The sequence below is a fragment of the Triticum aestivum genome, chromosome 6D, assembly GCF_018294505.1.
Source record: "Triticum aestivum cultivar Chinese Spring chromosome 6D, IWGSC CS RefSeq v2.1, whole genome shotgun sequence".
Classification (NCBI taxonomy): Eukaryota; Viridiplantae; Streptophyta; class Magnoliopsida; order Poales; family Poaceae; genus Triticum; species Triticum aestivum.
The window spans coordinates 481,575,011-481,647,099 of record NC_057811.1 but is presented as its reverse complement, the minus strand read 5'-3'; the positions used below and the strand labels follow the sequence as shown (position 1 = coordinate 481,647,099).

The following is a 72,089-nucleotide window of genomic DNA, read 5'->3' as shown; positions in this document are numbered from 1 at the left end:
AGACACTGAGGAACAGGCAAATCTTCTGAAACAGAGCAACTAAAATTGACCACGTCTGACCCAGTAGCCGGCTCCTAGATAAATTACAAGCCTGAACTGCAAAACAACAAGAAAAAAGTTCTCACCGTGATACTGGCAGCGCCACAGGAGGGTCTCGAGCAGCTTGAGGCAGACCAGGTCGTCGTCCAGGGTGAGAGCCTTACTAAGAAGACTGAAAGTATATTTGTTCCAGGTTAATCGGCGACGTCGAACTTTCCAGCTTTCAAAAATCTGAATACAACATATACCCGAATGAAGAATAACAAACTGGTATTTGATAGCTGAAAACACCAATACAAGGCAAAGTTTCATACGTACTAACCTAAGCATCATATGGTAATCATCATGCCTTTCAGGCAATAGGTTCCTGGCAAATAAAACCTCATGGAAAGAGCTAACCGCCGGCTCTTATGTGTTCTTCTGTGAAATGAGCAGAAAGACACTCCATCGTGTTCTTCTGTGAAATGAGAAACTTGCATCAAAATTTAAAAGAAAGGATATCGTAGTAGAGGTCTTGTACCAAATGACATCCAGAAAGGGAAGCAATGTATGGAAATACAGAAAGTATGGCAAGAGATTAGTTATGTCGTCAGACAGCAAAACAATTGCCTATGGTTTTGCTAATGCTAGTACATCTTGTTAGAAATCAAAGGAGGAAGCTCTATGTGAAATCAAATGTTCCAAAACTTTGCAATGGTAACAAACACCGAATACTACAAAAAAATTGGGATCTGGTGTGTCTAGGCAAGCAGTTTTTTGTTCTCTCTTTTATACATAGTAATCAATCATGACACGATGCAGGTAGGAATTAGAGTAGAGCATGTTTTATTACATGGATAATTTAATTAGCAGGCTTCTAACCCATCATAGGATTCACCTATAGAGAGTCACTTTTGGGCTCAAAGAACAATGCATTAGCCTATTCCATTTACTTTTGACGTACCCTATCATACCAACACAACGTTGCAGCAAGTAAATAACTAAGGGAAAACATGCAAAACCAATCAGCCCCTTGTAGCTTGCATTTGATCAGTCCACTGAAAATGAAAGCATCCATTAAAAAGGAAAAGGTTAACGAAAGTGCTCCTAATAGAACTATACAAAAATAAAAGACGAATATCCTTTTTGTCTGACATCAAACAGATTTTCTTATTGAGCTTGAGTATACATCAAGTAGAGTGCCCCCAAAGGGGGGAGAACATGTTTGTCCAACAGAAAATTCATTGGTCCAGCCACTGTCACTGTGCTTTTTTAGAAGATGGGGAATGCAAAAATAATCCGTCCGATACAAATTGCACATAGTGTCATGGATTAAGTATGAAAATGAAGATAATATAGCATAGAAAACAAATGACAGCTTATGAAACAATGGACTCCTAAGCTGAAAGAAAAAGTGTAAGAAAAGGGAATTATGGCATCTTTTCATTACCAGCAGGAATGTTTCTGAGCTCCTCCATGGCCTGAACTCATAATGCTCAAAATGATTTCTCAACACTATAAGAAAGCAAGCTTATAGATAAAGCTGCAGCTCAGAGTGAGGTCTCGTCATCATTGTTCCGGAACTGTAACAGAATATAATAGTATTTCCTACAGAGACTGGAAGTGATAATAAGCTAATAAAATCATGCAAGTTTCATGGGCTAAAATTGCGTATTTCCTACAGAGACTGGAAATACAGAGCTTAAGATGGTATCATAATTTCTCATTATCTTAAGATAGCATGTATTGGTTCATGTAGTTGAATAAATAGATCATCCATACGACAACAACATTTAGACCGTGGCTAACAACAGTATGGCATTGCATATACGTTTTTATAAATGATATGCATTCTGTTAAAAAAAGAAAACTCATCACATGACTTTGATAAAGCTCCAGGACGAACACAGGGTGAAAAAATAAGCTTCCCATCAAAAGCATGCTTATCGGGATTTACACAATATAAGAACAAATTGGGATATGAGAGTCTTACAATGAAGGCGCACATAATCATATACAAATAGTATATGCTAAGATGACAAATAATATCCCACCAAGGGTTGGCATCAGTGAGTACTTAAGAAACTGCATAATCATATTTATCAAAAATCATGTGTTTCTATGCTAGTAGTGCATTCTCAGCAACCAGATCAAGATAGTTTTACGAAGCAATTATTCTCCTCATGTGATACATAAGAAACTATGTACGTACCTATCTGAAGCTATCCATGCGTATTAGCTTCAGCTAACATAAGGATACACCAGCAGTAGCTATAGAAGTGCACACCTGATATAGATCACAATCGAGTCCTAATATATTTAAGAGGCGTGCTGTTCAACAAAGATTTAGGAATGAGCTCAGCAAAAGGGATCAGAACTGTTTGTGTGCGCGCGCGTGTGTGAGAGAGAGGAACATGAGAGAGACCGAGCGCATCAAGGTTCTCCTTCCTCTTGCTCCTTCCTAATCACAACATCAATTGTTGTTTCAGGAATGAGCTGATCAAAATGACAATGTCTCAGAAGTCAATAATTGAAAGATGGCATCATTGCAACAACAAAACTAAAAATGACAACCAAGAACAAACAGACGTGAGAAAGTGACTCTTTGGCACATATCAGTTGGATGCCGATAACATGTATATGGCCACAAAGATTCAAAAGAGGAAAGGAAGCAAATTACGCAACATCATGTCAACAATCGTACCTCACTCCAGGCTTAACCACACAAAATTCTAGTGGAATTGCTACGATTATTTGTAGGTTCAATAATTGACTGGACACTGTTCACTAGTAGAAAACTGGGCTTTGGTCACAGGGCAATATTCACATTAGTCCCGGTTCAGTCACGAACCGGGACTAATGTGAGCATTGGTCCCGGTTCGTGCGGCCAGGGGCCTGCCGGGCCTCGTGGGGGCATTGGTCCCGGTTCGTCCGGACCCTTTGGTCCCGGTTGGTGGGACAAACCGGGACCAATGGGCCACGCTCCTGGCCCACAGCCCTTTAGTCCCGGTTCATACCACAAACCGGGACTAAAGGGCTGGTCCTAGTTGCGGCCAGTGTTTAGTCCCACCTCGCCAACCGAAGGGCGCTCACACCAGTTTATAAGCCCGTCCCTCTCTGCCTTGTTGAGCTCCTCTTAAAGTGAAAATAGATGCCCTTATACAGGGAATTTGACCTAAATTCACAGTAAATTTTCATAGAAATTTATTATGAATTTAGGTTGAATTTTCTCTATAAGCGCATCTATGTTCATTTTTTATAGTAATAAATAAATAAACCTTAATAAATAAATAAAATAATAAACCTTAATAAAATAAAATAAAATAAACTATAGTAACTAAAATAAATAAACCTTAATAAATTAAATAAAAATAGCAGCAGTAAAATAAATAAAAATAAAATAATTAAAGTAAAATACATAAGTAATTAGAAATAAAATAAATAAGTTTTTTGTTGTAAGTAGAAACAAAACAAAACAAATAAAGCAAAAGAGAAAAAAAACAGAGGAAAAAAATTATGCCACCTACTGGGCCACCACGGCCTGAATACGACTAGAAACCCATCCATGGGCCAGGATTCAGGCCCGCAGAAGGCCCAGTAGGCCCCACAGGCAAAGAGAACGGTTAGGCCCGAAAGCCTGCAGTTGAGAGGAGCTCGAGAGGGTGGGCGCAGCAGCGCTTATAAACCACTCTCGAGCCCTCTCAACTAGCGAGGTGGGACTAAACTTTTGACGCGGGGCAGCACAAGGCCTTTGGTCCCGGTTGGTGCCACCAACCGGGACTAAAGGGGGCATTGGTCCCGGTTCGTGGCACCAACCGGGACCAAAGGCCTTTAGTCCCGGTTGGTGCCACGAACCGGGACCAATGAGTTCCCTATATATACCCCATCGCCACAGCAGAGCACTCCACAGTGCTCTGTTTTTTCTGGCCGGCGAGGGGAGGGCATTTGGGTGCTCTAGCTCACCTCCTATGCACATGAGGTGTTCGATGAAATGTCTGAGCCACACTAGTTAATCTTTCTCCTCTCGAAACTCGACCTCCGAGCTCCATTTTCCCCGAGATTTGTCTAGGTTTAGCGGTCCGTCACGTCCCGTCCCCGTCTTCACCGCCGTCGATCGCCCGCGCCGATCTCGTCGCCAGCACCACCGTGGTGAGCCTCTTGTTCTTATCTTCTTTCTGAAAGGAAAAAATTCTTACTTTAGATAGATACTTGTCTAATTTTGTTACTTTTATTATTCCTTCTTATTACATAGTGCGATGGTTTTGGTATCCGCCCCCGTCGGCCCTCGTCCTGTCTATGATTCGGATGTGGTATATATTATCTTTTTATAACTATTTGGTTCATTTATTGTTTATGACAAATATACCGACCAACGTGACATAGATTTTATTTATCTAGGAGGTGGTTGAACCGGAAATTCTAACCGACCCTATTGTCGAGAGGTTAAATTTAGTTGAAGAAGAAAACAATTACTTGAAGGAAAAAATAAAAAAATTGAGGAGGAGAAGATGATATTGGAGTTGCATGTTGCGGATGTCGTCGATGATCACAAGATCAAGATGGATGCAATGCGCTTGAAGATTAGAAAGATTAGAAAATATGCCATTCATACCGAGGCTTGGTATCATTATGCCGTTGGATCAATTGTTACCTTGGTTGCGATTATGATCGCATTTGTTTTCGCATTGAAATGTTTTACATAGTTTCAATGTATGGTTTAATTAATTAGATGCTCTGGAGAGCTATATATATGTTGTTAGATGAGAACTATGTATGTACTTTGGTTTTAATGTGATGATGAACTTCTATTAATTTGGTCACTTAATTATCTATTCATGATGTTCTGTAATGGTTTTTGACACACTTAATTATATATAATGCACGCAGATGAACCGGCAATGGATGTACGGTGACAGACACACCTCCGAGTACATTAAGGGCGTGCATGATTTTCTCGAAGTGGCTGAGGCAAACAAGCAGAATGGTTTTATGTGTTGTCCATGCCCTATATGTGGGAATACGAAGTCTTACTCTGACCGGAAAATCCTTCACACCCACCTGCTTTACAAGGGTTTCATGCCACACTATAATGTTTGGACGAGGCACGGAGAAATAGGGGTTATGATGGAAGACGGCGAAGAAGAAGAGGACGATGACAACTATGTGCCCCCTGAATACGGTGATGCTGCAACGGGGGAAGCTGCTGAAGATCAAGAGGAACCAGACGATGTGCCCAATGATGCTGCAAGGGGGGAAGCTGCTGAAGATCAAGAGGAACCAGTGCCCGATGATGATGATCTCCGCCGGGTCATTGTCGATGCAAGGACGCAATGCGAAAGTCAAAAGGAGAAGCTGAAGTTCGATCGCATGTTAGAGGATCACAAAAAAGGGTTGTACCCCAATTGCGAAGATGGCAACACAAAGCTCGGTACCGTACTGGAATTGCTGCAGTGGAAGGCAGAGAATGCTGTGCCTGACAAAGGATTTGAGAAGCTATTGAAAATATTGAAGAAGAAGCTTCCAAAGGATAACGAATTGCCCGACAGTACATACGCAGCAAAGAAGGTCGTATGCCCTCTAGGATTGGAGGTGCAGAAGATACATGCATGCCCTAATGACTGCATCCTCTACCGCGGTGCGTACAAGGATCTGAACGCATGCCCGGTATGCGGTGCATTGCGGTATAAGATCAGACGAGATGACCCTGGTGATGTTGACGGCGAGCCCCCCAGGAAGAGGGTTCCTGCGAAGGTGATGTGGTATGCTCCTATAATACCACGGTTGAAACGTCTGTTCAGAAACGAAGAGCATGCCAAGTTGATGCGATGGCACAGTGAGGACCGTAAGAAAGACGGGAAGTTGAGAGCACCCGCTGACGGGTCGCAGTGGAGAAAAATCGAGAGAAAGTACTGGGCTGAGTTTGCAGCTGACCCAAGGAACGTATGGTTTGGTTTAAGCGCGGATGGCATTAATCCTTTCGGGGAGCAGAGCAGCAATCACAGCACCTGGCCCGTGACTCTATGTATGTATAACCTTCCTCCTTGGATGTGCATGAAGCGGAAGTTCATTATGATGCCAGTTCTCATCCAAGGCCCTAAGCAACCCGGCAACGACATTGATGTGTACCTAAGGCCATTAGTTGAAGAACTTTTACAGCTGTGGAATGGAAACGGTGTACGTACGTGGGATGAGCACAAACAGGAGGAATTTAACCTGCACGCGTTGCTGTTTGTAACCATCAACGATTGGCCCGCTCTCAGTAACCTTTCAGGACAGACAAACAAGGGATACCACGCATGCACGCACTGTTTAGATGACACTGAAAGTATATACCTGGACAAATGCAGGAAGAATGTGTACCTGGGCCATCGTCGATTTCTTCCGACCAACCATCAATGTCGAAAGAAAGGCAAGCATTTCAAAGGCGAGGCAGATCACCGGAAGAAGCCCGCCATGCGTACCGGTGATCACGTACTTGCTATGGTCAATGATTTACACGTAATCTTTGGAAAGGGTCCCGGCGGACTAGCTGTTCCGAATGACGCTGAGGGACACGCACCCATGTGGAAGAAGAAATCTATATTTTGGGACCTACCCTACTGGAAAGAGCTAGAGGTCCGCTCTTCAATCGACGTGATGCACGTGACGAAGAACCTTTGCGTGAACCTGCTAGGCTTCTTGGGCGTGTATGGGAAGACAAAAGATACACCTGAGGCACGGGAGGACCTGCAACGTTTGCACGAAAAAGACGGCATGCCTCCGAAGCAGTATGAAGGTCCTGCCAGCTACGCTCTTACGAAAGAAGAGAAAGAAATCTTCTTTGAATGCCTGCTCAGTATGAAGGTCCCGACTGGCTTCTCGTCGAATATAAAGGGAATAATAAATATGCCAGAGAAAAAGTTCCAGAACCTAAAGTCTCATGACTGCCACGTGATTATGACGCAACTGCTTCCGGTTGCATTGAGGGGGCTTCTACCGGAAAACGTCCGATTAGCCATTGTGAAGCTATGTGCATTCCTCAATGCAATCTCTCAGAAGGTGATCGATCCAGAAATCATACCAAGGCTAAGGAGTGATGTGGCGCAATGTCTTGTCAGTTTCGAGCTGGTGTTCCCACCATCCTTCTTCAATATCATGACGCACGTCCTAGTTCATCTAGTCGACGAGATTGTCATTCTGGGGCCCGTATTTCTACACAATATGTTCCCCTTTGAGAGGTTCATGGGAGTCCTAAAGAAATATGTCCGTAACCGCGCTAGGCCAGAAGGAAGCATCTCCATGGGCCATCAAACAGAGGATGTCATTGGGTTTTGTGTTGACTTCATTCCTGGCCTTAAGAAGATAGGTCTCCCTAAATCGCGGTATGAGGGGAGACTGACTGGAAAAGGCACGCTTGGAGGGGACTCAATAATATGCAGGGACGGATATTCTTGGTCTCAAGCACACTACACAGTTCTACAGAACTCTACCTTGGTGACCCCGTATGTCGATGAACACAAGAACAGTCTGCGCTCCAAACACCCGGAGCAGTGTGACGACTGGATTACATGTGAACACATCAGGACTTTCAGCAGTTGGTTGGAAACACGTCTCAGAGGTGACACCACTGTTTGTGATGAGTTGTACTCGTTGTCCAGGGGACCATCTTCGACTGTATTGATTTACAAAGGATACGAGATAAATGGGAATACATTTTACACGATCGCCCAAGATCAAAAGAGCACCAACCAAAACAGCGGTGTCCGCTTTGATGCAGCAACCGAGAGGGGAAAGGACACATATTATGGTTACATAATGGACATATGGGAACTTGACTACGGACATGATTTTAAGGTCCCTTTGTTTAAGTGCAAATGGGTCAATCTGTCAGGAGGCGGGGTACAGGTAGACCCACAGTACGGAATGACAACAGTGGATCTGAACAATCTTGGGTACACTGACGAACCGTTCGTCCTAGCCAATGATGTGGCACAGGTTATCTATGTGAAGGACATGTCTACCAGACCGAGAAAAAGAAAAGATAAGGAAGCGAATACATCATACGATGAGCCAAAGCGCCACATAGTTCTTTCAGGAAAAAGGGACATTGTGGGAGTGGAGGGCAAGACTGACATGTCTGAAGATTATGAAAAGTTTCATGAAATTCCTCCCTTCAAAGTCAAGGCTGACCCAAGCATCCTGATAAACGATGAAGATTATCCATGGTTACGGCACAATAAGCAAATGACACAAGCGAAGAAAAAGTGAAGACTTTCTCCCGCAACTATTATGATGATACCATGCCAACTTTGTAACAGACGAGTATGATACCATTGTCCGTTTTGTACACGAAGTGCATCCAGTTTTTGCCGTAACCCTCTCAACTTTCTTGCACATGCTATGTGGATGAAATGATGATACCATGCCAACTTTCAACCTTTTCAGAGTTCATTTGAAATGCTTTTCAATTTTAGGGTCTTATAGCTCAAAATAATTAGTAAATGCATGAAAATAACAGGCCAAAAATTAAAAATTATGCCACCTACTGGGCCATCACGGCCTGAATACGATTAGAAACCCATCCATGGGCCAGGATTCAGGCCCGCAGAAGGCCCAGTAGGCCCACAGGCATGTACAGAGAGGTTAGGCCCGTAAGCCTGCTTTAGAGAGGAGCTCGACAGCTCAGGCGCACCGCACCTTATAAACAGGTGCGGCTCTCTCTCAGCTAGCGAGGTGGGACTAAACTCCCACCACCACGCCGCTGTGCAAGGCCATTGGTCCCGGTTGGTGGCACGAACCGGGACCAATTCCACCCTTTGGTCCCGGTTGGTGCCACGAACCGGTACTGATGAGGCTGTGGCCCCACGAGCACCTTTAGTACCGGTTCGTGGCACGAACCGGTACTAGAGTTTCTTACTAAGCAGTTTTTTAGTCCCACCTCGCTAGCTGAGAGGCACTAGGAGCGGTTTATAAGCCCTGAGTGCAGAGACGATGAAGAAGAGGTGCAATGCTCACCTTCACGTTGCTTAGCTTCAAGCCTTGAGGAATAAGGTAGACTGCATGGAGCTATGTGCAGTGCAGTCTACTCTATTCCGAAAGGCTTGAAGCAAATCAACGAGCATTGCGCCTCTTTTTTATTTTTAATAACTTATTACAACTACGGACTTCTTGTGTTACGACAAAATAAAATAAACTTTAATAAAATTTATGAAAGTAAAATTAACAAAGTATTTTCTGTTCAAAACATTATAAGAAACCTCTAGTATTATTGAAACTAAAATCATATAAAATTGATGCAACTAAAATTATCGAAGTATTTTCTGTTCAAAATCATTAAAAGCAAAAAGAATTTTCATAAAGAACTTTTTTTGATAGAAACTTTAATAGCAAAAAGAATTATCATAAAGTAAAATAAATAAGTAATTAGAAACAAAATAAATAAATAAATAAGTTTTTTGTTGTAAGTACAAACAAAACAAAATAAATAAAGCAAAAAAGAAAACAAAAAACTAAATACAGCAAAAAGAATTTTCATAAAGAACTTTTTTGATAGAAACTTTAATAGCAAAAAGAATTATCATAAAGTAAAATAAATAAGTAATTAGAAACAAAATAAAATAAAATAAATAAGTTTTTTGTTGTAAGTAGAAACAAAACAAAATAAATAAAGCAAAAAAGAAAACAAAAAAACTAAATACAGCAAAAAAAATTGTTGGGGCGCTGCCCGCTGGGCCCTCCAACCCTCGGGTTTGCAAATACAGGCCCAGAAGGGCTAGAGGGCTCAACGGGCAGCGCGCCAAAGTTAGGCCCAGAAGCCTTCTAGAGGAGTTCGAGACAGCAGCCGCGCCGGGGCTTTTAAACTGGTACGGGCGCCCCTCGGCTAGCGAGGTGGGACTAAACTTTTGGCCGCGACGCGGGCAGCAAGAGGCCTTTGGTCCCGGTTGGTGCCACCAACCGGGACTAAAGGGGTGCATTGGTACCGGTTCGTGGCACCAACCGGGACCAATCCCCCCCTTTAGTCCCGGTTGGTGCCACCAACCGGGACCAAAGGCGCCGCTTCCCGCCCTTTGCGCTGCTGAAAAAGGCCTTTGGTCCCGGTTGGTGGCACCAACCGGGACTAATGCCTACCTTTAGTCCCGGTTGGTGCCACGAACCGGGACTAAAGGCTTTGCTATATAAGCAAACACTTAGAAAATTTGCAGATTTCATCTGCAGTTTGCCCCGACGACGCCGACGCCGCCGCGCCCCGACGCCGCCAGGCTGCCCCGACGCCGCCCGCCGCCCCCGCCGTCGCCGTCGCCCGTGCCCGTCGTCGCCGTCGCCGTTGCCCGCGCCCTCGCCGTCAGCCGCGCCCCTGCCCCGACGCGCGCCGCCCCGGCCCGTCCCCGTCGTCGCCGTCGCCCTGCCCGCCCTTCGCCGCCGTCGCCCCCTACCCCGAGCGCGCGCCCACTGCCCCGTCGCCATCCTCGCCGCCGACCCCGCGGTCCTCCTCACCTTGGTCCGGCCGGCGCCCTCCCTAGCATTGTTTCTTGTTTTTTTCATATATATATGCTTGTTTTTTATATATATGATGATATATATGCTTGTTATCATAATTGTTTTTGTTCATATATATATATATATATATGTAATGATTTTTTTTGTAGAATATGATGTTTTTTTCATAGATGATCACATATATGATGTATGCATGGATGTGGATGAAATATGATGTTTTTTTGTTCATAGAACATGATGAAATATGAACAATGCATTAGGCAAAACCTTTACTTTTTTCGAAATATGAACATGATGAAATATGAACAATGAAATATGAACAATGATGAAATAGGAAGAAAGGAGAAGAAGAGGAGAGGAAGAAGAGGAGAAATAAATAAGAAGAGGAAAAAGAAGAAAAAGAAGAGGAGAAGAAGAAAGGAATAGAAGAGAAGAAGAAAAAATAGAAAAAATTCTATTTTTCTTCTTCTCTCCTCTATTCCTTTCTTCTTCTCCTCTTTTTTTTCTTCTTTTTTTCTTCGATCTTCTCCTCTATTCCTTTCTTCTTCTCCTCTTTTTGTTTCTTCTACGTTTTCTTATGTTTTATCGGGTCTGTCGTCGTCGATATACCCCTCTCCCGATAACTTCAACACGAGGGGGGGTCGATATACCCCCTCCCCGATAATATTATTTTCCCATGTACGTTCATTGTCGTTGTCGATATAACCCCCTCCCGATAACTTCAACACGTGGGGGGGGTCGATATACCCCCTCCCCGATAACATTATTTTCCCATGTATGTATGTCGTCGTTGTCGATATATATAACTCCCTCCCAGATAACTTCGACATGATGGACGGTCGATATTTATACCCCCTCTCGACCGTGATAACTTATACCACGGGAGCACCCCCCGGCCCTCTCGCTCGACCAAAACTCTCGAGGACACCCAAACCCTAGAAAAAAACGATGTCGGTCTCCTACCCCCTCCCGCCGCGCCCCTACCCTTGAAGCGTTGCCGAGGCCACCCCAAACCCGGAATAAGCTAGGTCTACGTTTGCACTAATATATCCACCTGCTGTCATGTTTGTGTAATAATTGCCATGTTGTAATATTTGCAGAAACAATGGAGCACGGACGAGACGAGCAAGCAGAAGAGGTGTTGGGGGACATAATCTTAGCCGGAGGTGATATCTTGTCGTATCTTAACGACAATGATGGTCTAGAAGAACAGGGTGAAGAAGCAGGCTACGGTGATCGAAGAGTGGAGGAGGAAAGACATGATTATGGTGACGGCTCCGGTGACCGAACAGAGTCCGGCCAGGTAAATATATTAGTTAAGCCTGTGCTGACTAGCTAATTGATGCATTCATTGTTTTGGTATGTACACATATTAATTAACACTCGTCTTTCTTCTTTTATCTAGCCCTCCGGATCGAGCACAACTTCGGTAAAGAGACGAGGCCCGAAGAGAAAGTTGCGCTCGGATGAAAGGTTTGAGATCACAGCAATCGCGCGCGACCGCCAACCGATTGAACCCCTCCGGAAAAAGGATGCATTTGCTGCTCAGTGCGGGGTTCTAGTTAGGGACAAGATCCCGATCAGCATCCACCAATGGTATAAGCCTAAGAAGGAAGACCCTAAGGTGTCTTATGTCAATGATATGCAGAAAGATGATCTTTGGACTGAGCTGAAGGCAAATTTCACCCTACCGCCAGAGGAGGATCCGGAGAAGCCAGTTAAAGAGCAATTAATCAAGTCTCATGCTCTTAAGAAGATGGCAGACCTATTCAGGAGGTGGAAGAATGAGCTGAAAACGTTTGTCGACAAAGAAGAGACACCAGAATTCATCGGCCGGTATGAGAAGATCAGAGATCACTGGCCCGCATTTGTGGCCCACAAGACATCGGAAAAGAGTAAGAAGATGTCAGCGACAAACAAGAAGAATGCTGCGAAGAAGAAGCTTCACCATCGCACGGGGTCAGGTGGCTACCTCAAAGCCCGGCCTAAGTGGGCCAAGGCTGAGAATGATCTGCTTGAAAAAGGGATCGAACCACAGACAATGAACTGGACAGACCGTTGCCGGACTTGGTTCTTCGGGGCTGGCGGAACCTTGGACCCTGTATCAGGGAGGTGCGTTTGGACGAACGAGCTTTTGAGAATACCAGTCAAGAAGATTCAGCAATATATCGATGCAGCGCAGGAAGGGACGTTCGTTCCAGACAGAGAGAAGGATGAGCTCACAATGGCCCTCGGGAATCCTGAGCACCCTGGACGGACACGAGGCACGCCAGGCTCCGTTCCGTGGAAGGCTGGTTTTCCGGACGCGGGCGGTTACAAAAGCCAGGAGAGGAGGAAAAAAGTGGAGCAGATCCAAATTCAGAAGCTGCACGAAAGGGTTCAAGCGCTAGAGGAACGAGACGGCAATCGACATGCCGAAACTACCCCCTCAGCTACACCGCCATCTCAGCGGAGAAGCAGCGTGGCTTCCACCGAGCTGCTTCAGCCGGAGCATGTCTTGACGGCTCCTGCTAGCTACCCCGTGGATGCTATCACGGAGTCTCAACATTGCCACCTTATGGCGCAATGGCAGAACTTCAAAGTCAAGGCGGCTGTTGGCTCTGTTTTACCTCCTGAACCCGGCGCAACCTACCACTGCCGGCCGATTCCAGAAGGATATGCTAGGGTGATGGTGGATGAAATAACGGAGGGATTTGAGGACCTCCAGCTTGACCACCCTACCGGTGAAGGGGAGACTCGGCTGGGTTCTGCTCTGAAGACTCCATGCCTATGGCGGAAGGAGCTCATCAACCTTCCGAACTGGACGGCTCCGGCGAGTAAGGGCACTCCGCCTCCTCCTCCGCCTCCTCCTCCGGCGAGTGATCAGGGCACTCAGCCTCCTTCTCCGGCGCGTGGCGGCACTCCGCCTCCTCCTCCGCCTCCTCCTCCGGCGAGTGATCAGGGCACTCAGCCTCCTTCTCCGGCGCGTGGCGGCACTCCGCCTCCTTCTCCGCCTGCGCCGGCGCGCCAGAGCAGCCAGCCTCCTCCTTCTCCGCCTCGTCAGCAAGGGCGGAAGAGACCCGCCGCCGCTCCGGCTGCTCCGGCGCGTCGTAGTCCTTCTCCTCCGCCTCGTAAGCAAGGAAAGAAGACAGCCGCAGCCGCTCCGTCTGCTCTGCCGGCGTCTAGCAGTACAGCTGCCAGAGGCGGGAGGCAATACAGATTCGGTCCTTCTCTGAAGACTCCAGAGAAGTTACCATACGAGAGGACCGAGGAGGAAACCAGGGAGATCGTGCGAGCCGAAGTGACAAACTTCTTTGAAGGGGTGAAAGCAAAGAAACATCCACCTCCGGAGGAGAAGGTAGATCCGGTGAAAGCAAAGCGCACTCTGGCTGCCCTGACAAAACCACCAAAGTCTCCGCCGAGAGGCAACTATGAGCGCATTCTTGCAAAGACATATGCCGAAGCGGAGCGGTCGGGAAGTACTGTCAGTGATCAAAGGTTAAAAGAACGACGAGCTGGGAAAAAAATTGCCCAGCTCGGCGAACAAGCGAACCAATCGTGCCCCCCGCTCAAGGTGTCAAAAGACATCGTCGCTAATGATCCGAGGATGGTGGCCGGTTATAGCATTCTTGCCCGACGATGTACATTATGAAATCATGGAGGTCGACGAACACAAATACCATTACGGGAAGCCTCTCGTCAAAGATGAAAGATCTCTAACAACGATGATGCGAAGACTACATGATTGGTACATGAAAACCTGCAGAGAGTCTGATGGGATGAATACTTTGACGCTGAGAGTTAAACCGGAGCATGACCTCGTTGGAATTGATCTGCTGAATGTTCCATTTGAGGATTTCTTCCAGTTTTACAATCAAAAGGCCCTCGATAAAACAACGATCACTTGCTACTGTCTGTAAGTAGTACTACTTCTGTCATTAAGTCTCTCTATATAGGTCAGCTCTTTCATTGCATGTATTTATAATTATCCTCACTATATTATGCAGATTGAAGATCGCCGAATTGAAGAAAAGACAAATCGGTGATATTGGGTTCATTAACACAAATCTCATAGATGCATATACGGTTGAAAAACATCCCAAAGAAGCCGAGGCCAACTTGCTACGATCGTTGGTATTAAATCAAAACAAAGATATAATACTCTTTCCTTACAACTTCAAGTGAGTGTTACTGTCTTGTGCATATTCGGTTTCCCTTATTAGTCCAGGTTATGGTAATGTAATTGATGACTTATGCATGCATGCGCAGCTTCCACTATATTCTCCTAGAGATTAAGCTTGAGCAGGGAGTAGTAACCGTCTTAGACTCGAGACGAAAAGATCCCCAGGACTATGCGAACATGACTCAAATGCTCGAGAAGTAAGTTAAATCGATCATTATCCACCATATCAGCAACTTTGTTCATTTCCTGATATCAAGTAATTGTTTTCTTTGTCTGGCAGGGTTTGGAGAAAATTCACCACAAAAGCTCCGGGACTGCCGAAGAAGCTGCAATTTAAACACCCGAAAGTAAGTACTATAGTAGCATGTTCCGCGCATCTCCTAGTGATTCAAGCGCTAGTTTCATCAATACCATTTAGCATGCTTGCTTATCAGTTTGATTGACCTCTATTTCTTGTAAAGTGGTTGTGGCAGGAAGCCGGGAATAATTACTGTGGATACTACGTTTGCGAGTCCATCCGCTACACGACCTGTGAGCGGGGCTACACTGAAGAACAATATGAAGTGCGTAAGCAATAATATTCACAATTTTATTTTATTACCATCATTTGTGTTGAGTTTCATTTATTCATATATATATATGTATTGACCCCCTTCTTCAAATTAGATGTTTCGGAAGCGGGATGAACTCCTAGCACCAGATCGTATGCGAGGAATTCATGACGAATTGGCGGCATTCTTCCTTGACCACGTGATCGATGAAAACGGAGAATACTATGTGGACCCTGTGTTCCTACAATTTAATTAGGAGATTGTATTGTAAGAGATAATTATTGTATATATGTAGCCGGTAGTGTCGGATAGATATACGAGAACTTGTTGTTCGACCAATCTCTCGGAGAAGGAGAGGTGGTCGATATCACTTCTCTCTGTATGCATATGTTCATGACGATCTTCTGTTTCCTTCATTTGATTACTAGCTAGCGTGTCTAGTCCTCTCCATACGTATATAGTACGTAGCGTCGACCAAGCACGAAGATAAGAAAGGACACTTCTCTCTATTAATTAGCTAGCTAACACAATATATGAAACACCTAAATTAACCCCCCAAAACCCCTAAACCACCCCCTTTAAAAAAACAAAAACCTTAGCTCCTGCCAGCTGCTGACGCGTGGATGCCTATTGGTCCCGGTTGGTGACACCAACCAGGACAAAAGGCCCTGCCTAGTGATCCCGGTTGGTGACACCAACCGGGACAAAAGGCCCTGCCTATTGATCCCGGTTGTTGGCACCAACCGGGACCAAAGGCCCCCCTGCCTGGGCTGGCAGCAGCGGCCACGTGGAGGACCTTCTGTCCCGGTTCGTGTAAGAACCGGGACTAAAGGGTTAGGGCTTTAGTAACGACCCTTTAGTCCCGGTTCGAAAACCGGGACAAAAGGCCCTTACAAACCGGGGTAAAAGCCCCTTTTCCTACTAGTGGTTCTTCGATTGAGCTGATCCAAAACTGTGGCTAACCACCTTGGCCCACGCTACCAAATCAGAGCAGTGGTACTACTAATGCCGAAGATAGCATAGTTGAAAGACAATTATTGGGACATAAATATATTTATCAATGTGATGCAGACTAATTATCATATTGTTCAATGGACACAAATAAGTTAATTCTCGAGTATATCTATCAAAATAATTATCATGTTGCTGAATGGACCAAACAAGTTTGAACCAACCACTGCAGATTGCAGAAACCTTGCTGATAATCAAACACTTTTTTTCTTTTTATGGGGAATCAAACACTAGTGAATTGTTAAACAGGTTGCTTGTGTCGATGGAATCAGAAGAAGGAAGATTCTGGCAGCACTTAATTTTGACATTGCCGGAGTTAAGAGAATTGGATATATTTTTATGGATGGGATGGAAGGAACCAGAATCAGAATCAGGGGCCGGTTCCGTCAGGCTTACCATCTTCAAGGCAAGTATCCCGTCATATGGCTGGTACGTGGCGAGCCCGCTGATGGTGAGGTCCCTCTCCTCGTGCACCTCCATCCATTCCCTCACCAAATTCAGGGATAGCTGCACAATCATCAGCACCAGCTACGTCAAGCTATTGATACTGATTTCCAGAACAAAACAGGAAAGGTTTCGAGAACAGAACAGAACAGGAATGGAGGGGGAGAGGCACTTACGTGTTCTCGGCGAGGCCTAGCTGGATGACGCCGGCGGGGTTGGGGGCAGGGTGGTAGGGGTCATCAGCGCAGCGGCGCAGGCCGGCGTAGTAGAGGGAGTCCTCGTCGCCGGCGCGGACGACGGCGTCGCGGGCGGAGAGGGCCGGGAGTGCGCGTGGGAAGAGGAGGCCCCGCGAGAGGGAGCAGTGGATCGGCGAGAGCGGGCGCCGCGGAGGAGGCGGCGGCAGCCATGGGGGACCCTCGGGGCGGGCGGTTGCGCTTGATGTAGAGCTGGAGGAAGTAGAGGAGGCGTGCAGGGGATGAGGGAGCCGAGGACGAGGCCGCCCCAGCCCTGCACCACCTCCTGCAGCGGCACATCCCCCTGTCTGCCCTCCGCTGCCGCCCCTCTCTGTTGCCAGGCACATCCGGTCGCCCTTCACGGCGGCAAAGGGCTAGCACGAGGGGAGGGCCGGTACGAGCACGCGTGGAGGAGGGAGGCGCAGATGAGCGGTGGCGGCTCGGGCCGGAGAGAAGGAGAGGAGCGGCGGCGGCTCGGACCGGAGAGAAGGAGAGGAGCGAGAGCGACGGCTCCGCGCGCGAGAGACGCGAGAGGGGAAGACTGAACCCTAGCCGATTGAGGATGACACTACAGGAATCAACTACTTTGCCGTCTGCCACAGCAAACTTTGCCGTCTGCCGCGGACGATAAAAGGCTCCGGCAAAGTAGGCATTGGTAAAGAGCTTCTTTGCTGTCTGCTTTTTGAAGCGGACGGCAAAGGGGCCTTTGCTATCTGCGGCTGACGGCAAAGAAAGCCGACGGCAATAAATGCGCTGTTAGTCCGTTAGGCGGCTAACGGCAGCCTTTGCCGTCCGCCGTTGTAGGCAAACTGACCAAATGGGTCAGCTCCCAGGGAGCACAGGTGGCAGCCGCGTGGCTTCTTTGCCATCCACGGCAGACGGCAAAGGAGCCTTTGCCATCAGCGGCTGACAGCAAAGGTGCCTCTTTTTTCTTTTTTTTTTAAATCCAGCAATTTTCACAGCAAATATATGACATATATATATATATATATATATATATATATATATATTTCACATGGCTATTTAACAGCAAACATATGACATATCCAGCACATAAGTTTCATCGTGCATACATATATAGTTCCATCCATTCATACATAGCAAGTTGCACATACACATTGTTCCATCCATACATATTACAATGCAAAGTTTCATCAAGATAGCAAGTTCCATCATAGCAAGCTAGAAGAATACTAGAGGAGAATGAAAGAAAAAACAAGCACTCCATCATAGCAAGCTAGCTTCCGTGAAGTGAATGAAATCTACAAAATGGCAAATAAGAAAGTTAGAAAAAGGTGACTAGAAGAACAAGTATATGCCATTTATGAGCTAACTTAGGTGAAATGGATCATTTATGAGCTAACTTAGTTGAAATGGATCGTTTATGAGCTAACCTAGGTGAAATAGATCGTTTATGAGCAAACTTAGGTATAATGCATCATTTTAGAGCTAGCCTAGGTAAGATGGGTCATTTCGGAGCTAACCTATGTGAAATGGATCGTTTTTTAGCTAAGTTAGGTGAAATGGATCGTTTATGAGCTAACCTAGGTGAAATAGATAGTTTATGAGCTAACTTAGGTAGAATGCATCATTTTAGAGCTAACCTAGGTGTGATGGGTCATTTTGGAGCTAAACTAGGTAAAATGGATCGTTTGTGAGCTAGCCTAGGTGAAATGGATTGTTTATGAGCTAATCTAGGTAAAATGGGTCATTTTAGAGCTAACTTGGGTAAAATGCATCATTTTGGAGCTAACCTAGGTAAGATGGGTCATTTTGGAGCTAACCTAGGTAAAATGGGTCATTTTAGAGCTAACATAGGTAAAATGGATCATTTTGGAGCTAGTCTAGGTAAATGGGTCATTTTAGAGCTAACTTGGGTAAAATGGATCATTTATGAGCTAACTAAGGTAGAATGGGTCATTTTAGAGCTAACTTAGGTAAAATGGATTATTTATGAGCTAATTATGCCAGTTTTGACATAAGTAAGCTAAGTGCATGTCATTATTGAGCAAACCTAGTTAACTAAGCATATTAGAGCTAACTTAGGTCATTTTGGAGGAAACAAAGCTAAGTATAGATCGTTTTAGAGCTAACTTAGGTAAAATGGATGGTTTTGGAGGTCAGTAAGCTTATTAAGTCATTTTGGAGAAAAAGAAGCTAACTCTAGGTCATTGTGGTAAGCATATTGGAGGAAATAAGGCTAAGTTTAGGTCTTTATGCATTTGTTAAGCAAAACACTAGAGAAACTTACCATGATCATGGAGGTGTAGGAGCGGGCTGGCTCGTGCCGGTAGCTCGAGAAGGATCGTGCGATGCTTGTCTGGAGTTACGCTGCACCAAAGATCATTTCCAATGTCTCGTTAGCATGATGACACTCAAATGTTAAGACTAGAAAGTAATGTCCATTCAAATTAAACTCACCGTGGTCCCAGGAGCAATCACTGGCATCGGCGGAGCGGTCTGACCGGTCTTCTCGCACACAGACTGCACATTTGGTTTTGACGACTCAGTCATACTAGTTAGTAATGAGACAAACACTACATGAATGTTTTGGCTAATATGCAGAAGAAACTTACCACAAGGAGCTTGTACATGGCCCTTGCCTGCATGTCATTTCGTGCCCTCTCCTCCTCCAACATCGTTGTCGTCCTCTCCTCCAACTCCCGCTGCCTCTCCGCCGCCTCCACCAGAAGTTTCTCCGTTCTATATCTCTCTCACTCTGTATAGCAGCCTGCAACACCACTCCTCGTTACCATTTGTAATCATTGATGGAAGCACAGACAATGTAATGGAGAAAGATAGCTGAGTACGTATAACTAACCTTGATGGCGAGTTGGACTGGCCGTTCACGAGGCCTTATCTCAGGAACGGAGCTCGACTGGCGCGCCTTGATCTCCGGGAGAGTGCTAGGACAACGGATAAGTCCATATCCAATGGCTATGGAGCCATGGGACCTCCGCCACCAGATATCATCACCAGCTCTGGATTAATGGGACCTTGGCTCGGGTTAAAGTCCTCCCCCTTCCTCGCCTTCCCCTCATCTCTATATTTCACGAGCTTGTCGTGGGAGGAGATGTTGGTGAAGTTGTTTGCATCATCGAGGTCAGACGGAGAGAATGCCTTGACTTTCTTGAAAGAGGCAGTGTGGGCCATGGCATAAAGGTCGTACACCTCTGGCACCTTATCCGCCTTATTGTAGCGTGCCTGAAAGAGAGAAACAAAGTAAATTAGTAATTAAAGGGCTCAAGCTAGCATGATGAATGAATTGCATGAATCATGAAGCAAACGACATACCCAGTTCCGCCCGAACTGATATAAGTTGGAGCTGCCTTGATGGTGTGGCACACCTTCCATTTGGGCACGTTTGTCCTTGGCCGCGTTGTGGACGGCTCACTACTGGAATTTGCTTATTTGCCGTCTGCCTATTCTTTGCCGTCTGCTGGCGGACGGCAAAGAAGGTCTTTGCCGTCAGTTTGAAAAAAACGGACGACAAAGAACTGGCTGATGGCAAAGAATGTCTTTGCCATCAGCCAATTCTTTGCCGTCTGCTGGCGGACGGCAAAGAATCTTTGCCATCAGCTGGCGGACGGCAAAGAGAGAGGTGGGCCCCACTAACGAGCTGCTTAGAAAAAAACCTAACGGCCCCCCTCTTTGCCGTCTGCTAGCGGACGGCAAAGAAAGTGGCCAACCTAACGTCCGTTACCTAGGCTCTTTGCCGTCTGCCGTGACCTAACTAAAAAGCGGCCAGCGCCCGCGCCCCACCCCTCTCTCTGTCCGCTCTCTCTCTCTCTCTCTCTCTCTCTCTCTCTCTCTCTCTCTCTCTCTCTCTCTCTCTCTCTCTCTCGTGCCCGAGCCGCCAGCAGACGGCAAAGGCCTTTGCCGTCCGCCATCTTTGCCTTTGCCGTCTGCCGTGGCAGACGGCAAAGTAGCTGATTCCTGTAGTGCCTAGCCATTATTTTGAGCACCACTCATTGACCAACACCTCCCAACAATCCATCCGATCTGCACACGATCTCGGAGGCGCCTAAGTTAGCAAATAGAAACTTGAGCGCTACGGCTATAAATTACTAAATGAAGGAAGTAAGTACAAGGCCTTAAGAATTACCTTCATGTACTGCTCCTTACTCAGGAATTTATCGCTGCACGCCGGCTTGGGCTTCTTGATACCACGCAAGGCGTAGTAGTCTCGAACAGCCTGCACCCGAGCCTCGTGCCGTAAGTTCTGTAGTAGGCGCTTGCAGACGTCTTGGTAACATTTGCCGCCTCCTCCGTGTAGGTGGCCCCACGAGCACCTTTAGTACCGGTTCATGCCATGAACCGGTACTAGAGTTTCTTACTAAGCTGTTTTTTAGTCCCACCTCACGAAGGGAGAGGCACTAGGAGCGGTTTATAAGCCCTGAGTGCAGAGACGATGAAGAAGAGGCGCAATGCTCACCTTCACGTTGCTTAGCTTCAAGCCTTCAGGAATAGGGTAGACAGCATGGAGCTATGTGCAGTGCAGTCTACACTATTCCGAAAGGCTGGAAGCTAATTAACGAGCATTGCGCCTCTTTTTTATTTTTAATAACTTATTACAACTCCGGACTTCTTGTGTTACGGCAAAAACTGGATGCACTTCGTGTACAAACTGGACAATACGGAAAAAACTGGATGCACTTCGTGTACAAACTGGACAATCTCTTTCGAAGTATCAGGGCCGGTTTCGGACGAAAACTCATCTGTTACACCGGCACTTCATTTTTTTAAACTTATTACACCTCCAGACTATTTTTGCGTTCAGTACGCAGCATCCAAAGCGACGTCATCAATTTCCAACATGTTCTGACATCATTTGCTGTTTTTCAGTCATTTACCGATTTGTTTTCAGAGCTAAATGACCGTGAAATTGAAAATCGCTACAAAATGAACTCTGAAAATGTTGGAACTTGGCATGGTATCATCATTTCACCCGCATAGCATGTGCAAAAGAGTAGAGAGGGTCACAGCGAAAACTGGACGCACCTTGTGTACAAACTGGACAATCTCTTTCGGAGTATCAGGATTTCGGACGAGAACTCATCTGTTACACGGGCACTTCAATGTTTTTTAAATTTATTTGAACTCCAGCCTATTTTTGCGTTCAGTATGCATCATTCAAAGCGACGTCATCAATTTGCAACACGTTCTGACATCATTTGCTGTTTTTCAGTCATTTACCGATTTGTTTAGAGAGCTAAATGACGGTGAAATTGAAAATCACTACAAAATGAACTCTGAAAATGTTGGAACTTGGCATGGTATCATCAGGGTTTCGGACGAGAACTCATCTGTTACACGGGCACTTCAATGTTTTTTAAACTTATTTGAACTCCAGCCTATTTTTGCGTTCAGTATGCATCATAATAAAACAGAAAAGATAAATACTATATAAAAAATTACTCAAAAATAAATAGCAGAAAAGAAATAATGAAGAAAAGAAAAAAACTATATAATTTTTTTTATATTCACAAACAAACTAAATACAGCAAAAAAACTACTCAGAAATAAATAGAAGAAAATTATATAAAAATTTGTTGGGGCGCTGTCCAGTGGGCCTGCCAGACCTAGGGTTTGCAAATACAGGCCCAGAAGGGCCAGCAGGCTCACAGGGCAGCGCGCCGAAGTTAGGCACAGAAGCCTGCTATATAGAGAAGTTCGAAGGAGCAGCCGCGGCTGAGTTTATAAACCAGTGCGGCTGCCCTTCGCTCGGCGAGGTGGGACTAAACATTGTGCACCGCCGGTGGCAGCGCACAACCATTAGTACCGGTTGTTGGCTCCAACCGGTACTAATAAGTGGGCCTTTAGTACCGGTTGGAGCCACGAACCGGTACTAAAGGGGCAGTTTCCCGCCCCTTGGCCTGGCGAAAATTGGCCTTTAGTATCGGTTGGAGCCACCAACCGGTACTGAAGGCCCCTCGTATATATATGGCACTTACAAAAAATTCAGTTTCATCGACCACCACTTCTTCTCCAACTACTTCGCACGACATCGCCGCCGCCGGGCCGTCGCCCATCGCGCGCCGCCCTCGCCGCCCCCGCCGCGCGCCGTCGCCCCCGCCGCCCGTCACCGCCGTCGCCCCCGCCAGCCGTCATCGCCGTCACCGCCGTCGCCCCCGCCGCCCGTCGCAGCCGCCCCGTACTACATCGCCGTCTGGATCGCGCCGTCGCCCCCGGCCCGCCGCTCATCGTCGCGTCGTCCCCGTCGCATGGCCGTCTCGCGCCGCCGCCCGTACGCCGCCGCCCCCCGCTCGTACACACACACACACATATTGTTTTTACTTATTTTCTGTTTTCTGTTGTTTAGATTAATGTTAGATAAATTACGTAGATAAGAATGTTAGAATGTTAATGTTAGATGAATTATATGGAAAAGATGTTAAATATTAATGTCAATTTTAGATGAATTAGCTAGATATTAATTAGGTATATATTTTTGAATTAATATAACTAGTTTATTTTTTGTAAATGCTTAGTTGAACTAGTTGAATTAATATAACTAGTTCATTTTTAGTATGAAAATTAATAGAACAAGTTTATTTTTAGTAAGAAAATTTAGGTATATGAGATTATTTGAACTAGTTGAATTAATATAACTAGTTTATTTTTAGTAAATGCTTAGTTGAACTAGTTGAATTAGTAGAACTAGTTTATTTTCAGTAAGAAAATTTAGGTATATGAGATTTGATGATCTAATTAAAATATTACTATATATAGCTACTTTATATATATTTTTTAGTAAGAAAATTAATAGAACTAGTTTATTTTTAGTAAATTTTTAGTTGAATTAGTTGAATTAATAGAACTACTTTATTTTTAGTAAGAAAATTTAGATATCTGAGATTTGATGATCTAATTAAAATATTACTATATAGAACTAGCTACTTTATTTTAGTAAGAAAATTAATAGAACAAGTTTATTTTTATTAAATGCTTAGTTGAATTAATAGAACTAGTTGAACTAATAGAAGTAATTGAATTAGTTGAATTAATAGAACTAGTAAGTGTTTAATGTTTCACCTATATGAACATAGGAAATGTCGTCTGACGACGAAAAAGATTTCATTAAGTGCGAATACTGTGAAAGACCAGCGCGGCCTGTGCGACAGTAATTTCCTTGTTGATGATAGGCGCTTCAGCATCAAGCTGGATGAGACCTTCGAAGTGGATACAGTAAGTCACAACGACAAGTCCTTTTTCGTAATTAAGCATGACTTATATATGCTTCATTTGCTTCAACTTATAATTTTAAATTTTCACTATATAATAGCGCATCCCCTGCCATGCAAGAATTTTTGTCTTGGATAAGATAGGTTTCAGTGCTATGGAAACTATGGAGGTAAAGAGAGTTTACCTGAAGACCGAGCATGGTTATACTTTCAATGTCAAATTATACAATGCAGACACGTACACCTATTTTGAATGCAAAACTTGGCAAGCACTATGCAAGGCTTATGCATTTGAGCCTGATATGGTTATCTCCATTGATATTCGTCCAGAAGATGATATTGAAGGTAATAGAGACATCTGGGTCGATGTGCAGATGCCTCCAGTTCTACCATTATGTGAGTTTCTCAACCATATTTATGTCTTTGATATTGTTTATTCAAAAATAGTTGACAACTAATTTCTATTGACAGCTTATTTCCATTCAAGCAAACATGTCCGGCGCTTGGTAGACAGGACGTACTACTGTCCCGGAGCTGAACTAAACTGCGAGGAGATAAGTCATTATGTTTCATGGCTTGAGGATCTTCATACTGTTAAGACAAATTTTCTTCCTGCACTTAGAAATGTTAGTACTCAAAACGTGCGACCAATAGTGATCGTATTGAACTACGGTCACATCTATTTACGAAATACGGTAAGATTTCTACTATTTGTCCTCAGTGGATCTTTTGCATACATTATTTTTTTGCTAAACTTTCATTGCTAAGTATATTAATTACTATACGATGTTCTTCAACAGGGACTCCCGATGACAGTTGTGCCTCAGTGGAAGGTCACATGTCAATGGTTAGCTTACGGCCAAGATATCCTACATTGCACATGAGTGCATTCAGGATTTCTAAAAGCGATGAATGCTTAATAGTGAAAGATTGGAGCAAAATTGTTAACGATCCCAGCAGAGAAGTACTAGGAGGCATCAATGAGAAGCGCAGCCCACGATTAGGAGACAGGTTCATCTGCATGCTCTAGTATGATGAATCAGGAGAGCTATACATGTTCTATGCTATTTTACCTAAGAGAGAGAGAGCAGCAGGAGTGATTTAGCTACTTCATGCTCTTAGTACTTTTGTCCTCTCATGTCCGTGTTCTTCGTCCTGAACTTAATCTCAAAGGTGATTTGCTTTTGTGGTGTTATGAACGCTTATAATATGATGACCATGTTGAACTCGATGATATCTTTGCTTCTGGTACAAGTGAATGTTTTTTCTTTAAGCTAGTGTTGGTGCTGATTAGATAGCGGTAATGACTATGATGATTAAACAGTGGTAATGACGACTATGATGATTTTTAGCTAGCTAATTTACTGTTGTTCATGATATGATGCAAGAGTTTTTATATTAATATGATGATGATGATGATGATGAGTTATTATATCATTTATAAAAAATATCGCAGATTAGTTTCAGCTGGATGGATCCTACCTAAGTGATCAAGTATATGCCATATCCATATTATACTTGATCACTTAATTATAGGTGATCAAGTATAATATGGATATGGCATATACTTGATCACTTAGCTAGGATCCACATGCATCCAGTCGAAACTAATCTGCGGTACTTTCATCTAATGATTTAACAACTAAAATAATCACTAAATTAAATTCAAAGCACAAAATTAAAGGAAAAATAAAAAATAATACCAAAACACACCCAAACATTTAGTACTGGTTGGTGTTACCAACCGGTACTAATGTCCTGCACGCACCCGGGACTGGCTCGTGCCACGTGGTGGCACTTTAGCGCCGGTTCGTGATGAACCGGTACTAAAGGGGGGGCGTTTAGTCTCCACTCTTTAGTGCCGGTTGCAGAACCGGCACTAAAGGCCCTTACGAACCGGCGCTAAAGCCCGGTTCTGCACTAGTGCGACAATGGATGTACGATGACCGATGCTCTCCCGAGTTCATTAATGACGTGCAAACTTTTCTACTTGCGGCTGAGGCAAACAAGCGGGCGGATGGTTTTATGCCTTGTCCATGTTTAGTCTGTAAGAATGATCACAATTACTCTACGTCAAGAACCATTCACGTCCACCTGTTTAAATCCGGTTTCATGCCCCACTATAATGTTTGGACCACGCACGGAGAAAGAGGGGTTATGATGGAAGACAATGAAGAAGAAGAGGACGACAACAGCTATCCTGGCCATGGGTTCCCTGAATACGATGATACAACAATGGGGGAAGAAGCTGAGCCGGCAATGCGGGAAGAAGCTGAAGAAGAGGCATTAGATGAGCCCGTTGATGATCTAGGTCGGGCCATTGCCGATGCAAAGAGAAACCGCGCAAGTGATTTGGAGAAGAAGAAGTTGCAGCGCATGTTAGAGGATCACAAGAAATTGTTGTTCCCGAATTGCGAAGCTGACAAGAAAAAGTTGGGCACCACACTGGAATTGCTGCAATGGAAGGCAGAGAATGGTGTATCTGACAAGGGATTTGGAAAGTTGCTGGTAATGATAAAGAATATGCTTCCAAAGGACAACGAATTGCCCAAGAGTACGTACAAGGCAAAGAAGGCTGTTTGCCCTCTAGGGTTAGAGGTGCAGAAGATACATGCATGCCCTAATGACTGCATCCTCTACCGCGGTGTGTACGAGGATTTGAACACTTGCCCGGTATGCGGTGCATTGCGCTATAAGATCAAGCGCGATGACCCTAGTGATGTCGAGGGCGAACGCCCCAAGAAGAAGATTCCTGCCAAGGTGATGTGGTATGCTCCTATAATACCACGGTTGCAACGTTTGTTCCAAAACAAAGAGCATGCCAAGGCGATGCGATGGCACAGAGAAGACCGTAAGAAAGACGGAAAGTTGAGAGTACCCGCTAACGAGTCGCAGTGGAGAAAAATCGATAGAAAGTACGGGAAGGAGTTTGCAGATGACGCAAGGAACGTATGGTTTGCTCTAAGCGCAGATGGCATTAATCCTTTTGGGGAGCAGAGCAGCAACCATAGCACCTGGCCTGTGACTCTATGTTTGTATAACCTTCCTCCTTGGTTGTGCATGAAGCGGAAGTTCATTATGATGCCAGTGCTCATCCAAGGCCCTAAGCAACCCGGCAACGACATTGATGTGTACCTAAGGCCATTAGTTGAAGAACTCTCACAGCTGTGGAATGGAACAGGTGTACGTGCGTGGGATGAGCACATGGGGGAATAATTTGGCCTAAAGGCCTTGCTGTTCGTGACCATCAATGATTGGCCTGCTCTCAGTAACCTTTCAGGTCAGACAAACAAGGGATACCGCGCATGCACGCACTGTTTGGATGATACCGACAGTATATATTTGGACAATTGTAGGAAGAATGTGTACCTGGGACATCGTCGATTTCTTCCGAGCAGGCATCCCGTAAGAAAGAAAGGCAAGCATTTCAAAGGTGAGGCGGATCACCGGACGAAGCCTCGCCACCGTACTGGTGCTGATGTACATGATATGGTCAAGGATTTGAAGGTAGTCTTTGGAAAGGGTCCTGGTGGACAACCTGTTCCGAATGACGCTGACGGACGCGCACCCATGTGGAAGAAGAAATCTATATTTTGGGATCTGCCCTATTGGAAAGACCTAGAGGTCCGCTCTGCAATCGACGTGATGCACGTGACGAAGAATCTTTGCGTGACCCTGCTTGGCTTCTTGGGCGTGTATGGGAAGACAAAAGATACACCTGAGGCACGGGAGGACCAGCAACGTATGCATGGAAAATACGGCATACATCAGGGTCATGCCAGCTACGCTCTTACCAAAGAAGAGAAGGAAATCTTCTTTGAATGCCTGCTCAGTATTAAGGTACCGTCTGGCTTCTCGTCGAATATAAAGGGAATAATAAACATGGCAGAGAAAAAGTTCCAGAACCTGAAGTCTCATGACTGCCACGTGATTATGACGCAACTGCTTCCGGTTGCATTGAGGGGGCTTCTACCGGATAACGTTCGATTAGCCATTGTGAAGCTATGTGCATTCCTCAATGCAATCTCTCAGAAGGTAATCGATCCAGAAATCATACCAAGGTTAGAGAATGATTTGGTGCAATGTCTTGTCAGTTTCGAGTTGGTGTTCCCACCATCCTTCTTCAACATCATGACGCACGTCCTAGTTCACCTATGCGAAGAGATTAACGTTTTGGGTCCTGTATTTCTACACAATATGTTCCCCTTTGCGAGGTTCATGGGAGTCTTAAAGAAATATGTTCATAACCGTGCTAGGCCAGAAGGAAGCATCTCCAAGGGCCATGAAAATGAGGAGGTCATTGAGTTTTGTATTGACTTTATTCCTGACCTTAAGCCGATTGGTGTTCCTGAATCGCGGCATAAGGGCAGACTGGATGGAAAAGGCACGCTAGGAGGGAATCAAAAAATATGTATGGACGGACATTCTCTCACTGAAGCACACTACACAGTTCTACAGAATTCTGCCTTGGTGGCTCCGTATATGGACGAACACAAGAATTTTCTACGCTCCAAACACCCGGAGCGGTCTGATGACTGGATTACACGTGAACAAACCAGGAGTTTCGCCGGCTGGTTGCAGACACGTACCATGCATGACGCCTCCATTGAAGATGACCTGTACTCGCTGTCCCAGTTACCATCTTCGAATATAATGACTTTCAAATGGTACGAGATAAATGGTAATACATTTTACACGATCGCCCAAGATAAGAAGAGCACCAACCAAAACAGTGGTGTCCGCTTTGATGCAACAACCAAGACGGCAAAGGAAACATATTATGGTTACATAGAGGAGATATGGGAACTTGACTATGGACATGGTTTGAAAGTCCCTTTGTTTCGGTGCAAATGGGTCAATATGACACGAGGCGGGGTAACGGAAGACCCGCAGTATGGAATGACAACAATGGATCTCAGCAATCTTGCGTATGCAGACGAACCATTCGTCCTAGCTAATGATGTGGCACAGGTTTTCTATGTGAAGGATATGTCTACCAAGCCGAGAAAAAGAAAAGATAAGAAAGCGAATGCATCATACGATGAGCCAAAGCGCCACATAGTTCTTTCTGGGAAGAGAAATATCGTGGGAGTGGATGACAAGACAGACATGTCAGAAGATTATGAAAAGTTTGATGAAATTGCTCCATTCACAGTGAATATTGACCCGAGCATCCAGTTAAATGATGAAGATTTTCCATGGCTACGGCGCAAAGGGACACACGCGAAGAAAAAGTTTCACACCCAAAGATCTGGGATGTGATCGGCTTCACCATCATTATTTTCTTCTGTGTTTCACACCCAGGAGGTAATATCTATAATAGTTAGGGTAGTTATGTGTTTTGGCATTTGAAATGCGAAGAAATTTTATGTGCAAACAAATTCTTTCATGCATTTACTGATTTTTTCAGCTAAATGACCCTGAAATTGAAAAGCATTTCAAATGAACTCAGAAAAGGTTGAAAGTTGGCATGGTATCATAATTTCACCCACATAGCATGTGCAAAAAAGTAGAGAGGGTTACCGCAAAAACTGGATGCACTTCGTGTACAAAATGGACAATCTCTTTCGAAGTATCAGGGTTTCGGACGAAAACTCATCCGTTACAAAGGCATTTCATATTTTAAATAACCTAAACATTACCAAATTGAATATAATGATAAAACACACTAATATTAAACATAAGAAAAAAGAATCACTGCAAAATCTATTTTTAAAGTTAAGTTATTCACAAACTAGTGATTCACACAAATTTCAAATAATTCAAAATGTAAACTATTCAAATTTGTAAACTACCGGCACTAATAGAAAGTTTGTAATTTTTTGTACCTAAAGCAAAAATATTCACAAAGAAACTCTAAATACAGCAAAAAACAACTCAAAAATAAATAAAGCAAAAAAAATAAAGCAAAAAAAAGCCCGCCTACTGCGCCACAGCGGCCTGCATACGACTAGAAACCCAACCTGTTGTTGGGCCAGGATGCAGGCCCGCAAAGGCCCAGTAGGCCCACAGGGCAGCACAGAACATTTAGGCCCAGTAGGCCTGCTTTGGAGAGGAGCTCGAGAGAGCTACCGCACTGGGCTTATAAACCAGTGCGGACGCCCCTCGGCTAGCAAGGTGGGACTAAACATGATGCACCGCACCTGTGCCAGTGCACCCCCTTTAGTACCGGGTGGTGGCTCAAACCGGTACTAAAGGCGGGGGTCTTTAGTACCGGTTGAAGCCACCACCTGGTACTAAAGGGTGTGCGCTTCCCGCAGCTTGGCCTGGCCAAAACAGACCTTTAGTACCGGTTGGTGGCTTCAACCGGTACTAAAGATTGTTCTATATAAGAAAACACTTCAAAAAATCAGTTTCTCATCTCTCCCTCTGCTTCTTTCTCCTCTGCCCCGTCGCCGCCACCCCTCGCCGCCGCCCCTCGTCGCCGCCCCCGTCGCCGTCCGTCGCCGTCCCTGTCGCCGTTCGTCGCCGTCCCCGTCCCCGTCCCCGTCATCCCCGTCGCCACGCCCCGCCCCGTCACCGCACCCCGCCCAGTCCTCCCGTCGTCCCCGCCCGGCCAGTCCCCGTCCCCGTCGTCGCCACCCCCTCCCCATCCCCGTCGTCACCGCCCGTCTCCGTCCCCGTCGCCCCCCCCCCCCCCCGCGTCGCCGCGCCTCGCCGGTGAGCTCCTGCCCCGGCCGCCATGTCCACACACACACACACACATTGTTATAGAAATGTTAGCAATTTTTCTGTTTTTTATTTATAGAAATATTAAAATGTTAGTTATATAGAAATGTTATAAATTTTTCTGTTTTTTAGTTATAGAAATATTTATAGAAATGTTAGCAATTTTTCTGTTCTTTAGTTATAGAAATATTAGAAATGTTAGAAATTTTAGAGTTAGTTTTAGCTAGATGAATTAGATTAATGTCAAATTGTTAGAATTTGCATATAGAATTTTAGTTATCACAATCCAATCATTTAGAAAATGTTACTTTTTGCGGGCATATAGTATTTGTTCTCGACGATGCCCGGCCCGCATCCTCGCCGTCGACCCGTTCGCCATGATGTCCGGCTGACCCATGTCCGGGACTGGACTCCGCCGGGCTGGCACTGGGAGGTGCAACCTGGAGGGGCGCGCCGCTTGGTGAGGAACCCGGCCTCGCGGGTCCCGTCGTCGACCCTGATCTCCTTTGGTGGCGTTCGCGTGGGTCACATTCGGTGCAGAGGGAGCCGGCCTCGCCGGAGGTGGTGCGTCGTCGTGTCAGGGAGGAGGACGAGCACGTCCATCGCTACATGGCTGCTATGGACGTCAGGTTCTCCAATACCTGGCAGGTTCTTTGGGCAGATGACCGGAGATATGATCATGTGATGGTTCCTTGTCTTTGGGTGTCCACCGCCCGCGCCCCAGGAACCGCGAGTGGCCTAGATTCTTCTATAGTATTCGATCTTTATTAGCTACCTAGCCAGTGATGTATTCAAGATTATATATTATTCGAGACGATGTATTCGAGATTATATATTATTCGAGACGATGCATATTATGTACTATATGATTCAGTTTTTCCTTATTGATTGCATCCATGCATTGTAATTTGAATACTAAATTGTTTTATATTTATTCTGTATTAGTTAAATAAAAGCTATGGTAGACAATACCGGCAGAGAGGGAGAAGAGGCCCTGTTCGAGATCATACGCAGCCCTAACAGGCCAGATGATCTGAATGAAGCAAATGACGGCTCCCAATATCTGAACAATACCGGGGAGGGTGATGATAAGATATTCGATCTCGACGACCGAGCTGATGAAGTCATGAACTATGATTATGATTATGATGACGCAGACAATGATTATGATGACAAATACAATGTTGATCTTGAAATAACAAAGACTACCGGCGAGGTATATCTATATAAGCAGGCATCTAGTGATCATCACATGTTTCTTTTATTTGAAGATATATTAACGAATCAATCTTTCTTGTTTCAGCCCTCCGGATCGAGCAAATCTGCTTCTACAGACAGCAGGACAAAGCGCGGCCCGGGCAAAAAGTTGAAGGAGGGTGTAAAGTACAACATCGATTCCATCAAAGCTAGTGGCGAACCCCTCACGCCTAAGAACATTGCGAACAAGTTCGTTCGTCAGTGCGGAGTTCTTGTGAAGGACCAACTCCCGATCTCCATTCAAGAATGGAAAGAGCCAAAAACTAAACGCCCAGATGTTACTTGGGTCGACGACAGAGCAAAACAAAAGCTTTGGGAATCTCTGATGGAACATTTCACCCTACCAGATTATTTCACTGATGCAGATGTGCAGAAAGTCAAGGACGCTGCTCTTAAGAAGATGGCAATTGCATTCAACACCCACAAGAAAACTGTATGGGCCAACTACCTCGCTGCAGAAAGGAAGACTCCAGAATTCAAGGGAACACTGGAGAAGCAAAGAGAACACTGGCCCGCTTTCGTGAAATTCAAGGAATCAGAATTATCTAAGGAACGGTCGAGAAAAAACAAGGCCAATGCCGCAAAAAAGACGCAGTTCCATAGGCTGGGTCCAGGTGGCTACGCGGTGGCAATGCCTAAGTGGGATAAGTCTGAGCAAGAGATGGAGGATGCAGGGGTCACTCCGGTTACTAGGAGCTGGCCCCCAGGTGCAGAACTTGGTTCTATGCGCATGGGGGGCGTTGGACCCGAAGACAGGCCTGGTTTCGAAGAAGGCAAGTCTAAAAGGAGCAGAACAAAAGTTACTTGACGCAATAGAAGATGCTCGAAAGGGGGTGTTCACGCCCAACAGAGAGAACGACGAGCTTACGCGCGCCCTGGGAAATCCTGAACACCCGGGAAGAACACGAGGCAAGGGCGTTATTCCCTGGTATGAGGGCTTTTCGGAATGGAACGACGACTACAGGACCCGTGCAAGAAAGAAGATGGAGGAGGAGAAGAAGAGGAAGCTGGAGGAGGAGCAGAGGAAGCAGGACGCGGAACGCCTTCAAGGCCTAGAAGCAAGGCACGCGGACTTGGCACTCAAATTCCAGCAGCAGCAGATCGACTCACTTAGCCAGGAAAGGGGGTCTCAGCAGCGGCAGCAGCAAGCGGATGATCATCCAGCATTGGATAGCACCGTCCCATCCATGCCGAGAAGCAGCGTTGGTTCCGCCCCGGGCGACGCACTGCTGGATACATACCCTGTGGATGACATCATAGAGAACACTAACTGTGAGCTACACTTCAAAATGAAGAACATATCCATGAAGGTGGCGGACGCCGTTGCTTTTACAATTACCCCCGAAGCAACCTTCCATTGGGCCCCGATTCCAGCGGGCTATGCTCGTGTCTTGGTTGATGAGGTGGTGGACCCATATTCGGGGCTACAGCTTGACATTCCTGGAGGTGACGACGAGCACACACTGGGAGAGGCCATACATCGTATCATCCTATGGAGAAAGGATTGCATCATCTTTCGAAGTCCACCGACACCGCGTCTGCCGACTCCTCCTCGAAGTCCGCCACCATGTCAGCAGACTCCCGCTGCTCCAAGTCCACGAACGTGTGAGCAGACTCCTGCTTCAAGTCCGGCATAGCGTCAGGCCACTCCTCCCGTTTCAAATCCGACACCGTGTCAGGCCACACCTCCTGCTTCAAGTCCGGCACAGCGTTAGGCCACACCTCCTGCTTCAAGTCCGACACCGTGTCAGGCCACACCTCCTGCTTCAAGTCCGGCACAGCGTCAGGCCACTCCTCCTGCTCCAACTAAGCCACGTCAGTCGTCTCCGCCGCCTAAGCAATCGCAGAAGAGACACGCCGCAGCTATGGTGCGTAGCGGTACGAGTCGAGGTAGTACAGGAAGTACAGGCGGAGACAAGCGATATAAATATGGTCCAAGCAGCCTCGCTCCTCTTCCTCAGAGGCCTTACGACATGACCGAGGAGCAAAACGATGCCATAGTGCGGGCCGAAGTGGACGCCCATTTTGGACCGAACCGGCACCCCCGCCGAGGGAGAAAGTGCCTAAGGAAAATATTGACCACTTCATTCGTATGGCTAGACCACCAGCTCCCAAGCCTGTTGACTCAGACTATGAGCGCCAAATCAGGAAGGCACATCGAGCACGACTACAGAAAGAAGTGAGCTCGAGCTCGAGCCAACAAGCAGCTGTCAAAAAATGCGGGAAAACTGTTCCCCAGCTGGGAGAACAGGCGGCGCAATCGATCCCCCCGCTTGTTGTGCCAACAACACATGAGAGTACGCGCGCCCAATATTAGTGTGGGCAAACCGTTTACGTTCCCGAGCTGGGCGACGTGGTAATAACCGAGGAGCATATAATGCAGGCTGAAATGCTCAAGATCACTGTTGGGCAACTCCTCGATATCGAGCCCATGTCTCCGCTTAGAGAGGAGGAAATAAAACGGAAATATGTCCGGGGCCAACCTTTGGTCGAGCCCGAGGAGGTCAAGAACCTCCCAACGAGAATGTATGGATTGCATGATTGGTACATGAAAATTACCAAGATTTCCAATCGAGAGTCCCTCATGGTGCAAGTCGAGGAAGATCATTACTTCAATAAGAAAGCTCTGTCTGTTGAGTATTCAGAACTATTTCAGTTATTCAATCAAGATGCACTCGACAAATCTATCGTTAGTTGCTATTGTCTGTAAGTGATTTCTTTCTGTAATTTAAGTCTCAAGCTAGCTCTAGTGCTCATTGATTGATTATTAATTACCTGTAATTATATATCCTCACTATATATTCTTTTCTGTGGTATTATGCAGGATGAAGATGTATGAAATGAAAAAAGCTGGACGCTATGGCATTGGGTTCATTGACCCAAATACCATTAATGAATACACATGAAAATTAGAATGGTGTAGACAAGATGTAGAGAAAAACATGCTAGAGTTCTTGAAGCGCCTCAATAGCAATGAAGATATACTACTTCCTTACAACTTCGAGTGAGTCACACTGTCTTGTACTATAAATTCTGTTTTTGCTTACTAGCTAGATGTTAATAAGTGTATAGGGTTTAGGGTTATAGTTGATTAGTGTTATGCACATGTCCGCTTAATTTATACATGCAAACGTATGCGCATGCAGGTTCCACTAGATCTTGTTAGACATTAAAGTTGACGAAGGAAAAGTTGAAGTACTGGACTCACTACTTAAAAAAGATAGTGACTACAGCATCGTGAAGGGGGTAGTCAACAGGTAATTTCAATCATTATTAACTATATCTCGGCCTATTTAGTTCGTCATTTCCTGATATGAACTATTTTTAATAACCCCTTTATTAATTTTCTTTGCCGGCGGGCAGGGCTGGGGCAAAGTACATTAAGGTGACTCCAGGAAAATGGCGACAAAAGCTATTTTGGTATCGACCCAAGGTAAGTAATTAAGTAGTACTAGCTAGCTAGCTACCATCTCTTTAATTCTTGTTTCAATACGATTAATTAATTAACATGCTTGATTAATTATTATCTGATTAAATTCTATTCTCGTAAAGGCCCTGAAGCAGGCACCGGGGACTGAAGTGTGTCTACGTTTGCGAGAACATTCGCATGATGGCGTCCGAAAGGAGCAGATCTGATAGACAGCAATGGGTACGTTTGCCAGAACAGTATTCACAAATCTTACATGATTGTCGATATCTAGTCACACAACTAATACACATGCATATTGATCTCATTCTTAACAGTTCAAAGACGTGCGGGACCAGCTCCTACCAACAGAGCGCATACGAGCACTTCAAGAGGAAATAGCGGGATTTTTGCTCGACCAGGTCATAGATCCCAAAGGAGAATACTATTACCCGCTACCGCCCCCATGAACCACTTGTCATCGTGCTCCGAAGGCACCAAGGCAACATGTAGGAGAAATTGTATATATATACATGTGTATGTGTGAATAATTAATGGTGGTTGTGAGACATTCGATTATATATATGTATGATCGGTTCTACGAGAAAATCTATTTATATATATGCATAACGTGTACAATATGTAGTATCGTAAAATACCAGCAAACAAAAAAGAATTAAATGGAAAACACAAAATTAATGGAAAAATAAAAATTAAAACCAAAACCCCCCAAACATTTAGTACCAGTTGGTGCTACCAACCGGTACTAATGGTCTACCAGCACCCGGGCCTGGCTCGTGCCACGTGGTGGCACTTTAGCGCCGGTTCTGCAACCGGCACTAAAGGCCCTTACGAACCAGCGCTAAAGCCCCGTTCTGCACTAGTGATGGGACGCATTGGAAGCAACGTGGGATGTTAGTAAAGAATAATGTGTTCGACGAAGATTAGTATGATAAACTACTCCCACCTTGGTGACTAAACACATATGGCTTAACCAATGGTGCAACCTTAGGCCCTTATCTTCTTTTTAACTAACTAGCAAAGTGGCCCACGCAAATGCGCAGGCAACATCATGAAGCATGATTCTTTTATATGTAACAGAAATAACATGTTTCATGTTTCATACGAACTATTTTCTACACAGTTTAGAAAAAAACTCATAAAGGAATATATTTCATATTTAATTTCACCTAATATGGAATGCATGTATCGAAGTCAAAACATGTGCATTGAAAATAGTAACGTAGATTTTTTTTTTGAAATAAATAGTTGTCTTTTTCCAATGACAGTACTACAATGTCAAATATCCCTACAAATTTGCAGAAAACCTTAAGCTCTACAATAAAAAATATCTGACTAAAAAATTGGGCTGTAGATATGCATAAAGCACCCCCGCAAAACCAATACGCATAAAGCAATGTTGTACACATTAAAATATCTATTTGTGATAATGTCCTTTCAAGTGAATTATTATGACTTTATTTTTTTCATAAAATATGTAAGGACAAACAAGAATAGAGTACATGTATTATAACCATTATTTGGAAAATTGATAAATTAGAAACGCAATGAAGGAAACCTATTGCATGAACTAATATTTGGTGAACTTTCGACTAGCTGGCTAGTGTAAATAAATGAATCAATATGCAACACATTTTGAATTATCCCTTGGTACATTTTGTTAATTTTAGCATGTAGTGGTATGAGGACTCAAAACATCAATGACATTTCAAGCACTGTAAGGGGGATCAAATAGACTTAGAGGCCTCATGTAATAAAAGGGGCGATGATGAATAATATTCTTCGCATCATGCAAGAGGTAACATTATTTGTGACCATGTAAATGATAACAACAAAGGAAACTGAAATGTATGGTCAACTGCAAACAAATTTCAGTATGTCACCTTCACAATTTATATTAGAGCATGGATGTGAACATGACAGTATGACTTTTAACTCGTTCACCTTTTCCATCACCGAGCTTTTTTCTAAAAAGAAAAAAGTGGAAGAACATGCTAGAGGATCTATATGTGTTCAACTAACAAAGAAGAAACATGTTTCCATGATTAATGTTCAATGAGGCCCGAAATTGTTAACGTGTCCTCGCCAACTAGGCTAAACATCCATCATTCATCACCAACAAGGCCGGAAACTATTCACGTCTCCTGGCCGAGTAGGATGGACATCCATTGTTCATGATCAACGGGGCCAAACTTTCACATTCACCTCACAGTTAATTTCATGATTAGAGAGGTGGGATATTCCGTGCCACAGATCGATGAGGATTTGGCATGATCAGAATTTAAAAAATAATCATGAGTTGTAGTTTTTCCCATGAATTTAGATAATACTTTGGGATTTGAAAAAATGATCGGAATTTAAAAAATCACGACCTGTAGTTTTTTCAAGAATTTAAGAAATGATCTGAAATTTGAAAAAAAAAAGTTCATGAATTTGGAAAATGCTCGTGATTTTAAAAATGTTCGTTGATTTTTCTAAAATCACATATGTAATTTGTTTTCACTTATTTTAAAAAATGTTCACGAAATCGAGAATTATTTGTGGATTTGTAAAAATGTTGCTGAATTCAAAAGTTACTCATAAATTTGAAGAAGGTTCGCCAATTCCAAAAAAATCATGAACTTGAAAGATGTTTTCCAATTCAAAATATGTTCATGAATTAACCTTTTATAAATTTAGAAAATATACATAAATAAAAAGAAAAATAAAACCATAACAAATTGACAGAAAAACAAATTAAAAAAGTAAAAATAGAAAATACAACGAAAGAACGCATTAGAAAAGAATAAAAAACCTGGCCGGAAGCTTCCCAGAATTGGTTCGGAAGCTCGTGGGAAAGTTCCGGAAACCTGCTCAGGTAACAGGCTCCGCGTTGATTGGCAGGCCCATTTGGATCGCTACTGCTCACTATAAGCACTACACAGCAGTGGTGGTTTATGTTAATGGCCGTCCTGCCTAGTGTCTGTTTGTTTCTTACATGATGTTGGCCCATTCTTTCTCCATTTGTACGTGGAATGTTTCTGGGCTGGCCAACCCGACAAGTGCCAGATGATCCGAGCCGATCTATCCTCCTCCAAACCCCATTTTCTTGCTATGTAAGAAACCAAGCTCCCCATCTCTCTTCCGAAAAGCTAGCTCCTTTATCCCCCCTAACATGCACTATTTCCTCTCCACTGATGCCCTGGACTCGCGATGTGGTATTCTTTCTGCTTGGTGCGAGCACACCACCTTCGCTCTACCCGGTTTGGGTACGACCTTGGATGCACTCAATGTCAACCTTTGTACTTATTCATTTTCCCCTAAGATACAATTTTTAAGCAAAACAAGCTTAGTCATATGATGGTTCGCTGAAAACATGATCATCCAAAGTCATGAGCGCACTCCATTGGGTCATACCAAGCATGGATCCAGTGTGTTTGTTGCTCGAGGCCTTATTCTTCCCGGTAAAAAAAATCTCGAAGGGAAACTCAAGTTTTGCAAGGTACATCCTCATGTTTTTCCTTCATTGATAGATTACACGTGCTCCAACATGAATTTTCGCACAACCTTTCCACTCGTAGTGGAATTCAACTCCAACAACTCTCCCAAAAGCAAAAAGACACATGTGCCAAGTTTCCAACACATGCAACTCGAGAGTGGTGAACTCAGAAGCACCATCCAGTATCAAGGCTCCTTGTCACTGTAACATATTCTCAATTACAATTGGCCAACATGTTGGACCTACAAGGCCGCAATAGATTGAAGAAGCAGAAAATCAAGATAATATGTTTCATTTCAAGTGGATCGGCCTAAGGAGCACCGACCTTAATGAGCTTCCCATGGAGATTGACAATCTCAGCTACCTCGAGATATTTGTCATCAGGCAAGCCAAGATACAATCATTCCCTACAAAATACATGGTCTGCTCCGAGAGCCAGATCACTCCAGGGGATATGATTCACTTTTGGTTGTTCATCTCCCTCATGGAATAGTGACAATGAAAAAAAGTGTAGATACTATCGCATCTTCACTAGTAGAAAATAGGGCTTTCGTTCGGGCCTGGCCAGCCCATTAGTCTCGGTTCCGCATGAACCGGGACCCATGGGGTGCATTAGTCCCGGTTCGTGAGCCCAGGAGGCCGGCCGGGCCACGTGGGCCACTGGTCCCGGTTCGTCTGGACCTTTTGGTCCCGGTTCAAGGCACGAACCGGGACCAATGCGCCTCGCCCCTGGCCCATGACCATTAGTCCCGGTTTGTGCCACAAACCGGGACTAAAGGGTTGGTCCTCGTTGCGGCCAGAGTTTAGTCCCACCTCACCAACCGAAGGGCGCTCACACCGGTTTATAAGCCCGTCCCTCTCTGCCTTGTTGAGCTCCTCTCAAAATGAAAATAGATGCCCTTATAAAGGGAATTTGACCTAAATTCAGAATGAGTTTCTCTGAAATTCATAGAAATTTATTATGAATTTAGGTTGAATTTTCTCTATAAGCGCATCTATGCTCATTTTTTTATGTTGGGGTTGGCGATCTTTACAGACTTTTTGTGTGTTGAATATGCACCATTCAAAATCAGTCTCTGCTTTGAATGGTGCATTTTGAACACACAAAAAGTCAGGAGTTCAAATAAGTTTTAAAAAATGAAATCCCTTTGTAACAGACGAGTTTCCGTATGAAATCCTGATACTTTGAAAGAGATTGTCCGTTTTGTACACGAAGTGCATCCAGTTTTTGCCGTAACCCTCTCAACTTTCTTGCACATGCTATGTGGATGAAATGATGATACCATGCCAACTTTCAACCTTTTCAGAGTTCATTTGAAATGCTTTTCAATTTTAGGGTCTTATAGCTCAAAATAATTAGTAAATGCATGAAAAATAACAAATGAAGTCAGAAAGGATTGAAAAATGATGATGTGGCTTTGAATGGTGCATTTTGAACACACAAAAAGTCAGGAGTTCAAATAAGTTTTAAAAAATGAAATCCCTTTGTAACAGACGAGTTTCCGTATGAAATCCTGATACTTTGAAAGAGATTGTCCGTTTTGTACACGAAGTGCATCCAGTTTTTGCCGTAACCCTCTCAACTTTCTTGAACATGCTATGTGGATGAAATGATGATACCATGCAAACTTTCAACCTTTTCAGAGTTCATTTGAAATGCTTTTATAAACTCTAATAGCAAAAGGAATCAACTAAAAAGCTTTTATAAACCTCTAGTATTTTCGTAAAGAATTAAAATTTAAACTATTCAAATTTGGAAACTAATGGAGTAACAGAAAGTTTATAATTATTCTGAGCTAAAAGCAAAAAGAATAAAATAAATAAAGCAAAAAATCAAAAGAAAATAAATAATTCAAAAAACAAAAAAATACTGGAAAAAATAAAAAAATGCCGTCTAATGGGCCACACGGCCTGCATACGATTAGAAACCCATCTGCACATGGGCCAGGATCCAGGCCCGCAGGCCCAATAGGCCCAACATGGTAGTGACAAGGGTAGGCATGTAATGCCTGCATATTAGAGAGGAGCTCAGCACCTGAGCTGCAACGCAGCTTATAAACAGGTGCTGAGCTCTCTCAGCTAGCGAGGTGGGACTAAACTTCCCACCGCACCGCACTAGCACATTAGTGCCGGTTGGTGGCTCCAACCGGAACCAATGCTCCCCTTTGGTTCCGGTTGGTGCCACCAACTGGGACCAAAGCCCTCTGCTTCCCGCTCTTTGGGCTGCTGAAAAGAGGCCTTTGGTCCCGGTTGGTGCCACCAACCCGGACTAAAGGTGGCATTGGTCCCGGTTTGTGCGTCGAACCGGGACCAAAGCCTTTGCTATATAAGCCAGCACTTAGGAAATTTTCAGATTTTCATCGTCAGTTTCCCCCTGCCTGACGACGCCGCGAGCTCGATCTACGCCGCCAGGCTGCCCCACCGCCGTCGCCGTCGCCCATGCCCCCGAGCCCACGCCGTCGCCCGTCGCCGTCGTCCTCCGCCCCCCGCCGCCGTCGCCGTCGCCCTCCGCCCTCGGCCCGCCGCGGTCGCCGTCGCCCTCCGCCACCCACGGCGTCGCCCTTCGTCGTCCGATGTGAGCCGCCGCCACGCCACGACTCTGTTTATTTTTTTTCATATAATTTGTATTATTTTTTTGTTCATTGCATTTTTTCATATATATAATGTATATATATATATGTATGTGGTAGCTATATGATGAATGGATGTGGCTATGTATGTATGAATATAATGTTCATAGAATTTTTTTGTTTATATACGTTTTTTTCATATATGTATTAATTTTTTATTGAGGTTAATTATTAGTAGATATCGATTTTAGGTTAGTGCTTAGTAGTTGAACTAGTTGATTTCATAAAAATATTTTATTAAATTTTACTATATATAGAAGTAGTTTATTTTTAGTAAGAACTACTTTATTTTATATATTTATAGTAAGTGCTTAGTAGTTGAACTAGTTGATTAATTAATAAAACTATTTTATTAAATTTTACTATATATAGAAGTAGTTTATTTTTAGTAAGAACTACTTTATTTTATTTATTTATAGTAAGTGCTTAGTAGTTGAACTAGTTGATTAATTAATAAAACTACTTTATTTTATTTATAGTAAGTGCTTAATTAGTAATTGAACTAGTTGATTTAACAAAACTAGTTTATTTTACTATAGAAGTAGTTTATTTTAGTAAGGAAATTAATAGAACTAGTTTGTTTTTTAGTTAAAGCAATTATTCTCGCATCGGCGTCGACGATGCCTATCCCGCATCCTCGTCGTCGACTCGGCGGAGGAGGCCGACTTGATCAGAGGGGCCATGTCCGGGACTGGGCTCCGCCGGGTTGGTTTTGGGAGGTGCTACCTTCCGGTGGGCGTAGGTTGGTGAGGAGCCAGCCCGTCGTTGACCCGATCCTTGTTTGGTGGCGGTCGCGTGGGCCAGTGACGGTGCCGAGGCTTCCGGAAACCGCGGAGGTGGTACGTCACCGTGTCAGCGAGGAGGACCAGCACGTCCGTCGCTACATGGTTGCGTTGGAGGGCAGGTTCGACAATACCTGGCAGGTTCTTCAGGGATCTCACTGGAGCTATGATCCTGTGATGGTTCCGTCCCTTTGGGTGTCCACCGCCCGCGCCGATACCCGTCGGGCGCTACTGTTCTAGCTGTACTAGCGATGCTATATGTATGATAGTATTCGAGGTGTATTAGTGATAATATTCGACGATGTACGGACGCATGGAGATGATGTAGTTTTGCTTATAATTGAATGCATCCTAATTTGAATACTACTTTATTTTGTGATTTGATTTTGCTTATTGAATGCTCAAAGTGGAAAACTACTCCTACTTTGAATGCTAAAATTGGAGAGCACTATGATTAGTTGATAGCTTATAGGGTTTTTGTTTTCGCAGAAATCTAGGAGCCCCCGGCCCCTCCATCATCCCCGCCGTCGTCCCCGTCACCGCCCCCTCCGACATCGAGGTGAGACCAGCCAAATCCTCTTTTAGAAAGATAATTAAACGATATTTCGGGTTGACTGTAAGTCTGTCGAGTCTCCACCATATATGAGAGGACGAAGAATCCCGACTGTTGTCGTGGGGGTAGCTTCTCCTTCGTTCCCGTGTGCTAGACAATTTGGTGTAATGCACTCGAGAACGAAAGGAGGAGCTACCATCACCGACGGTCGCAAATGTCAGAGAGGAATCAGTGAGGGAGAGTTCCACCATATATATATGAGAGGACGAAGAATCCCGACTGTTGTCGTGGGGGTCGCTTCTCCTTTGTTCCCGTGTGCTAGACATTTTGGTGTAATGCACTCGGGGACAAATGGAGGAGCGACCATCACCAACGGTCGAATGTATACACCACGTGAGCTGAGAGTTTTCAAGAAAAGACTCGACAAACCGATAGTCAACCCGTGATGAATAATAATGATCTAACTTAGGTTTTTTAGTACATATATTTAATTGTAGACGTTTAATATTTGAATTATGAACATAGGAAATGTCGTACTCGGACGACGAAAGTCTCCCGGGGGAGTGCGACTGGTGCCACGACGACCGAGGTCAGTGCGACAGGCCTCACCTGGACGAAGATCGGCGCTTCAGTATTAAGCTGGAGGAGACCTTCGATGTTGAAACGGTACGCAACGACGACAAGTGTTATTTTTTCGTAATTAAGCACGACTTCAACTATTTCAACGTGTACTTTTCATCTTTTACAATTCGGCTAGCTTATCCCATGCCATGCAAGACGCTACGTCTTGGAGAGGATGGGTTTTGAAGACCATGAAAGTATGGAAACAAAGAAAATTCACCTAAGGACCCATCATGATATAGATTTTGAAGTAAATCTGTATAATTCTGAGAGCGTAACCCATTTTGGTTGCAAAAATTGGGAAGCATTTTGCAAGATGTATGGTTTTGATGAGGGTATGCTTGTCACCATGGATCTTGGTGATCCTGACATCGAGCAAGACAATATGGACATTTGGGTCCTTGTTGATACGCCTCCAATTCTACCGCTATGTGAGTTTCTCAAACATAGTTATTAGCTAATTTATATTGTTCATTTCAAAATAGTTGACAGCTTATTTTCATTGACAGCTTATTTTGATTGTTCAAACAATGTGCGGAACATGGTAGACAGAACCTACTACACCGATGGCTCTGAGTTAACTTATAAGGAGAAAACTCATCTGGTCGGATTTTGTACTGATCTTGAGAATTACAATATCTATTGTAAAACTCCTCCACATTATGGTCAATACGTGCCACTAGTGCACGTGTTGAACTACGGTAACTACTATGGAGATACCCTGGTAAGATTTCTTACTATTACGACATCCGTGCATATTTTGCATACTTCTAAAACTAGTACATCATTGCTAACTATGAAGTTATTACTATGTTTTTCAACAGATAATCCCAGAGGATTGTGTGCCTCATTTGATGTATCAGAATGGTAGGCTTGATGTTTTGAACATACAACCAGGTCATCCTACGAATCTCAACTGTCCATACCGGATTTCTAAAAGAAGTGGAGACATGCAAATCAAAGAATGGAAAAAATGTATGGACAGTCGCAAGGAGGTTCTTGGAAGCAAAAGGAAGCGAAGCGCAAGAATTGGAGACAGGATGATCTCCATTCTCCATAATGGAGAGTCAGGGTCTATATTGTTTTATGCTATTTTACCTTAAAGAGGGTATTTCGGTCCTACCTAATACTGATGATCATGTGCTAAGAACAATTAAGTAGGGTTGGTTCGATGACTATGAGGATGATGATCGTATGACTTGTTATTAATAACGAGTAGAAGTTGTATGATGATGATTAGTAGGACTTGTTATTATATATGATGATGCATGATGCGCGCATGAAGAGTTATTATATATCAGCGGGTGAAATGAACATGGATTGGATTGAAGTGAAGGCAACATGCATGTGGTGCATGTCGAAAGTAGTACAATCCAAACTTGATCAAGTTAGGATTAGTATTACTTTCGACATGCACCACATGTTGCCTTCACTTCAATCTAAGTCATGTTTAGGCATAGCAGTACGTAGCGTTGGTAAACCAGGCACGGAGATATAAGAGAGGACACTTCTCTCTAATAGCTACCTAATAACAACCTAAATTAACCCCCAAAACCCCTAAATCAGCCCCTTTCAAAAAAACAAAAACCTCAGCTCCAGCCAGATGCTGACGCGTGGATGCCTATTGGTCCGGCCGGTTGGTGTCACCAACCGGGACCAAAGCCCCCGTGCTGGGCTGGCCGCAGCGACCACGTGGAGGACCTTCTGTCCTGGTTCATGTAAGAACCGGAACTAAAGGCCAAGGGCATTAGTAATGACCTTTTAGTCCCGGTTCACAAACCGGGACAGAAGGCCCTCACGAACCGAGACAATAGGCCCTTTTTCTACTAGTGCTTGAAGTTTCCTAGAAAGTTGATAAGCATGAACTAATTGAAGTTGGGCGGTCGCAGTACTTGAGGAAATAGGCATGGTTATCGTTGGCAATGAAGCTCATTTGCTACACATTTTTCTTCGAGTAACTGGAAAGCTACATGAATCTCTATGCTCTTTGTCATTTAGCATTGAACCAATAGAACTAATACTGTTGTGTTTCATCAAAAAGGAACATAGTGACGGTGATACTGATAACATGAGCACAAACGAGACATTTTCACCTCCCAAGTCTCTTGTAAGTATTAGAATCAGTGGATGGATAAGTAGGTTACCAACCTGGATCGAAGTGCGACGTAAACTTTTCAAAATAAGTCTTTGTGATGCATACTTGACGGAAACGGATATACGGCTGCTAGGTGAACTTGTCATTTTGTGCCTCATCACGGTTCCGCACAAGTCATCTAATGACAAGAAGCTTACTTTGAGTAATAATAAATTTTTAAAACATAAATTTCTTTTCAGTGAGGGGCCAGACATTGCTGACATTCATTCTGAACAGAACTTTAGTTACTTTGAGGAATAATAAATATGAAAAACTTGAGTTTCCTTTGATTAAGGTTCCCGACATCACTAACATTCGTTTTGAATGTAACGCCGATTAATTTGAGGAATGACTAGCACATATGCCCGTACGTTGCAACGGGAGAGATTTTTTTTTGCGAGAAGCGATGCGTCATCCAAAAAATGGGTCTCCACAATGGTAGGTGACAGAGCAAGAAGTTATGGTCTTCTCGCTGGACATGTTTGACATGCGAAATCTTGATAGTGATGGGTTGGTCGGCGTGGTGGCGAGCACCCAACTCATGCTTTTTTTCCTCCGGGTCCGCCTCCATCTCGGGGCGGTGCCTGCCTTCTCATTTGGTGGCTGCGCGGCGACCTTCGACCGTGTTGAAAGCTTTTCTCATAAGTGCGTTCTTGCAGTCACGATGTCCAGGTGGGGATTATAAGATTAGGAAATTGATTGTTAGGGCGGTCATTAAAACGGAATATGGGAAATGATGGGCTTAAACATTCCGTTGGGGAACGAACTGAACCTGTTGTGGGCTGGAAATGAACCGAACTTTGGTTTTTCTCCGCAAGCAGAGCAAGCTAGTTCACATCCGATTATCCTTACCGCACTAACCATTGCTGGCGAGGTAGCCTGTACTATCTGCTCTACGGGGTGACGTGGCCATATATAACTGTAGAGAGATCCAATAATGATGATGATGTGGTTTGCATCTTAAAGTACACATATGGTTTGATTTGATAGGGGTTCTCATGAAGTACACATATGGTTTGATGCGGCATCACTCTCTCTCTCTGTCTCTCTCTCTCTCTCTCTCTCTCTCTCTCTCTCTCTCTCTTTCTTCTGAAATTTAGCTGCAGTCTTGGAATCACTTACATGTACATTACGTTACATCTCACGGTTATCTGACTTGCTTATGCAATATATCTCATCATTCACATATATGTTTAATTCGTGGAGAAATATATTTGTTGCTATGTTGTTTGAGATTTACACCCTCAGTTCCATATGAGCCAAGAGGATATTTTAGAGGTTTCCGTCATGGATTAAATGTATTTATGCTTTTGCACAATTTTCAGTCTATAATTCGTTTTCCTGCCAACAAGCATCACAAGTAATATCGAGAGCGAGCAGTTGCAGAGGAGAGGGGAGACGAGGGTGGGTGGAGGTCAGGCTTTGGCAAGGGAGACGCTGGTCCGCGGCGGAGTGTGAAAGGTGACGTCGACTGGCCGTTACCGCACCACAAGCTTCTGTTTGGCAGCGGCTCTATGCACGGTCGTCGAAGAATATCGCTATGATGTGTATGGTTTCTCTATTTTCCTCCTATTGCTATGTTCCCAATTTTACAAATTGTTAAGTTGCTGCTTGATTTTGTTTCTGTCATATTTTTCTTTGGGTTTCTCCATTTGAATGCTTCTCCTGAACGACCATGTCAATCTGGCTCGCGTTTGCAACTGTGATTTTGGTTGAGGTGTGCAAGATCATCCCTCTCTAGACTGTAATTTTGTCTGTAGGTTTATGTAGATTTGATTTGTCGGTGGCTAACTGGTGATGGCACAGGCTAACAGATTCAGCCTTTTGCTTCGAATATTTGTACTTCTGCATTTTTTAATTGTTGAGACAAAAAGAATAACCTTAGGTGATATATGTTTCTCTGACTGCAGTTTACTAAATGTCCTGTTCGAAGTTCCTAATTTTCTGCTACGGCCGAAATGGTCTAGAGTAGGTATTCATAGTTTTAGCTAGACATGGCAATATGCATCTTCATTTATACAGCAGACCATGCATTTCATAATATTTGAAAACAACATCTCTTATAGTTTGTTTACCTTTTTAGGCTAAAATAGCAGAGTTTGGTTTCAGGTTCCTCTCACAAGTTATCAGGTCTCTCCCTCTCTCCAGTTAGCTAATGGTGGTCATGTGTATGTTTTGGTAGACAAGATGTAGATTCCAAGAGCCTATCATAGTTTGTTTGCCTTTTTAGGCTATAGAATGGCAGAGTTTGGTTTGACTAGATTGGATTGGGATATAATTGTTTGGTAAAACTGCTGTCTAAAAATAGTGCTTATTTCTTTTACGAAAGAAAATGTTGTGCCACATGCTCATCCATGAGAACCATCTATTCAGCTTTTATATAATTATGCATTGAACAATTTGATTATGAATCTGTTCTGGTGCAGCCTATCTACGCTTGCATCGCTAACATTGCTATAAGTAATCTATGGCATTCATGACAGTATAAATGAATGTTGAATGGGGATGTCAATGTCATAGGTTAATCCTATTGCTTTGTTTTTTCTCTTGAACTTTCATATGCGTGCCCAATTTAGACACTGCAAAATAATTTGGAGTTTGATTCTATACTTTTTATTTACTTTATTGTTTTGCTGATCTAGAGAAAGTCGAGGACAATTAGAGAGTTCCATACCATTTATCCGGATGAAGATGATAATGAGAAATTCCAACATTATGCCTTTCCCGTTGAAGGTAACCAAAGGTCATCTCTGATCTTCTTTCCAACATTATGGCTAAATGTTTGACATGACCCCATTATCTACATAAGCAAATTCTAGCAGAGAATCCAATTTTGTAGATTGAAGAACTTCAGGTTGAGAAGGTAATATCTCAAGCGTATGTCTAGCATCTTTCATATTTATGGACTTCCTTGCTCCTATCTTCATGTATTGTGATCTTTTTTACTTCAGCCGGCCGGAGAAAAATGTTGCCTTCTCTTACATCGATTTGTGGTCCCATCCCATGGATGTACAAGTTGCAGTGGGAGGGGCGGCGCTGGCTGCCACTGCGAGGACTGCGAAGAGGTGAGGTGCTACTGCTACTGGAACCACGACCTCGGCGGCACCAAGCAGTTCCTCCTATTCGCATCCCATGACAAAGATTATCTAGTCACAACGCCTCTTCCCCCTTCGGTCTTTTTGTATGTGCTGCTCCCGTTGATCGATTCAGACTTCAGAGTTTCCTCTGTACATTTCTTCCTTCTGAGACCTCAAAGGAGGGTTCAATTTGAGGTTTTCTTTGGGGGCTGATTTTTTTTGCTTAATTTCATCTTTGCCTCAAAATGTTACTCTGAATGATACATGCTAAAATCTGCCTGGGAATGGATAGACCATAACATTTAGCCTTTTGGGAAATCTATTTTACAACATGTATGTTATACACCAAGAGGTGGCAAGAAGAACACTCTGCACTGTACTGTACTGTGTATGTGCCTGTCAAACTGTGTATTGCACTAGTAGAAAACAGGGCTTTGGTCACAGGGCAATATTAACATTAGTCCCGGTTCAGTCACGAACCGGGACTAATGTGAGCATTGGTCCCGGTTCGTGCGGCTAAGGCATTAGTCCCGGTTCACCTGAGCCCTTTAGTCCCGGTTTGAGACACGAACCGGGACTAAAGGGCGCGATGCCCTTTAGTCCCGGTTCGTGTCTCAAACCGGGACTAAAGATTAGACCTTTAGTCCCGGTTCGTGTCTCAAACCGGTACTAAAGGTCCCATTTTCAAACTCTACCCCCCCCCCCCCCCGGTGGATCGCCTTTTCGGTTTTGTAAAAAGCAAAAGAAAATGATAAAAACTTCAAAAATTAAAAATCCTTCGAGATGTACTTATGTTACTACATCTACTAGTTAGGAAAATTTAAAAACTTAAATTTGGACATGTTTTGCAAAAAGTGTAGGGAAAATGTAAAATGGCTATAACTTTTGCATACGATGTCAGAAAAAACGTATAATATATCAAAATGTTCAGCACGAAAATCCGCATCCGATTTTGACTGCCTACGGCCTGTTTGCAAATTTTTAGAATCCTCAAATTCTAAAAGGAAAAAAAGTTATGCTCAAATTTCTGGTTTTTTTTTGAATTTTTGTTAAATCTGGTCAAACTATGGTCAAACTACTTATTTAAGAAGTATTAGTGTTACTAAATAATTATTCAAGAATATTAGTGTTACTAAATAATTATTTTAGTTTTTTTGAATTTTGGTCAAATCTGGTCAAACTGTGGTCAAACAATGGTCAAACTAATTATTCAAGAAATATTAGTGTTACTAAATAATTATTTCAGTTTTTTTGAATTTTGGTCAAATCTGGTCAAACTGTGGTCAAACTATGGTTAAACTACTTATTCAAGAAATATTAGTGTTACTAAATAATTATTGTTTTTTAGAACAATAGTTTCAAACTCAAACAGTGAAATGTGTGACTTCATGCTCAAGCTAAATTCCTGAGGGTTAATAGGATTGACATCTTACTATTGTCAGGAAAACAACAAGTGCAGACTTGGAAACGAGGGAGAATAGAACCCGGAAGTTAAGCGTGCTTAGGCTGGAGTAGTGAGAGGATGGGTGACCGTCCGGAATGTTTGATGATTTGGAATGATGAGGGATGATTAGAGATTAGAGGTTAAATTGAGCAGTGATGAGGGGTGATTAGAGATTAGAGGTTAAAATAATTCAGAAATTTGAAAATAAAAAAATTCAAAAAAATCATAAAATTGCCTTTAGTACCAGTTGGTGTTACCAACCGGGACTAAAGGTGGACCTCCAGGCAGCGGCCACGTGGAGGGCCTTTAGTCCCGGTTCGTGTAAGAATCGGGATTAAAGGGGGAGGCTTTAGTAACGACCCTTTAGTCCCGGTTTCAGAACCGGGACTAAAGGCCCTTATGAACCGGGACTAAAGGCCATTTTTCTACTAGTGTTGAATACTTTTTGCAAGTGAAAAAAAATGCTTCAGATGCTGCTAATGCTGAACCACCGTTGCTGGTCTTAGAAATGGAGGGGTTTTCATGATTATCTTGGGGTGTTAAAATTTCACTGAAAAAATATGTTTAATACCATTCTTAGCTAGGTTTTGTGCATGGAATAAACTTGTTTTAGGGTATTTTACCTGGAAGAGCTGACTGACAACATATGAAGAGGTAGCAGCAAAACAAACACTCTGTACATGCGTTTCAAACTAATCGTTTATACTGCAACTGAAGCTAACTCTTATGGAGATAGAGAATTACTACACTGCTGTCTGCGTGCATGTGAAGCTCTTTTGGAGATAATTACTTACATACCAATACCATGAGTCTGCTGTTTATTAATGTTCACCAAAAATGATAATAAATTTGGTAATTAATTGGTGTCTATTAAGTGTAAACTTTATCGAAAAAATATTTTGTGTTTGGAGCCTATGAGTCTTTTGTTTTCTTTGTTTTCCAGAGCACTCAGTAAATAAAACAGAGCACAGAGAAGTAGCCTTTGGAGCAGGTTACGGTTTGTACTTTGGTATTAAAGGGTTTGGAGCAGGCTACATCTGTGATGACACAGATTGGTTATGCAGGATCTCTTGGTAATGAAACTCTTCCCTTGGCTGTACATAATGTATGTTCCATTCTTGTTCCTTTTGAGCGGATTGCTATAAGGAATACCATCTATTTCTAATGAATTTATATGTTGCTTGCTGCCTTTTTTAATTAGATAGATCCAATAACTATACCAATGAATAAATTTTTTTGTGACTGATATATGATTTAGTGATATAAATGCTATATATTTTGCATCCGATATGCAAAGTTACCAGAATCTCCTTGCATGCTTTTTTGCCTCATGCTTTTTTGCCTTTGTTGCTTTGTATGGAAAATAGCCTACTTAGTCAATTTTGGTTTAGCCCTGTATGTGGTTTGCTTACTCAATATTGACCTTAGTGTCACTATGCCTGCTTCTGAAACACTTTAGCACTGAAATATATGCTCTGTTACTCTTAGTCAAGATGCTTTTGTACTGAACTTTATGCCATGCTGCACTTACTCAGGCTAAATTCTTCTGCTTTATCATGAGGACAACAATAGTGGTTACTTCTCATCTGAGCTTGAGCCATGGTGAATTCGACCGATGTTTCGACCGCATACGAAGATGTAGTTCTTTTGATTTATCGACTAATATTATCGTATATAAACGTGATGCATGTACAGAGGCAAAGTGTGGTAGCAGACTACCCTATCTTTATTGTAAATTATGTGTGATCACCGCTATGAGGTAGTCCTTCGGATGGATTTACCACTCCTTGGTTGTTGTAAATTATGAACAAATTATGCTGTAGTTTTAGTATTGGTTCTCTAGTCCTATGCCTGTGTTATCCAGTGTTAATGCATATACAAAACCTGGATTCCTACTAACTTACAATTATCCGGTTGACCAAAACGTTGGGACCAGCACCCTCACACCAAGGCGCGAACCCGATCTAGCTCATCATGAAAGTACGCCCTCCTGCAGCACATACACATATCTGTTAACAGCGCAAGAACTAGGAAGCTCATACAGGAGCAACCAGGGACATCCAGGACCGACATTAAGTCGTTAATAACTCGACCAGCGGAGATGCATATCAAATGGAAAATCATCTGGGTGAATCAGAATCTTACGTCCAGCTAGATGAAGAAAAAAACTTGGAAATTCTTTTTTTGCAGGTAAAAAGAAAGAAAAAAACTTGGAAATTCAATTTTCCCAAATACTGTACAAACGTAGGCCATAAGCCCACAATGGAGTGTGTCTTGGACACAACTATCCACCACACTCTTGCTCTTTCCTTCACCTCTTTCGTAGCTAGTTCTAGCTACGCAGGTTTGGAACCGGTTCTTTTCCAACCCATAGGCTCGATCTACTACTCTGCAGCCTTGGCCATATAAGTATTCCTCCCGCAATGTGGATGCAGATAAACTTTTTTTTTCCTTTTGCTTTTGCACATCTGCCAAGATGCGTTGCTTTTGCTAAGGTGAATGACAAAGATAATCAAAGCACATATCATGTCTTGTGCTTTGAGTTTTTAAAGTGGACCCTCTTGATCATGGCCATTTCTGACTGGGGCAAAGGACGCAAGGTTACTTTTCTTGACCTGCATGGAGGAGCCCATATGAGATTCACAGTAATAAGTATGCACAATTTTCTTGCATGTAAACATATCGTGTAATGTACAACTATGTTTTCTTGGGGGCCAAAAACACAACATATAAACATAGCATTTTGACCGTAACACCAGAAAGTTTTAAGGTTGAAAAAGCTACCAAAAAGAAGATCGAATGACAAAAATAGACTTCCATTAATAATAAATAGAGTGTATGTTGTTATAGTACTCATGCTACATAAAGCGTACATCATAGGAAAGAGGTGACTGCGTGCCTTACATGCTAATAGACGAGATGGGCAATGTACTCTCTGCCCATGGTCGCAGAGCGCCTGATTGCCAACCTTACTTCAGAGAGACTCGCAAGTTTGGAACAGAATTTCGGCCCAGCCGGTCCCATGCATGGGCATACGTGCAGATGAAGGATGATGGTTTCCTTTTGCTTTGCTAGACTTGTCCCGTGAAGATGCCCATAGCCTCATCGCTTAGTTTGTCACTACCCCTTGGTCCAAATCCAACTATACTATTCCAAACAAGAGAGGAGGAGAATCGGACATCAAGATGGCCGGCAGCGCCCAGAGCGCCGTGGGTTCGCTGCTGGGCACCCTAGCCACGGTCATCAGCGACGAGGCCAAACTGCTGGGCGGTGTCCGTGGCGACGTGCAGTTCATCAAGGACGAGATGGAGAGCATGAATGGCTTCCTACTCGACATGGCCGATACGGGTTGCCAACCAAACAACCAGGTCCGGTCATGGATGAGGCAAGTCCGGGAGGTCGCCTACGACTCCCAGAACTGTATCGACCGTTACGTGCAGACCTTCGGTGCCAGCCGCCCAACGGCGGGCCTCCTTGGCACCGTACGGCATGTGCCGCAGATAATGCGGACCATGCCAGATCGCCACCGCATCGCCATGCAGATCCGAGAGCTCAAGTCCAGGGTGTGCGAGGTGGGGGAGCGGCGGCAGAGGTATGGCATCACGGTTGTCCCGGACAAGTCACCAGCGACTCGCACTTCCACCGGAGAAGATGGTGCCGAGGAGGAAGATAATCAGAGGCATACTGCTCTAGCTGATATTGCTGACCTATTGGACATTGACGCGAGAGCGCAGCAGGTGATTGCATGGCTGAAAGGACAAGGTGATCATTCAAAGTCCAGTAGCCTTGGTGATATATGGATAGCCAGGTCCAAGTATGATGAACTAGTGGTGCAGATGCTCAAGCTGGGAAAGGGACTAGTAAGAGAGAAAGATCTACTGAGCATGATAAGCAAAGCCAAAATAACCGAGCAGCATGCCTTAACCGCGACTATACCTGTAGTCGCAAGGATGCAGACAAATGAGGCCATAAAGGTGGTGGACAAGGACGAGATCATCGAAAAAACAATGCAGAAGCTCAAGGAAGAGAAGAGGCGGCCGTGGTACGACATGGCCATATGGCAGGAGTTCCGTCAGATGCCCATCGAGACGATCATGCCGGAGCTCAAGAATAAGAAGAGGCTACCGTGGTTCACGAAAGCCAAAGATAAGGAGCTGCTTTCCACAAATGCCAACGAGGAGCTGCTTCACCCAATGTATAGCATGGATCCTAGTGAGATGGAGGAGATAATCATGCGGCTGCCCAAGTATAAGAAGAGGGTGGAGCAGTTCGTGAAGGCCAAAGAGAAGAAGCAAGGGAACAAGTTTGAAGAGAATCTGCGAGAGGAGGCCATGAAGGTGGTGGAGGAGAACGAGATCAAAAAGACGTTACAGGAGATCAAGGATAAGAAGGTACTCGAATGGTATGAAAATGCCAAACAGAAGGTGATGGTACTACTTGAGGAGGCAACGAAGGTGCAGGAGGAGAATGAGAAGGTCAAAAAGAAGGTGTGGCTGCTGCTGCGTCATCTGGCCAAAGAGGGGGTAAGGGAGCTGGTTCACGATGGTGGCTGGCTGATGGGCATGATATTAGGAGACGACAATCCCGGAAAGTCAACAGCTAGGTCATCTAAAAAAGTGGGAGCAGGAAGCGGAGGAGAAGAGGAGGAGGATGGTGAGGGAGGAGGAACACAGAACAAGAGAGAAAAGGAAAAACAACCGCCCAGAAAGTCAACAGTAACTAGCTCATCTGAAAAAATGGAAGGAGGAACAGAAGTAGAAAATGGGGAGGAAGGAGAGGGAGGAGGAGGAACGCAGAACCAGAGAGAAAAGGAAAAACAACCGCCCGGAAAGTCAACAGTAGCTGGCTCCCCTAAAGTAGAGGGAGGAGGACGAAGAGAAGTAGAGCAGGGGGAGGAGGATGGAGAGGGGGGAGGAAGACATAACCAGACAGAAAAGGCAAAAGAACCGTCTGCGATGGAGGTGCAATACACTATGAAGTTGATCCGATGGCTGAAGGGAGTTTTCGGCAATGACCATATGCAGGCTAAACTCCTTGCCATTGTAACACCACCGGTTGATGCCAGTAATCCAGAGGCACACAAGCGGGCGACTGATCTTGCGAGGACAGTGTATGACCATCCTGATGCAGCGAGCCATTTCAACTTCAAGGTCTGGGTCGATGCCAAGCGCAATACGAAGCGGAAGGAGAGGCTTCAATGCATACTCAAACAAGTACAGCCCCACTCCATTGAAGACCATCAGATTAGCACATGGGATGAGATGACATTGGAGCAAGAGATTCAACAGCACCTGAAAGGTCAAAAATTCTTGATCATTCTGGCTGATCATGAGGATCATTCACCATGGGCAGACATTACAAAGGCTTTGCCAACTGATCACACTTCTGACAGTGCTATCATAGTAACCCCAATGATACAGCAAACACCTCATTTGCATGGGTGGTACATAGCTAGCTTTTTTTTCTTGCTCAAAGATTACCGCTGCAACGTCCACTTCTTATCCTATCTTGATACTGCACTCAAAAAAGCCACTCAATTGCTGGACGGGAGCAACTACATGGAGGAATCAATGGGCATTGTTGAGCAAATTCTTAAGAGATGTCGTTGGGATTCCTTTTCTACCAAGATGGTCCTTCATGCTCTTCATGCTAATCCTCACAGAAGCAATGAAGATTGGAAGAAACTGCTACATAGGCTAAAAGATTTTAGCACACTGAGTAATGCAAACCAAATCGTAAGGTTCTGTTATGACGACCTGCCCAGCCATTATAAGATGTGCTTGTTGTACCTATCCATTTTCCCCCAAGATTCCAAAATCAGGAGAACAAGCTTAGTCAGAAGATGGGTTGCTGAAAACCTGATCATCAGAACACATGAGTTGAATGCATTGGATCACGCTGAGCATGCATTCAATGCGCTCGTTGCTCGAGGTCTTGTTCTTCCCTGTGAAATTGGCCCTGAAGGCAAAGTAAAGTTTTGTAAGGTACATCCTCATGTCTGCTCCTTCATTGCTAAGATGGCACGTGAGGAGAATGTTGGGAACACAGGCCTGCTGCCTGAGTTTGCACACTGCCTTTCCATTCGCAATGGAATTCAACTCCAACAGCTCCCCAAGAAGAGACAAGCCACATATCCCAACACATGCTGCTGGAGACCCCAGAAGCCCCCTGCCAGTACCAAGGATCCCTTGTATGTCATAGTAACATTTCTGAATTCGCTGCTCGCATCTTCTCAATTAGGATTGGTCAAAGTGCTGGACCTAGAAGGTTGCAATGGATTAAAGAAGCAGAACCTCAAGATAATATGCAACAAGCTATTTCAGCTCAAGTATCTCAGTCTAAGGAACACAGACCTTACTGACCTTCCCAAGGAGATTGACAAGCTCAGGTACCTGGAGACATTTGACATCAGGCAAACCAAGATACGATCATTCCCTACAAAAGCCATTGGTATGCTCCAAAAGCTAGTGCATCTCCTTGCAGGTCATACTGGGCTAGATGAGTCACTTTCCACTGTTCATATCCCTCATGGAGTAGGGACCATGACAAACATGCAGATACTATCCCATGTTGAAGTTTCCAAGAAAGGTGATGATCATGAGTTAACTGAAGTTGGTCGGCTGCAGCAGTTGAGGAAGCTGGGTGTGGTTATCCATGGCAATGAAGCCCATTTGCTCCACATTTTGCTTCGGGTAATTGGAAAGCTACATGAATCTCTGTGCTCTTTGTCAGTCCGTATTGAAATAAGAAAGACTGATACTGGTGTGTTTCGCTCAAAAAGTGAACATGATGGCGATGATACTGATGACATGAACACAAACGAGACATTTTCACCTCCCAAATTTCTTGTAAATCTTAGAATCAATGGATGGATAAGGGGGCTACCAAGCTGGATCAAAGAGCTACATAAACTTTCGAAGATAACTCTCTGTGGTACATACTTGACGGACACTGATATACAGCTGCTAGGTGAACTTGGCAATTTGCGCCTTCTCATGCTCCGGCCCAAGTCATATAAGGACAAGAAGCTTACTTTGAGGAGTAATAAATTCAAAAGACTTCAATTCCTTGTCATAGAGGACTCAGACATCTCCAACATTCATTTTGAACATAATGGAGCTTCTAATCTTGAGAAGATAGTTTGGACTTCCAATAGCATGGAAAACCTACATGGAATTGAACAACTTCTGAGCCTGAAAGATATTGAGCTGAACAGTAACTGTGACCTGAGTCGCATCATACATGCCACAAAAGCAAATCCAAATCACCCTATCCTTACGCAGAATCCAATACCCAAGGCCACCGAGGCTACTGATGCAAGCAACATTCCTCGTCGGCAGTAGAAACTATTTCTGCAGTGTGCTACCAGGCATTCATCATCGAATTGATATTCGTGTACACCAGTTATTTATCCTGGTCGTCTGTTACTTTATCATCAAGGTGTGTTTGAGTGTGCAGGTGTGCTACTATTTAATCTCCACTGCGTGTGTGCTAAAAGTTATTTTTATGTCCAGGAGTTGGCTGTGTGTGACTTTCCTTTAAACTGCTATATGGTTTCACATGATATAAGTGTGGTGTGCCAGTGTGAGCACCCTAGGTGTTGTAAGTATCTTATGGTATCCAAGTGTTGTGATGATTTTTAAATGTGATGTATCGGTACTAATTAAACGAATGGTGCATGATATGTGTTTTCAAAGTGTCTACTGAGTACTCTTCTTAGTTGCTGTACCTTTTACACCCACTCTGTTATTGCCTTGCAATCCATTCACCCAACTTGAATCAAAAGTTATCTGCGGTCCAGAAATGAAGTGTCAATGTTTAGCGTTAATTCCTTCAGGAAGCAAGTTGTTGATTTGTGTACCCAATGTATCCTCTGTTCTGACGACTAATGCAAAATATATACGTTTGTATGATCTGATCGAGTGGCGAGGAACAAATACGACAGTGGTTAATCAAGACAGACACACATGATGTTGGATGGCAACCGCTTGCTCAGGAGTATCTGCATCTGATGTGCCACTATGCATCATCTCGTTAAGTCCTCTCGGCCACTCGCCCACTCTCCCCTGATCCTTGCTAATTACCCCAAGAAATCATATCCCCTGTTTGCCTAAAGCGTGTAGGTATTAACCCTGGATTCTTGTCACCCCTGACTAAATTGATTGATCAAATCTTCCTAGCAGAATCATGTCGCGGGGTCTAGACAAAAAACGAGATCTTGTATGAACTTTGGGGAAAACCACGTGTTGTGAGATGGACTGCTCTGTTCTGACTCCCAATCCGCCGTTCATATCATAGCAATGGAACATGTAAAACAGGCCCAAATCCCCAGCTCACGCCAATCGATCAGAGAACTCACCTTGCAAGCTCAGGGCACGGTGGCGCGGCGTTCGGGAGTAGGACTCCGGTCGGGGGAAGGAACGGCGAGCGTGCTCTGCGGCACACAGACGGCGGAACCAGTTTAGTCTACCCGCCGGTGGCTCGGGGTTCCGGGGAGGTCCGAATGGGCGCGGGGGGCAGGGACGACGGCAGAGGACTATATTCCGCCGGCAGCCAGCGAGGTGTGGGTGGGGTGAGGCTGTTGGCTTGTTGCGCCGCCGAAATTACCTTATTCACCTATCTCATTACTGTTTGTGGGGCGAGGTATAAGGGGCGTACAATGTTTGATAAAGTGGTTTTATCTTAAATCTTGCATGTAATTTAAAGATAACAAAAAAATTTGTCTACAATGAATCATCTCTTAACCTTATCTTCAATAACTAGTCATTCCTAAAAATGTGGTGAGACATATTGTACTAAGATAACAAAAAATTTTGTCTACAATGGATCATCTCTTAACCTATCTTCAATAACTGGTCATTCCTAAAAATGTGGTGAGACATATTGTGCTAAGAGATCATCTCTTGTCTTCTCTTACATAAGAGAAGACAAGCCTTTTTCTTATGAGTTCTCTCTCCTCCACCTCATCATTTATCCTACATGGCATCCTAAGATAGCATCATTGTACATGCCCTTCATGTCCTTTTCCTTTTTTTTCCTCCTTTTTCAATTTTGTTTTTATGTTTTTTGCTTCTTCATTTCATTTTTTCGTTTTACTTTCTTTTCTTTTTTGATTTTTAATTTCTTCTTTATTTCCATTTTTCCTTCTTTATTTTACTTTTTCCTCGTTTTTTGTACAGTTTTTTCACTGAATTAAAAAATGTTCATCATATTCAAAATTTTCTCATCATAATTTTAAAAAATATTCATATTATTCAAAAAAAATCATCCAGTTTTTAAAAAGTTCATCCGATTTTTAGAAAAGTTGAGAATTTGTTCATCAAGTTCACAACATAAAAAATGTTCATCTAACCAAAAAAATATTCGTCGTATTCGAAATTTATTCACCATAATTTTTAAAATGTTCATCTATTTTTTAAAAATATTCTTCAATTGAGAATTTGTTCATCAAGTTCCAAAAATCTACATCAAGTTCAAAGTTTGTTCATCTGATAAAAAAATGTTCATCAATATACAAATTCAAGAACATTTTTTGAAATCATGAACATATTTTAAAATTCGGGATCAATATTCGAATTCAAGGACAGTTTTTGGGTCCACAAACTTCTTTGAAATTCGCATTTTTTTATTTTGGAAAGTTTTTGAAATCCAGAATTATTTTGAAAAACAAAACAATAAAATAGGGGGCTCCCTGCTACCGCTCATGGGCCGGCCCAAAATGGGCATGCGCGGGAGCATGGGGTAAAACTATTAGAGCATCTACAGCCACGCGCCCCAAAGCCGCCTTAAATGCTCGGGCGGGCCAACCGGTCACAAAATTTCAACCAAGACGGGCTCCTTAAACGGGCCTCAAATGCCCTGGCCGACCAGCACCCCTCATATCCAGCCAAAAAATGGGGTGGGTATGGGGGCACCCGCGTGCATCCGCCACGTCCGACTCGACAGCCCGATCCCACCGCAAATTGCACCAATCTACCAAACCCTTCCTCCTCCCGCCGCCCTTCAACCTTTCCCGCGCCCGAGCACTCGTCGTCCGCCACCCTTGCTCCCCATCCTCACCACCGATCCCAATCCATTGTTGTAGATGTTGTCCAGCCCGTCCCCAACCGCCACGACAGAGACGCAGTCCGCCTCGACCGTCGGAGTCCCTTCCTCGGCTCCGTCATTAAAGGTGGAGTACGTCACCGGGAAAATGCGGCAACGCCGGCAGCGAGAGAGGGAAGCGGCGGCGGCGAAGGGAGGTGCACATGTAACTGCTGTTAAAGGATGAAGATTATCCATGGTTACGGCGCAATAAGCAAAGAACACAAGCGAAGAAAAAGTGAAGACTTTCTCTCCACAACTATTATGACGATGCCTTTGATCTAGAATATCACTGCAGTTACATGTGAAGAAATGAAATGCCTTTTATAACAGATGAGTTTTCGTATTAAACCCTGATACTTCGAAAGAGATTGTCCATTTTGTACACGAAGTGCATCCAGCTTTTGCCGTAACCCTCTCAACTTTTTAGAACATGCTATGTGGGTGAAATGATGATACCATGCCAACTTTCAACCTTTTCAGAGTTCATTTGTAGTGCTTTTCAATTTCAGGGTCATTTAGCTTTAAAAAATTAGTAAATGCATTAAAAATACCAAATGAAGTCAGAAAGGGTTGAAAATTGATTATGTGGCTTTGAATGGTGCATTTTGAACACACAAAAAGTCTGGAGTTCAAATAAGTTCAAAAATGAAATCCCTTTGTAACAGATGAGATTTCGTCCGAAACCCTGATACTTCGAAAGAGATTGTCCATTTTGTACACGAAGTGCATCCAGTTTTTGCTGTAACCCTCTCAATTTTTTAGAACATGCTATGTGGGTGAAATGATGATACCATGCCAACTTTCGACCTTTTCAGAGTTCATTTGTAGTGCTTTTCAATTTCAGGGTCATTTAGCTCAAAGAATGAACTAATAGCAAAAATAATGAACTAGAATTTTTTTTATGAAACTCTAATAGCGAAAAGAATGAACTAAACATAATTAATTAAAATATTCTGCTATGATCAACTAAAACAAAACTATAATATTCTTCAATGGCAAAAAGAATCAACTAAAAAGCTTTTATAAAACTCTAATAGCAAAAGGAATCAACTAAAAAGATTTTATAAACCTCTAGTATTTTTGAAACTAAAATTATGTAAAATTTATGCAACTAAAATTATCAAAGTATTTTTTGTTCAAAACATTAATAGCAAAAAGAATTTTCATAAAGAATTTTTTTGTTAGAAACTTTAATCGCAAACTAAAATAACAAAATTTGTTTTTGATTAAAACAGACATTTAAAATAACCTAAAAATTACCAAATTAGATATAATGATAAAACACAATAATATTAAATAGCAGGAAAAAAATCACTCAAAAATCTATTTTTATAGTAAAGTTATTCAGAAACTAGTAATTCACACAAATTTCAATGAATTCAAATTTAAACTATTCAAATTTGAAAAGTAATGGCACTAACAGAAAGTTTATAATTTTTGTGACCTATAAGCAAAAAGAATCACTGAAAAATAGTAAGTATTTAGCTGTAAGTAGAAACAATAGAAAATATATAAAGCAAAAAAGAAAACAAAAAATGAAAAAAAATGCCGCCTACTAGGCCACCACGGCCTGAATACGACTAGAAACTCAATCAGCTAGTTGGGCTTGGATTTAGGCCCGCAGTAGCCCAGTGGGCCAACGGGGAGAGGAGTGTGCGATTAGGCCCATAAGCCTGCAGTTGAGAGGAGCTCGAGAGGGTTGGCTCAGCAGCGCTTATAAACCACTCTCGAGCCCTCTCAGCTAGCGAGGTGGGACTAAACTTTTGGCACTGGGCAGCACCCCCCTTTCGTCCCGGTCGGTGACACCAACCGAGACCAATAACTGCCTTTGGTCCCGGTTGGTGGCACCAACCGGGACTAATACCCACCTTTGGTCCCGGTTCGTGCCACCAACCGGGACCAAAGGTCTCTGCTTCCCGCCCTTTGGGCTGCTGAAAAGAGACCTTTGGTCCTGGTTGGTGGTACAAACCGGGACCAAAGGGGGGCATTAGTCCCGGTTCGTGCCACAAACCGGGACTAAAGATGTGGCTATATAAGCCAACACTTAGGATTTTCCCCGGTTTCTCCCATCGTCGCGCCTTGCCTCCTCGTCGTCGTCGCCGTCGACGCCCTCGCCCTGCCCTGCCCCGACGCGCCGCCCCCTCACGCCGTTTCGACCGGCCCGAAAGCCTCCCCGCGCTCGACCTCGTCGCCTCTGCCCGTTCGTTTGCCCGGGGAAGCACCACGCTGGCGCCCGCGACCCCTTCTTTACCGACGTCGTTCGTCACTGCCGCCACCGATTCCGGCGACCTCGAGCCCTCCCCGAGCCCGCTGCCATTCCCTACGACCGTGCTGTGAGCCCCTGCTTCCTCCCCTTTCCTTCTCATCGCCGTCCCCGCACGCCACCCGTAAGCGCCGCCGCCAACAATCGTCGCCGTCCCTGACCTCGCCGTCGCCTCCAATGTAATGGAGATTATTGATGCTCTGTATATACTCTATATATGATCTATATATGCTTTGTATATTGGAGATTATGTAATGCTCTATATATGCTCTGTATATGATCTTTTTGCATTTTTAGAAAAATGTATGTATGTATGTATGTATGTTCTCTGTATATGCTTTGTATTATGCTCTTTTGCATTTTTAGAAAAATATTGGAGATTATGTAATGCTCACAAAAAAGTCTATTTTTTGTTCAATTTTTTATGTATGTATGTTCATACAAGCAAAAGTTACATTCAAGAAAAAATAAAATGTATGTATGTTCATATGCAAAGAATATGCAAAAGTTAGAATTTTTTATGTTCATAGAATTTTTTTGGTGATATTGTAGAATACAAACATTTTGAATATGGATGGATGGATGGATGAACATTTTGAGTATGGATGGATGGATGGATGAACATTATGTCCATGTATGTATGTATGTATGGATGTCGTTGTCGATCTACCCCCTCCCCGATAACTTCGACATGAGGGGGGGGGGGGGGCGTCGGACATGCATGATGGGGAGAGAGATGTTAATAGAAAGTTTTCTCTCAAAACGTTACTAAGTTAAAATGTTACTAAGTTACTAAGTTTTCTCTCGAAACGTTACTAAGTTACTAAGTTAAAATGATGTTAATAGAAAGTTTTCTCTCGAAACGTTAATAAGTTACTAAGTTAAAATGTTCATATATTCGAAACATATCAAGTGTTGTATTTTCTCTCGAAACGTATCCCTGATAACTTCGACATGAGGGGGGACGTCGATCAACCCCCTCTCGCCCGACCAAACTCTCGAGTCCACCCAAACCGGGACTGAGATGTGATAGGTAGTATTTTTTTTGTTCATAGAAAACTCCGGTAACTCTTCAACATGAGGGGGACGTCGATCGATCAACCCCCTCTCGCCAAACTGGGACTGAAAAAGCGTTGTCGAGGCCACCCCAAACCCTAGAAGCGTTGTCGAGGCCACCCAAACCCTAGAAGCCTTGTCGAGGCCACCCCAAACCCCAGAAGCGTCGAGGCCACCCAAATTTACCAAGTTAAAAGAGCATTTTCGAGGCTACCCCAAACCCTAGAAGCGTTGTCGAGGCCACCCCAAACCCTAGAAGCGTTGTCGAGGCCACCCAAACCGTAGAAGCGTCGAGGCCACTAATATGATCCCTTGTTGTGATATTAGCTAGGTCTATGTTTTCCACTAATATATCCATCTCTCATGTTTGTATATTGCCCTGTTCTAATAATTGTAGAAACTATGGACAGAGACTTGGAACAAGAAGAGTTGTTGGGGATATAATCCGCGACGGAGGTGATGTCTTGTCGTTCTCAACAACACCGATGGTCAGGAAGGAGAGGATGACGGCTTCGGTGATCAAACAATGGAGGAGGAAGGACATGATCATGACGGCTCCGGTGACCGAATGGCAGAGGAAGAAGGAGACCATGATGACGGCGCCGGTGACCGAACGGAGGAGGGAGCTGTTGCAAAGTCCGGCGAGGTATATATATTAATTAAGCCTGTGCTGACTAATTGATGCATTAATTGTTTTGCTATGTACATATATTAATACTTCTTTCTTCTTTTATAGCCCTCCGGATCGAGCCAAACTTCCATAACGAGACAAGGCCCGAATAAAAGGTTGCGCCAGAATGAACGGTTCATGATCACAGAAATCGCGGACGATGGCCAACAGATTGAACCCAAGCGGACCAAGGACGCATTTGTTGCTCAGTGCGGAGCTATTGTTATGGACTGTTGGGGAACGTAGCAATAATTCAAAATTTTCCTACGTGTCACCAAGATCAATCTAGGAGATGCTAGCAACGAGAGAGAGGGAGTGCATCTTCATACCCTTGAAGATCGCTAAGCGGAAGCGTTACAAGAACGCGGTTGATGGAGTCATACTCGCGGCGATTCAAATCGCGGAAGATCCGATCTAGCGCCGAACGGATGGCGGCTCCGCGTTCAACACACGTACAGCCCGGGGACGTCTCCTCCTTCTTGATCCAGCAAGGGGAGAGGAGAAGTTGAGGGAGAACTCCAGCAGCACGACGGCGTGGTGGCAATGGAGCTTGTGGTTCTCCGGTAGAGCTTCGCTAAGCACTACGGAGGAGGATGAGGAGGTGTATGAGGAGGGAGGGCTGCGCCAGGGAAGAGGTGCGGCTGCCCTCCCACCCCTCCACTATATATAGGGGCAAGGGGAGAGGGGGAGGCGCCCTAGGGTTTCCCCTAGGGGGCGGCGGCCAAGCAGATTGGATCTCCCTAGGGAAAATCCTAGGAAGACTTGCCCCCCAAGCCAAGCAGGTGGAGGCTTGCCTCCCAAGCCAGGTGGAGGCGCCCCACCTCCCCAAGTAACGTGGGAAAGGGTGTGGGGGCGCACCACCCCTTAGTGGGCTGGTTTGCCCCTTCCCCTTTGGCCCATGAGGCCCTCCAACACTTGCCGGGGCTCCCGAAACACCTTTCGGTCATGCTGGCCATAGCCTGGTACCCCCGGAACACTTCCGGACTCCAATACCCTTCGTCCAATATATCGATCTTCACCGCCGGACCATTCCGGAACTCCTCGTGATGTCCGAGATCTCATCCGGGACTCCGAACAACCTACGGTAACCACATACTATTTCCCATAACAACTCTAGCATCACCGAACCTTAAGTGTGTAGACCCTACGGGTTCGGGAACCATGCAGACATGACCGAGACACCTCTCCGGCCAATAACCAATAGCGGGATCTGGATACCCATATTGGCTCCCACATGTTCCATGATGATCTCATCGGATGAACCACGATGTCGGGGATTCAATCAATCCCGTATACAATTCCCTTTGTCTATCGGTATGTTACTTGCCCGAGATTCGATCGTCGGTATCCCAATACCTCGTTCAATCTCGTTACCGGCAAGTCACTTTACTCGTTCTGTAACGAATGATCCCGTGGCTAACTCATTAGTCACACTGAGCTCATTATGATAATGCATTACCGAGTGGGCCCAGACATACCTCTCCGTCATACGGAGTGACGAATCCCAGTCTCGATTCGTGCCAACCCAACAGACACTTTCGGAGATATCTGTAGTGCACCTTTATAGCCACCCAGTTACGTTGTGACGTTTGGTACACCCAAAGCATTCCAACGGTATCCGGGAGTTGCACAATCTCATGGTCAAAGGAAACGATACTTGACATTAGAAAAGCTCTTAGCAAATGAACTACACGATCTTGTGCTATGCTTAGGATTGGGTCTTGTCCATCGCATCATTCTCCTAATGATGTGATCCCGTTATCAATGACATCCAATGTCCATGGTCAGGAAACCATAACCATCTATTGATCAACGAGCTAGTCAACTAGAGGCTTACTAGGGACATGTTGTGGTCTATGTATTCACACATGTATTACGGTTTCCAGTTAATACAATTATAGCATGAACAATAGACAATTATCATGAACAAGGAAATACAATAATAACCATTTTATTATTGCCTCTAGGGCATATTTCCAATATGGACAACATCCTGATCAGCATCCAGCAATGGAATAAGCCTAAGGAGGACCCTGAAGTTTCTTATGTCCAGGATAGACAGAAAGATGATCTTTGGACCTCGCTGAAGGCAAATTTCACCCTACCGCTAGAGGAGGATCTGAATAAGCCAGTTATAGAGCCAAAGGTCAAAGTCTGTGCTCTTAAGAAGATGGCAGATCTATTCAGGAGGTGGAAGAAAGAGTTGAAGACAAAGTTTGTCGACAAAGGGAAGACTCCAGAATTCACCGGCCGATATGAGAAGATAAGACATCACTGGCCCGCATTTGTGACCTAAAAGGCATCAGAGAAGGGTAAGAAAAGGTCAGAGACAAACAAGAAAAATGCTGCAAAGAAGAAGTATCACCATCACATAGGGCCAGGTGGCTACTACAAAGTCCGGCCGTTGTGGGACAAACCTGAGAAAGACCTGCTTGCTAAAGGGGTCCAACCAGCGGCATTGAACTGGCCAGACCGTTCAAGGATTCTTTGGGGTTGGGGGAACTTTGGACCCAGAAACAGGGGAGTGTCGTTGGACGGACGAGCAACTTGCAATACCCATCAAGAAGCTTGAGGATTATATCACCGCAGCGCAGGAAGGGACGTTCATTCCCGACAGAGAGAAGGATGAGCTGACTGAGGCCCTCGGGAATCCTGAGCACCCTAGACGAACACGAGCCACACCAGGCTCCGTTCGGTGGGTGGTTGGGTTTCTCGGCGCAGGCGGTTGTAGAAGCCGAGAGAGAAAGAGGAAAGCGGAGCTGAGCGAAATGCAGAAGCTCAATGCAAGAATAGCGAAGCTAGAGGAACTTGCAGCTGCCAGCCAACCATCTCAGCGGCACGAAGCTACCCCACCATCTCAGCAGAGAAGCAGCGTGGCTTCCAAGGAGCTCGTTCAGCCTGATTTCACGGCTCCTCGCTACCCCGTGGATACAATCACGGAGGCTCAACATTGCGAGCTTATGACGGAATGGCAGAACCTGACTTTGAAGGCGGTTGTCGGCTTTGTTGCACCTCTTCAAGCTGACGGAACTTTTCACTGCCGTCCGATTCCACATGGCTATGCTATTGTGACGGTAGATGAAATAATGGAGGGATTTGAGGAGCTGGAGCTTGACCACCCTACAGGTGAAGGGGAGAATCAGCTGGTTTATGCTTTGAGGAGTACATGTCTATGGAGGAAGGAGTAGATCAAGCTTCCAAACTGGACGCCTCCTCCTCCTCCGGCGAGTCAGGGCACTCCACCTCCTCCCCCTCCTCCTTCGGTGAGTGATCAGGGCACTCCGCCTCCTTCTCTGCCTCCTCCGGCGCGTGAGGGCACTCCGCCTCGTCCTTCGCCTCCTCCGGCGCGTCGGAGCACTCCGCCTCCTCCTCTACCTCGTCAGCAACAGCGGAAGACAAACGCCGCCGCTCCGGCTCCTCCGGCGCGTCGGAGCACTCCGCCTCCTTCTCTGCCTCATCAGCAACGACGGAAGAGAGACACCGCCGCTCCGGCGGCTAGCAGTACAAGCAGAGGCGAGATGCAATTCAGATACGGTCCATCTCTCAAGGCTCCGGAAAAGTTACCATATGAGAGGACCGAGAAGGAAAACGAGGAAATCTGTGCTGCCCAAGTGAGGGACTTTTTTGCAAAGAAACCTCCACCTCCGATGGAGACGCTAGATCCGGTGAAAGTGAAGCGCACTATCGATGCCCTGAAGCGACCACCACCGCCTTCGTCGGATTCCAACTATGTCCGCTGTCTTAAAAAGACATATCAAGATGCGCGGGACTCGGGAAGTACTTGCAGTGATGCAAGGTTAGCACAACGAAGAAGTGGAAAAAATTCCCCAGCTCGGCGAACAAGCGAACCAATCGTGCCCCCCTTTCAAGGTGTCTAGCGATATCGTCGCTAATCATCCGAGGATACTGCCCGGTACCAATCCTACTGATTACCTGAGCGATGATGTAGAGTTTGAAATAATGGAGGTGGACAAATTCAGATACCAGTACGGGCAGCCTCTCGTCAAAACCTGATCATCCTCCTCTAACAACGATGATGCAAAGATTGCATGAATGGTACATGAAAACCTGCAGCGAGTTTGGGAAGGATAGTTTGATGCTGAGAATTAAAGAGGAGCACAACCTCGTTGGAACTGAGCTGTTGCGTGTTGAATTTGTGGAGTTATTCCAGTTATACAATCAATTGGCCCTCGACAAACAACTCGTGACTTGCTACTATCTGTAAGTACTACTTCGGTAATTAAGTCTATCTATATAGCTCAACTCTTTCATTGAATGTATATATAGTTATCCTCACTATATTATGCAGATTGAAGATCGTCGAATGCAGAAAAGCACAAAATCTATGACATTGGGTTCATTAACCCAAATATCATACATGAATGGACGGTTAAAAACAGAGTCACAGATACCGAGGACAACTTGCTACAATCGTTGCCTAAAAATCAAAACAAAGACAAAATACTCTTTCCTTACAACTTCAAGTGAGTGTTACTGTCTTGTGCATATTCGTTTTCCCTTACTCGAGGTTATAGTAATGTAATTGATGAGTTATGCATGCGTGCGCAGGTTTCACTTTATTCTGCTAGAGATTAAGCTTGATAGGGGAGTAGTAACTGTCTTAGACTCGAGATGAAAAGATCCCAAGGAGTATGCGTATATGACCGAAATGCTCCAGAAGTAAGTTCAATCGATCATTATCGCACCATATCGGTAACTTTGTTCATTTCCTGATATCAAGTAATTATTTTTTTCTCTGGCAGGGTTTGGAAAGAGTTCACCGGAATTGTTCCGGGACTGCCGAGGGAGCTGCGTTTTACACACCCGAAAGTAAGTACTACTAGCTAGCTAGTTCCGCGCATCTCCCATTGGATTCTAGTTTCATCAATACTATTTATCATGCTTGATTATCAGTTTGATTGACCTCTATTTCTCGTAAAGTGCATGTGGCAGGATGCCGGAAATGATTTTTGTGGATACTACGTTTGCAAGTTCATCCTCCACTCGACCTGTGAGCGGGGCTACTCTGAAAAACAATATCAAGTACGTAAACAATAATATTCACAATTTTATTTTATTACCATCATTTGTGTTGAGTTTCATTCATATATATATGTATTGACGCCCTTCTTTAAATTAGATCTGGTAGATGCGGGATGAACTCCTACCACATGATCGCATACGAGCAATTCAAGAGGAATTGACGGGATTCTTTCTTGACCACGTCATACATAAAGCCGGAGAATACCATGTGGAAATTGATATAGACATGAGATGTTAGGGATTGTAAGAGATCTTATATTGTATATATGTATCTAGTAGCATCGAATAGATATATGAAAACTTGTTGTTCGACCAATCTCTCGGAGAAAGAGAGGTCACTCCTCTCCGTATATGTTCATGACGATCTTGTGTAATTAATGGTTCCTTCATTTGCTTACTAGCTAGCGTGTCGAGTTCTCTCTATATGTATAGTAGCTAGCGTCGACCAAGCACGGAGAAAGAGAGGACACTTCTCTCTATTAGCTGCTGACACAATATAAGAAACCCCTAAATTAACCCTCCAAAACCCTCTACCCCCCCCCCCCTCCTAAAAAAACAAAAACCCCAGCTACTGCCAGATGCTGACGCGTGGATGCCTTTTGGTCTCAGTTGGTGTTACCAACCGGGACTAAAGGTCCTCCTGCCTGGGCGCCCCGCAGCGGCCACGTGGAGCCCCTTTTGTCCCAGTTCGTAAGCGAACCGGGACTAAAGGCTTTGGGCTTTAGTCCCGATCCTTTAGTCCCGGTTCCAGAACCAAGGCTAAAGGGCCTCTAAAACCGGGATAAATGAACCGTTTTCTACTAGTGATACAAACAAGGTAAGAGGCATGCAGCCAGTATCAACTGCAATGGAAGATTACTGACGAACCTCGCACAGTTCACATCACTCCTTCCTTCTTGCAAATAGGCTCATAGGCGGAGGAGTGAAAGAACAAACATAATCCTTCCAGCCTGGTTTGCACGGACTATTAATCTAGTCTTAAGTCAAACTCAAGTTTATACAAAAATAAATCAAAATAGACTAGAGCCTTTGGGCAGAGTAATGAACATTCAGTTCATCCTCTGGTGATAATGATTTTGGAATTTAACGGAGTTTCTGAATTGCTCAACCAGGCAAGTAAGAAACACAAGAGCAAGATTTGAATATGCGTGGGGCAAACTTTTTGGTCTTGGCAAAGGATCTTGAGCCGGGGCTGGGGAAACCTAAGAGATTATGGTTCTATTGGTCTTTTTGAAGGCATACATACAGATGGACGCTCTAGCACTACTTACCTACTCCAACTAGTGATTTGCTTGAGCGAGCGCGGTGAGAAGGGGAGAAAGAGGATACCTTGATGGAGGAGTATGATAAGGAGGAGGAGGTGAAAGGGAGGGCCCGAGAAGCAAACGCCGGCGGAACGCGAGGGGCCGATGTGAGCCGGGCAGCGGCGGGGATCCGCGTCTTAACAACCAGGCTGCGTAGCGCCATGGTCAGCCGGGGTGAGCGAGACCGATCGGCGACGAGTCTCTAGGATTTGGGATTGGCTTGTCTTCGGTTCCTCTTAATTTGGTATCTTTTTGCATGTCCCGTTCCCGTACGCTTGGGATATTTGGATGGAACACGAGCATCACAGTACGTGTTTGGGATTGGCCTGTCTTCTCTTCTCTCTCTTCTTTTTTGGCAGGGGAGAGAAAGACGCAAGGGAAAAAGGAGGTCAATCCCAATCCCAAACCCTAGCCGCGTCCTGTTCGTGGTCGATCTCGCGTCCGCGCGAACTATGGCGGCGGCGGCGCTACGCAGGCTGGCGACCAAGTTCCGGATCCCCGGGGCTGCTGCCCATCGGTTTCCAAAGGTTTGTCACGTCCGTCTCCCACACCCAACTGAAGTGAATCACTAGTCCATCGTCGGAGTACGCAGCGCCAGACATCCATCGACGGATTGGAGTACGCACACCGTTGACCAATCTATCAGTCGGTAGTTTCTTCCGTTCACGCAACTTCGTATCTGTGTCATTCAAGTGACGGAGACCAAAGCTTTTACCCTTACAAATTTAGGTCCTGCTGTTTCTGGATCATGTTGTTCCCGCGACCACGTCTCCTCTTCGTCGGAGTCGCGGGTTTCCCTACGCTCTGCCTCCTCCGTGTCGTCGGGGAACTCACTCCCGTCCGTCATTGCGGACTCCGAGCGCCCGGACGCCATGGAGGTGTTCATGCCGGAGGGCGACTACGCAGCTGCGGAGCGCCTTGCGGTCGTGGTCATCGTCCCCCGAACGCCTTCCACAACGACACTCTCGCGGTGCAGGCTGCAGTGCTCGACAACATCGGCCATCTCCTTCCCGAGGTGGTTCCGTCGTCTGTTGGTGCCATGTACCTGCGCTTCGCGTCTTGGGAGGACAGGCGGGAGGCGCTCAGGCGTCAACCTTTCATGCACGAGGGCGCACGCATCGACCTCTTCCCGGAGGAGGAGTACGACCGCGTCTCTCCCCGTCTGGACGTGTGCGCGGTGCTGGCCGCCACCGGCTTCCCAGCGGAGTTCATCAACCCTACCTGCATCCCTGCTATGTTCTCGGGGTTCGGGAAGGTGCTGGAAATCGATCCGCTGGTGCTCTCCGGTCGGGAGCTGGCCACGGTCCGCGCCGTGGTTCTGCTGAAAAACCCGCGGAGCGTGCCCTGCGACGTCTGGCCGCTTGGCGTCCGCTGGGGGGCGCGCATTGTTGCAGTCCGTCCAGTCCGTGCTTGGAGCCGCGACGATTCCTTCTCTGCCGATAGGACCTACGTCCCTTTCTTCGTCGAGCCGCCTCCTCCGTTCGCGCACAATCGGGCGGTCCTCCTTGGGCAGCCT

General features: G+C 44.6%; 1 pseudogene; it reads right to left on the bottom strand.

The window, feature by feature from the left end:
- Positions 1–16,431: 16,431 nt before the first annotated feature.
- Positions 16,432–50,958, bottom strand: LOC123142773 (probable aminotransferase ACS10; annotated as a pseudogene).
- Between the last annotated feature and the right edge of the window lie 21,131 nt (positions 50,959–72,089).